Source organism: Micropterus dolomieu, linkage group LG14 (genome assembly GCF_021292245.1).
Source record: "Micropterus dolomieu isolate WLL.071019.BEF.003 ecotype Adirondacks linkage group LG14, ASM2129224v1, whole genome shotgun sequence".
Classification (NCBI taxonomy): domain Eukaryota; kingdom Metazoa; phylum Chordata; class Actinopteri; order Centrarchiformes; family Centrarchidae; genus Micropterus; species Micropterus dolomieu.
This window is the reverse complement of record NC_060163.1, coordinates 11888009-11960097: the sequence shown is the minus strand read 5'-3', so window position 1 is coordinate 11960097 and position 72089 is coordinate 11888009. Positions and strand designations below refer to the sequence as shown.

Genomic DNA, 72089 nt, shown 5'->3' with positions numbered 1-72089 from the left:
TGCAAAAGATGATGTCATGCCTTCTGAAAACATGTGGGGGGGCGGCGTCGGGGGGTTTAGGGCGGGATTCCTTTGGTCCTTTCAAGTTTGCAGGGGGAGCCTTGGGCCACGGCAGGGTAGACAGTACGAGGGCAGGAGGCTCAACGCTGCCACCCCCTCTCCACCCCACCCCAGCAAGCAGTCACATTAGGCACGCTCCGGCCACGCCATCAAAGGCCAGGCTCACAGCACACACACACACACACACACACATACACACACACACACACTTGCATCTGCACAAACAAAAGCATGCATGCACGCAGTTGCTTCCCGACTGCATGTACGGGCCTACACACATTCTGACACAAGTCAAACGAGCATGTTCACACTCAGATGAAACAAACGCATGCCTAAAAATAACAACACACTCACACACAAAGAACACACACACACTTGCATACCAACAGATCAAACACGCACACACTTCAATCATGCCCCCCCCCCCCCCCGGCTGTGTTATTGTTTTGAAAATATGATTGCGGTGACGGATGGGGTGGGGAGAGGAGAGGGCTCTGGCAGGGGCGAGTGGCAGGGCCCCTCTATTGTCCCCGACCAGTGTGAGTCTGTGTCCATAGCTATAGAAACTGGGTCCACACTGGGAAGGCATGCTTTCATCTCCACCACAGGCTCACCGCTGGCAATAAGGGGTCAAATAAATCCCCCTGGATGCATTGGGGGGGGGGGGGGGGGTTAGCAGGCACACACATACAGACACACTGCACCATGTTTACCTGAGCTATCTTGTGTTCATACTTGGATGGATGGATAGATAGATAGATAGATAGATAGATAGATAGATAGATAGATAGATAGATAGATAGATAGATATACACATAGATACATATATACATAGTTGCATAGAAGCACTTCAGTTTATTTCAGTGTGTCTGTTTCAACAACCATTTCAACTCCTTTCAGTGCTTCAACTTCAGCTACAACTACAACACAGGTTGATGTCACCCATTAAAAGAAATAGACAAGCCAAACTACTTCAAAGCTGTAAGCTAAAAACTCATATATATATATTTCATATAGACAATAAATCTAGGGTTACCGGACAGAAACTAATTTGACTAAACTGAGATATAACACATTTCGATTTACCTTCCACAAAATTAAAATCCCTTCCCATTAAATGTGAACTCTGTCTTTGTTTGGTATTTTTCAACCCTATTTTCACATGTTTTGTGTCTATGTGACTTAGTGGGACAACATTTTTTGAAACTGTCCCAATATTGAGTGAGCACGCTGCAGCAGCGGAACAGGGCTACGTAACATAATTCAAAGTATATTCACAAAAGTGCTTGTTTTTGCCACTCACAGGCTCAAATTGTGATTACAAGTGTCTGACAAGACACTACAGAGATAAACCTGTTTTAAAGGAGTAAGATAATTTTTGTTTAACTAGAAACAGTCGCTATATCGCGCTCATCAAAACCACCAGACTGCCTTGACAAAAAACATTATTTTACCTTGCAGAACACGGACAGTTGCTGGACGACCACTGCCTTGGTTGGTTAGTTTGTTTATGTTATTGTGTGACTTTGGTGTTTTTGTTTGTTTGTGTTATTGTGTGAATTTGTTTTTTTAAAAGGGTTCAAAACACCAAAGTCACACAATTACACAAACAAACTTACCGATCAAGGCAGCGGTAGACCAGAGAGGTAAAATTACAGCAAGTATTACGTTGCAGCCCTGTCTCACTGCTGCCAACTGCAGCGCGCTCTCTCAACACTGGATCAATTTCAAAAAATGTTGTCCCAATTAGTCACATACACATAAAAACATGGGGAAAAAAGGTTTCAGGTTGAAAAATACCTAACTTAGTTAGTAGTTCACATAATCTTTGTAACATCAGACATGAAAGAGGCCCTCGTCTCACCAACACGGTAGCTGTCTAAGTCGCTTTGGGTAAACGCTGTGTTACATGTGCTGATGTGAGCATGCAGCACATGTAACACAGGATCACTATGTTGATCATCAGGATTCACAATGTCTTGAGACATTCCAGGCTCACTGATTGTGCTCACACTTACACACACACACACACACACACACTACATACACAAACAAAGACTTGCACACTCTTTGACATATACACTGTTAGCAGCGCGCTCACACATGCAAATAAATAGGCACTCACTCAAATACAGTGACAACTGTGCTGTGCAGAATATGTATTTGACTGAAAGCCATTGACTCCATGATTGTTTGATTAACGTGCCATCATCCTCCCCTATTCTTCTTCTCTGGTGTTATATCACACATCCCACAACTCATCTCGGCATTGTCTTCGAGGCCCTGAGCCCTGCTGAGGACCAAACCCTTACGGATTAATGTCAGACTCACTCATTATAATGCTCTGTGTATGTGTGTGTGTGTGTGTGTGTGTGTGTGTGTGTGTGTCAGTATGTGTGTCAGTATGTGTGTACCTTCGGCCCAGCATGAAGATGTAAGAGCTGGATAGTTGGATCAACTGACCAAATATTAGAAAGCAGACAGGTAAATAGCGTCTGGAGCCGACGGGATCACCGGTCTCTCTCTCTCTCTCCCTCTCTCTTTCTCACACACACACACACACACACACACATATTGTGATATAATGGCTCTGTAAAAGCTAATTTTCAAACTGTTTTGGGAACTGATCTGTAAAAATTCTAGGAAGACATATTAGCCCCAAGTTTACAAAACAATTAACGTAGTAGCTGCTCTATTTAGCCTGGTTGCAATAGTTGCATCAACATCTAATAGACATAAAATATTATCAGTGCACACACAATATGATTAATAACGGATACATGCATAGAGAAGAGTTCACCGGACATGTTATGCACAAAGCTAGCAGCCAGCTGTCCTGCTAGCACCTGTGTGTGAGAGGTACGGTTGGGTGGGGTGTCTGGTGGAGCCAGAGCCAGTCAGAGAGTCACCAGGCCTGAGGAGAGGAGAGGAGAGAGGGAAGGTCAGCACCACCGCATGCCACAGACAGACTGACGATACTTCTACTGGGCTCCACGCCGGGGACCTGGCTGTAATTACACCACACAGATGTGCGTGCACACACACACACACACACACACACACACACACACACACACGCACTGCTACCAGACAGACTGAGAAAGGTGCTCGGCTTCTGAATTCTGTCTCTCTCTCTCTCTCTCTCTCTCTCTCTCTCTCTCTCTCTCTTTCCGTCTCTCTATCTCATTATAGATTTATGTCCACCATCTTCTATCACACACCTGAACCCTCAGAACTACATTTACAAGTAGCACTAGAGAGGTAATATAGAGACCTGTGATACATTAATTGCATGTCAGAAAATTTCCAAAATAACAGAAATTATATACAGAATGGCCAAATGTACGTGGACATCTAATGAATGAACTTTACATCCATATGTCATTGTTGAACTTCTAATTTCTTTATTCAGCAAACTGAACATTTGAAAAGGCTTTCCACAAGACATTTTGGAATTCAGCATAATTTTATCACCAGACATTAATACTGAGTGGTTGCAAAACACCAGATTACGTTTGCTGAAAATTGTTCCTAACATCCCATGCTAGTGTTTTCAACATTCTCTCTTACTACATGTGCATGGTAACTATGGTATAGTTAAGGTATGGTTAAGGGTTGGGAAATGATCTTGGTTATGGATGATGAAATATTTGCAGCTCTGTGAATTCCACTCTGACATGCTATGAGCCAATTCTACCATGCTTACCAACTTTACTTTTCTACATAAAGAAACATTAATTCCTGTATTGACATCTAACATAAGCACAATGCGAAGTGTGAAGTGTGGAATCTTCCAATATGAAAGTAAATCCCTGAGATACTGGACTGATTTAGCCTCAAGAATATTAAGGCACTAATTTTGGATGATAAGGCAGTTGGCTCATAGTTCCAGCTCATACCAAATACACGGGGGGCATTTAGAGGTGCTGATACCACTTTGGGGGTTCAAATCCCTGGTTGCTGTCATCCTGAAGGAGCAGTGTAGAAGTTCCTATTGGCTGGATTCTTCAATTGTATGGTTAGGTGTAAGTGTGTAGGTGTAGTAATGTATTGTAGTGTTATGTGTGTCAGTGTAACTTTTAAATGTTGTTTTGCTGCCTTTCTTGGCTCTCTTGAAAAAGAGAGTATATTTAATTGGGCTTTCTCCTGGTAAAATAAAGGGTTTTATGAAAACAATTAAAAAGTTTAAAAAATTATCATGTTGAAACAAGAACAGGCCTTCTCCAAACTGTTGCCGCAAAATTGGAAACCGGATGCACACATTTTTCTAAGAACGTAATTGCAAGCAGCATCAAGATTCCCCTTAATTGGAATGAGGTCTTTCCCAAACTATGACAGACTGGTGTCCACATACTTTTGGCCATATAGTGTATCTCAATAGTCAGATTCAGAGTGCTCTCACACAAACATGGATTTCCCAGTTTTCTTTGTGAATGGACAATTGTCGTCTGAGTTCTCAACTCTCCAAATCCAAGGTTAAATAAGGTCAACATGGTTATTGGCACAAACCACAATTGTGATCCTGTTTGGCTCTCAGACTGACACCAGCACAGATCTCTCATATCAATAGCTCCTTGTTGATCTACTTGGCCAGGCAGTTTGCCGTCTCTCTCTGCCTCTCTGCCTCTCTCTTTCTCTCCATGGGCCCTCTGACTTGTGAAAGTTATTGGAGTGTAAATGCGTTTAACAGCCTCTGTCTGCTCCTCTGCGTATGGAGTGCTATCTGTTGTCTGCTTCCTGCTTCGTAGTTATCTGTGCCAGCAGTTGAAGGTTTCCAACTCAGTCTGCCGACTTCTGGGAATTGATTTGTTCAATTATGATCATCTGATCCACCTAATTGAATAAATGACTGCAACAGACTTGTGATAGGAGGCCGGGATGCTTGGAGAATGCCTTTTTGGTTTTCAGTGTTTTGAATATTTTCAAACTATTCTGAAACTAACAAACAATCTATCTATTTTTTACAGCCTGTTTTGTACCTTGCAAAACAAAAAATATTATTTTCCACTTAAGATTTCAAAATCTATCATAATTTTCATTATGCAGTGCTGTTGTTCAATTTTGTATGTCAATCATTTATTTCAGCAGGCCCTCAATTAGGAGGATATTCTTATCAACAATGACAGGTGGGTGTAAATAAGTGTTCCCTGTTCCCACCTTAATCCTTGATTGAGACATAGGCAGTTTGAGGTTGGGGTCTCAGGGAGGCTTTATTGTTCTGCTGTTCTTTAAACACAGCACCACTTCATTTTCTCATGACTTTGCCATTTCATTACTCTCCTTCAGTTTTCATACTTACCCCAGCCCCCCAATGCCCAGTTTCATTTCCCCGTGGTGACAGAGAAAGGCAGACGCTCCTGTTTACTCATGGCTCCAGGGGCTTGTGGCTCCCGATTAGCAAACCAGTGTGAGTCAACATCTGGTACATCCCTTGGACAAACTATCTCTCTGAGCGCACACTCAGCCTGTTGTCAAACCCCAGTCCTTTTCCATCCGGTTCCCAAGCAGGCAGGTACCCCCTGGGCGGCAGTGCGCGCTCACACGTTGGCGAGACATTTCTCAAAGCCTTCCCAGTCCTCCTGGCATCTCGGCAGGCTGTCACCTTCTTACCCTCCTGCGTGTTCCACAAACATACCAGAGGGCCAAAAGGGCAGCAGGGGTCAGTGCTACCCGTTTGTCAACATGCTTGATTGGGGTTAGGGGCGGCGGGACTCGTTCAGGTCGTGACACTGATGCGGTCCATCATGTCTGTGCAACCTGTGGTGATTATTTGACTGCATTCCATCCAGGACACAGGAGTTTTAATGCGGTTTAACAGGCTGCCAGGTTTAAACAGGGCAACCTCAATCTGAATCCTGTCACAGACCAATGAAGACACCATCGTAGAATTTCCCTCCCTTTGTTTTTGTTACTCAGTGCCAGTCTATGAAAGTATCTTGGCTCTAGACTCAACAGAACACACATGCTGAGGAGAGTGTCAGGCAAGGGAACATCTGTTGTGGTCAGTGGCTGTGGGCAAACTGTTTCATTTCGACAAGATGGCCTGTGGCAACACAATGGCTTAGTGGTTGGGAGAATGACCGAACTGCCAGTACTTGTGGTCAGGGTTTACCTAAGTTGGACAGAGCTTCTGAAAGACATGTGGTCGCGTTTTACATCAAATTGCTCTGTAGTTAGTGATATAAAAAAGGGGTAATGACATTCTCTTCACACAATTGTGTTTAAAAATTATTTTCAAGTGGAACAGTGCAGTTTGAAGAAACCTATTCATTCCAAATAATTTTTCGTCTGAAGTCTTCATTCCATTGTAGTTAATTAATTTGCAAGAAGTAAGCTTTTTGCAGCAAGATGACGGCAGAAACGTGAGCCGGAGTTGGAGAGAGTTTGTTGTGTTGTTAGGAAATAAAGTCTTGCTAGCATTTTCTCGATGTACAAAAGAAACTCCCTCGTTTGACTGGCTCATGAGATTTCAGTGCGAGAATTGTCATTGAGCAAGACTTCAGTTTCGTGTTAAATCCTTGCATGGATCCTTTCTGATTAGTTAGATACTTTGTCTAGATATATTCCAAAACTTCTAAAACTACTAGTCATTTTGACACCAAAATATGTGAAAATAGGGCCCAGGTTTAAAAATAACTAAACGATTCTTTAACTGTCGAAATAAACTGTCATATTCTGTATGTTCCACTATCACAGCTCTCATATTTCTGCCATGGCATTTATTCAAACACTGCTTGATGTCTTCAACCGGCCAAATCTGTCCAGAGGAATGTGGAGCCTTGGTCAGCGAGTCTATCTGAAGACATTTGTGTGTTTGTGTTCTAGTGTGTAAAGCGCAGCCCTTTAGGTCTTAACATTGCTGGCATCCTTTTTCTTTTCCCCCTTTCTTTCTATATCTCTCTCTGTCTTGCTCTCTCTATCTCTCTTCCTCTCTTGGCTGTTGTGCCACTGTGGAGAAGGCAACAGTGACCCTATTGTGAACGGTGGGAATTGGGCAGCAGGCCAATGATGTCATCCTGCCATAGGGAAGACCAGGGGGAACGCCCTCCTGGCGTTCGGAATGCACTATTTTTTCCTGTTCTGTTGCTTTCCGGAAGGCGGTGATCAATTTAATTCCATCCTCATCACTCCCTGCTCAGTGGGGGCGAAGGAGGGAGGGAGTGAGGGCAAGAGGAGGAGGAGATGCAGAGAAAAGAAAAGAGAACGGCACTCTCTTACTCTTCCAAATGGGATGCAACAAATAAAACGAAAGGAGAAGAAAAGATGAAGAGCACGGAATGGTCCAAGCTGTTTTTTATTCTAACTTTGTAAGATGTGAATAAGGGTAATCACCCTGGAATCCTGTGAGGTCACACCAACTTCCCCAATTAAAAGTTGCTGGGCATTATTACAGAACAATAGTAGTAGTTAATGAAGAAAGGGAATGGCTTATGGTAACTAACAGTCCTTACTCCAAGTAGCCCAATTGGCCCCAAACATTGATTCTAAGTAGACACACACACACGTTGTCACATTAACACTTTTCACTCTGACCAAATGTAACTACAGTGTAGTGTCCGTCAGTTGGTCGGTTGGTTGGTCGGTCCACCACTTTGGTCCAGACTGAATCATCTCGACAGCTTTTTATAGACATGTTTCTAGTTCCTAATGGCTTTGGTCATCCCCTGACTTTCCGTCTAGTGTCACCATGAGGTTGAGGTTTTGATTGAAATATCTCAACAGTCACCATGAAATTTGGTACACACATTCATGTCCTGCTCAGGAGGAATTGCGATCACTTTGGTGACCCCTTAACTTAGTAGGAATACAGAAGTACTACCGTTGAGAAAATTAAGTTCCAAAGGAAATGGCTTTCCGATGGCAAGGTAAAGCATTAAAAATATTCCAAATAGCGTGCGTTTGCACTGATATTGTTTTTTTTCAAGGTAGGCTTTTGTTGAGGTGGCTTGCTGCTGTTGATCCAGTCCACAGCAGTACATTGCATAAAATTCGTACCGGTACAACTCTATGCTTCTCCAAACTGAGGACAGGCCCATTGCTATCTTCTGCAGGTACAACACTGACCTCATAAATCCCCACTTACTATCCCTTTAAGTCAAGTAACAGGACTTCTACTTCAGTGTGTGTGTGTGTTTGTGTGTGCCACAGTGATGTTTTCTGGCTTCGCTTGAGTTGATCAGTCCCTGAGTTCAAAGTGGGCCCCGTCATCACATCATAAAGCCACCGAGCCGTCTAAGATATGATCACCATTAATCACAGCTTGTGATCAAGCATCTTGCAGCATTTTCTCCATCGCGACTGGAATGCCGTAGTAGAAACAAAGCATGCGGGGCCATGCCCAGATTGACTTCAGATTGCACATCAGTGTGGTGTAGCATTCTTTCAATTACAGGGCCAGGCTATATGCTTAGTGCTGTATTCTTTTCTTCCTCTTGTCAACAAGGGAAAAATATCACTTTGATGCTGTTTACTGGGTATTTTGCAAAAATAACTTTATGACGAATTTTAAGGGAGAGAAAAAAAATGTAGAGGGGGCTTCAAAAGTAGCGTTAACGGGAGACAGATTTTTGACATGCTTCCCAAGCCATCTGCTTTGGGTTAAGGCTCGGAGACAGAGTCAAATACAGAGGAGCGAGAAGAGGGGAGTCAGACTGGAGAGGATGGTGAGGGCAGCAGGGAACATAGCGAATGAAATATTGACAGGCAATGGTAGAAAGCTATTTATTTGCATTGTGAACCTCTCTGTTTTGAATTGTTGTGGCATGGGTGTTTATGCCAGACAGGAGTTATCTATCCAACCAATCCAAAGACACAATAAGTTGATGTTGTTCATACAGCTACAAAAATATTTAAGTGGGCTATCATACTGGATTTTACAATAGAGACAAATATGCTGTGGTTCCAATCTCAAGGTTCTTGGAATATTTTGTTAAAAATACTTCAGTATATAAAAAACATTTATACAGTTGACAATTCCAATAAAGACGTGAAGGCTCTGGCTGGTTCTGAAATCCATCGGCCTGCCAAAGATCCAACAGAGAGTGTTCTGCTGGAGACGCCACAATATAAAACTAATTAGGAGACATGCTCCAGGCATATCTGTTGATTTGAAGGGGGGGTGTTTCACAATTTCTGCCACTCAAGACTATTTCCAAATGGCCCCAGCACCTTGCCAAATTCCCTAACTTTCCTTATCCTCTGACATTAGCTCATTAAAACGCAGCAACAAAAAGATATGACATGTAAAACCATGTTGATTTTATCCGTCCAGGTCTGCTTTTTGAGGTTTTTTGTCTTGGTTTCTAATCTCTCCTGTTTACTCCCCTCTCTCCTCTCCAAACTGTCTGTCTCCATCCACCCCCCTGTGCCATTCTACCAGTCCCCAGTGGGCACAGCCAGCCAGTCTGGGCAGGCCTGCCCCTTGCTGTGCCTCTGCACTGGATAAGCTCCTGCTTGGACCTTGGGTAGAGGCCTTTGTAAAGAGCCGTGGGGGTGTTAGTGTGTGTATGTGTTTGTGTATGTGTTACGTGTTGGTGTATAAGTGTGTGTAGCATTCACAGCAGAAGGAGAGAAGGGGGTCCTATCTGTGCCTAAGGGCTGCCCCCCAACGCACCCTCACCATGTGCCCTATTGAGACCTAAGGGAGCGTGAACAATCACTGCAAAACCAAAGAGCTAAGTCCCCTTGTTAGACAAGCCCAATTTTCAGGACCAGCCCCACCTCTCTCCTCCATGGTTTGTCCCACCCCCATCCCAGCACCCCAGCCCCACTCGTCAGTGGTTGACGGGCTTCGTTAAAGCGAGCTGGGGTCCTTTTATGGTGCTATTTAATTAGCCATTCCACAGCAAACTGCCATCCGGCCCTGCCACCACCGCTGGCCCCTCTCATACTCTCAAACCACCACCATCTTCATCACTACCACCACCTCCTCTGCCTTCAGCCCCACTTACTCAACCTCATCACCAACTCCACCTCTCCCCACTGTCTTTACTGGTCCCCTCCTCTCTCCTCTCCTTGTCTTTGTCTCCAGTAATTAGCCAGGGGATAGGGGGGTGGACTCATTGCTAGGTTGCTCGACAGTATTAGTGCTTGAGACTAGGAGGAAGGGAAGTGTCCTCCCTGCATGAGGTTTTCTCTCTCAGTCCAACACCACAAGACCTGTGGTGGAAGACAATGGAAATGGCCAGTTCTACAGTAGCCAGCTCAGCCTTACTGTCCCCGCTGCCCACTGAGCTCTGTCTACACTGGCACCCTAATCATTAACCAGATTATGACTTTGTGTGTCTGCAGTGTGTTTGCAGGGATCAGTAATTAAAGCACTTCTAGTAATAAAGGCTTTTCCATCCTTCCCTAGGAGGTTTTGTTTACATGCTACTCAAATTAATGATGATTCAGGTTAATTACTTAATATTGGAATAATGGTTCCAGCATTGGTTTTTTGATCTTTGATCAAGAAGCTGGTGAGCAATTTCTCTTGAGCTGCAACATAACTATGAGCGCACATTCCTTCACCATGCACTCAAACATGAGTAGTCAAACAGTGAGAAAAAAAGTCTGGGGAGCCCCTGGCTGCAGGTCTACAACATGCTGGATCGACGCCCTCTAGTGACCACTACAAAAGGCAAGCACAATGACAAGTCGAAATACTCAATAACCCTGGTCAGCCTATCCATACTGTGCAGGATAAATACAACAACCTAGAGCCAGGATAAGATTCATTGGGTAAACACATATGAACTAAATTTAACCACCTTCTGAGTCTGATTTTAATGACATATTGAGTAAAACTGTTTGTTATGTATGAATTTGATTTTTTAAAAGTTCAGTTTTTGATTAAATGTATTGCTATCAGACTGGAGGTAAGCTTCATCACCGTTTTATTTTGCACGACTCTTTATAAATACCAGAGGTGGAGGGTTAACCATGGGTTATTATGGCTGAACAAAATCTTTAAATAAATCAACTTGACAGTCAATAAATTAAACTAGCCTGAATCGTTTTTAAGTGGCATTATGGGAGGACCGACAAAAGTAAAAAGTCCAACATCGCATAATGACTGCTTAGCATGGGAAAGGTACCGCTTAGTTATCCATGGCCATTTATAGCCCTTAATTACGCGCCTATTTTGTGACCCCTGAGTTCAACGGGCCAAGTCCTGTGTAGACCCAAATGCTGACGAACAAAGGTGGAATGCGATGCCCCTTTCCGTAGACACGCTACTAAACGTTTCCCGTCAATTTCACGGGAAAGTTCAAGCGAAGGAAACTCTTAAACGCTTGAGCTGAGTATTGACAGCGTATTGAACCTATTATTGCATCACAGAAACTCTGTGCTGATTCAGGAGAAAGATGTTGAATTAAAAATATATGTACGATTTCACAAATTCTGTAATACGAATAACACTGTTCATTGTGTGGATTATTACACTACAATACGGGATAAAACCGGTGCTTTAGGACCCAGTTGAGATTCGTTGTGATTGTGGCTGATATTTTCCACGTTGTGAGGGGAGGGGTGGCCCGGAGGGGGGGCTGTCAATCATAGGGAAAGTGGCCGGGGTGGGCAGGCCCCTCTGACACTTTGTACCGTCGGAGGGGGATATTTAACTTGGGACTGAGCTCCACTCGCTACAGACACACTCACACACAGTGTGCCTAAGCAAAGAAACGCTCCAGCGCCAAGTCACTCAGACTCCTGAAGTAGGAGCGACTCAGTAGGAGCTTCTGTACCAGTTATCAAAGGCGTAGAGACGCTCCCTCAGGAATTGAACGCTTGCATCGACCGGGCAAAAAGGCTCTAGATTATGGACTGTCTCGTCATGCAGCGACAGTGGGATCTGGAGTTTTTCTGAAAGGATTCACAATGCCACAGTGAAAGGAACTCTGAACTATCAGCGTTTACTGGCTTTCTGCAGTTTGCATTTTGATATGCACTGACACTGCAATTTGCTCTAACGCCGCTTTTCTGCCTTGTTGTTATTACATGTACGGCTGAGAGTTTTGTGGGAATGTTACAGCCTGAGACATTTATGTAAAGAACTGCTCTGCGATTTGGAACATCATCTGGAAAGATACATGGCTGTTATTTCATAAGTTGAGATTGCATCCCACTGCGGCGCATTTTTCCTCTAAGTGTTTGGACATTTTCAGTGAGGTGCACATATCGACGGCTGGAATACCACAAAGCACTGACTGCATAGACCATTTCTTCAGTTCATGGATTGTGCGCCCTGGAACCTTGTCAAACCTGAGAGCGTCAGGCGACGTTAAGAGAAACCACGTTTATAAAAGCCGTGCGTAAAAATAACATTGGCCAAGGCAGCCCTCATTGCCGGGCGCGTGACATTTAAAACTTGGTGAAGTACTCTTTTGTGCGCCCTTCTCTCGCGGGACGCTCCGGATCTATTCTGTCTCTTTAGAAAACACTTCATTCCATGCAGCTCTCTCCTCGGCCGCTGTCATCCAGTGTAGACAGTTCGTCGTGGCTTCGAGCCCCCGGGGTAACCATGACAACCGAAAGAAACCCAAAGTGAATCCAGCGGGGTGAGGCCGGAGGGAGCGTGAATAGAGTTTTCCCCATTTGGTTTTGGGCTTTTTTTGTTTAGACTAAACACTTTTTACAAAGCGGGGGCACCGCTTTGCGCTGCAGGGTTGCATCAGCGGCAAATTGCAAAGTTGAAGGCGCCCTAAAAAGCAAAGTACTCCATGTAGCTCCATGTCATTCAAACCCGACCTGGTCTATTAAAAGTATCGCCTTGCTGGTGACTGAACTTCTACTATTTATGAAGCCCCGGGCTACTCATTGCAAAGAATACAGTAACCGGGAACAGAACTGAATATTATTTACGTGAGAAGAGCCGGTGCGTAAAGCAAGAGGAATAATGGGCCTTTCTCACACTCTACTCTTTTACGTGCTGGTGTGCGTTCACCTTGGAGTTTCCCAGCATTACCTTCGTCTCCGTCCGTCGCCCAGTGATCACCTACCCGTGCCCGACCTTAAGGAGGACCCCGACCCGGAGTACGACCCCCGGGAGCAGGACTTAGCCGAGAGGACTCTGAGGAAAAAACTCGGCAGTAACTTTGACCCCAATTTCATGTCCATCAGCTCGCCCATGCTGGTGAACCTATCCGCGTCAGACAACCAGGTGAAGATGCAGGGGCCCATGCCTAACGAGATTAAAAAGATGGACGTCACAGAGACCCCCTATGGAAAGAGAGTAAAAGTGGGCAAGAAAGCCCGCAGGAAATTTCTGCAGTGGCTGTGGACCTATACGCACTGCCCAGTGGTGTACACCTGGAAGGATTTGGGCGTGAGGTTCTGGCCACGTTATATCAAGGAGGGAAATTGTTTCTCTGAGCGCTCTTGCTCCTTCCCCGAGGGGATGTCTTGCAAACCCGTCAAGTCAATCAACAAGATTTTCCTCCGGTGGTATTGTCAAGGCTTTCTAAAACAGAAATACTGTACATGGATACAGGTGCAATACCCAATCATCTCAGAGTGCAAGTGTTCGTGCTGATTTTCTCTAAGGAAGTAGTGGTGGTTGAGGGGGGAGTGGACTGGAAATACGGTTTCTATTGCACTGTTAACTCTCTACAGAGGTGGGCACCATAGCAAATCTATTTTTTTATATAGCATTTAAGTGAAATACCAACATTGTACATATTTAAGAAAAATGCAGCTATTTTTTCTAATTGAACCAGGACCATATTTTATTCTCAACCCTGAAACGTGTTTTGGGGGGAACACGAGCACTTCATAAGGAAGAGCTTCTTTTTTTTGATATTTTTATGAGACATTGAAGATGGAATGCATATGCTACACTTCTCTAAGAGGTGAACTTTTCTTTTCAACTGAACATTGATGCTGACTGTTATTTCACTGCAATGCTGCCTAGAGTTTTTGTATAATATTAATATCAATAATAATTAAATTGTAAAAAAAAAGTTGAGGTTAAAGATATATATAAAGGCGTGAACTCAGCTTTTTTGGAATACATAGTATTGTAGAAATAAACAAATCTGTACGTTTTATTTATTATTTTAACGATTGTGAGTATAGAGCATAAGGAAAGAGAATAGCAGAGTATACCAGAAAAATATGGGAGATGTCTACTTGAATATTTCTAAAAAGAAAAAAAAAGTAAATAAAATAAATAAAAAGTAAAACATATCAGTGTACATGTTATGTTTACACGTTTTAGCAATAAAGTCTATCTTTTCAACGTGTATTAGTGTCAAGCCATGTTGCTTACAACGAGTGTCTATGTCCAGGGGGGCGTGTACACTGTAAAAGAAAAATTTCATCTGGACATGGTGTCCCATTCAGTCACAAAATCTTACCCTGCAAGAAAAAGTCTGTTGATGGCTGAGATGATTTCACTTGTTTGCAATAAAGCTTCATTTTGAGGATTTTCTATAAGAAAGTGCCACAACAATGTCAGAAAATATCTCTGAATACCTTTTCTTGAATTGCAAACAAGTGAAACTGAGCCACGTTTTATGAAAATGTTGTTTAAGACGATGCCAGTCTGATATTTTTTGCAGTGTAGACGGCCGGGCTCCGAAATGGAGTGGAGTTACTAACTGCACAGTAAGTTCCAAGCTTCTGTGATTGTGTGTGGACTGCCTGACGCTCCACGCCGTCACAGTGATTTTAGAAAGGGCTGATTTACTACGCTGTGTAATGCGCAACACATACCTCAAGCGCCTCCACAGAACTGGCATTCATTTGTCTCCGCCAGTGAGGGGAGGAGAGGCCACGCACATTCATCTCCCCTGTCTACGCACATGCTCGCTTCAGGGCTCCGAGGTGTTAACATAATGGGTAAAATATGATTCAGACATTTCAAACAGTGTCAGATGATGAAATGGCGAGCGTAAATGTGCAAGCCAGCGGCGTCTGGGGTCTGTGCCTTTTACTCTGGAAGCTCCACACAAGTTCCACTGAGGTATTTGTATAGAGGTGGACTGGAGCAGACCGGCGCCTATTCAAGCCTGACCGCCCTGGAGAAAAAAAAAACACAAAGCCCATAAAACAATGGTCAACTGTTTTTGACGTTAGCAGACTATTAATTGGAGAGCTGGGGTATGCTGTCTGCAAGTTAAAGAGATATGGCCAATTAAACGCGCTTGAGACGCGCTGGGAAATTAAGTCCTATGAAAGCCAGGAGTCATTTTCTGTAAGTTAAGTTTTTTTATAGTGTTTATATTATTGTTTGAATACAATCAACGACTTAAACAGAGCCATGACAAACTGTCTGAAAGCTAAAAGCAGCTTTTGTAGTATTTCCACTGAGCGCATCTTGTGTGCGTTAAAGTGATTTGTGTTTTTGCGGGCAGAGTTGGATTTGACACTTGCCGCCCGGTTATTGTGACAGAACCACTGAGGGGATTTGGTAAGCAGAGGAGAAGAACGGCAGCATGCCAGCGGCAGAGGAGGACGAGGAGGAGGAGGAAGAGGAGAAGAAGCGGGGGGGGGGGGGGGGGGGGGGGGGGGGGGGGGGGGGGGGGGGGGGGGGGGGGGGGGGGGGGGGGGCTGCTTTCCTTACTGTCAGCTTCTTTCTTGATGATGTCTCGGGGTTTTTAGAAACTGCGTCTCTGACTCGACGGCGCCACTCAGCCGCCCCCTCTCGACTGCGCAGAATGAGGCACTTTGGGAAACAGTAACCCTTTCAGGCTCTGCCCGGAGAGTATTTTAGAAGCGTGTGAAAGGCAATACGCCGCCCTGGCTCCAGCCAGTTAGGTGCGCACCTTTTAGAAACAGAGCCTGCCAGACAGTCAGGTTAGAGGTTCTCAAAGTGGGGTCCGGGGACCTCCAGGTGGTCCTTGAGGGGATTCCAAGGGGTCCTCAGCAAAAAGATGAATTGTTAAATTCCAGAAAAGTACTTAATTCATACGAAATATCCCCATTTTGACTACATAGTAAAAAGTATATGCATTATTACTTCGTGTATCAATCTATTCATTATCATCTCTTCACTGACAGTGCCAGATATTAAATTAACACCTGCCCTGCACACAACTCTGATCAAATGGTAGCCAAAGACTTAATTTTTGTTCTTTTGTGTTTTAATTAAATTAAAATGTTAGATATGTATGATCAGGACACATATGTTTATTCTGGGTTTATTATTTTAGAACTCATCACTGTGCTGAAAGTATTGTCTGATTAGATAAGCTCACATTTCTTCTAACCCTGGCAATTTGTTCCAAATCCAGTCCCAGCTTCAAATCCACAGTACCTCCACTAAATGAATCCCCTCCTAGAAATAGAAACCATTTACATACAGAGTTAATATAGAAGCGTCTAACACGGTTGAAGGTTAAATACAGACCATGTGGGGGTTTTTCTTACACCTGGGGAAAAACGCCAATCCTCAAATTAGGAACTGTCAGAGACTCCTGTCTTCACTCTATGCAAAGCTGCTATGTTGACTATATCACTGCTTCACACCATTCATGAAAGCTATACTTTCATTCATCAACAAATTGCAAAATTCACTTGATGTAAATTTACAATCCTTATGGCTACAGACTTAAAAATCATCCTTATCCTTGATTGACATATTATGCTGAGAAAAATGAGAAAATAGATCAGAGAGCGACATGTGAAGCGCTGACATGGCAGAGCAGCCTGCATTCATATACTGTTCATAAAAATGTCAAGTGACAGTGGCCTTTACCCTGTCAGATGCTCAGCATCATTATTGTCTGACACAGTCTCCACATTCATGAGCACAGACCTCTGACACAATGGGCTACAATGACCCAACAATAATAAATACTGTTTCATAAACCCTCGCTAATATGAGACAAAGCACATATTTGGTGCCTGTACAGGGAGAATTACATAAAAGCCTGGAGACAATTAGGATGGGGGTGATGGGGGGAGGGGTGGTATGTTTTGCGGTGAAGATGATGAGGCTCTGTCTCCTGATGAGAGTCAGTTATTATGATGGATTGTGGTCCGATTGGGAATGATCAGGGTGCGTCAGTGGGTGGGCGGTGACTTTCATTCGAGCAAACATGTGAAAGACACATCGGTACCTGTGTGTGTGGACACACATCTACACCGAAGAATAAGTGTGTAAATCAGAGTGTGTGCGGATTGCACGCATGCACACACTCAGCCACAGGCACACACACACACACACACACGCACATCTCCGCAGTGTGTGCAGCGGGCTGACAGACAGACAGAGACGGAGACAAGGGTCTGTGGCTGTAAGTAAGGCCCAAACCCCATGGTTGTAAAAGCCAGTGAGTCAGCACTGCTGAGGTTATTGATGATGACAGGGTATTAGATGGAGCACTAAGGGGAGGGAGGGCACACACACACACACACACACACACACACACACACACACACACACATAAATGGAGTCACCACAGATGATACCCAGCATTTTGTCAGACCACCAACCCCCGGCTTGGGGTGTCTGGAGGTGTGTGTGTGTGTGTGGGCGTCAAAGCATTTGTGCAAGTATAAGAATCAAGAGATGTGTCTAAGTGAGTGTGTGTGTGTGTGTGTGTGTGTGTGTGTGTGTGTGTGTGTGTGTGTGTGTGTGTGCGTGGCAGGAGCTGTAGATGTATGTCTGCAATGATGGTGTATGAATGCATGGACGTGTTTTTCCCCAGATCCATTACAATCTTCCCGGTGGTCTTGAGCTGACTAGTCACTCCCTAAACCACCACAAGGCTCTGATTGGTTAATTGCAGTCTTCTCTCACCAAGGTAATGCCTGAAATGCGTGGCTGTGTGTGAGTATTTAAGATGGGACGTCTTACTCAAAGACTTCACATAGTATGCTTCTTAATACCCTCCCATCCTGATGTTAACCATCTATCACTGCAAGAGCTCACAAACCTGACCTGGAGTCAGCAGCAGCAGGCACAGAATTCATAACATGCCGTTACATCAACACAGCGGCCATCTTTGTCGGCAAACAACAGGTGACTGTAGTCAAATAACAGATGATTGTAATCAAACTCCAGTCATCGCCAACAAGCGGCGCTTATGACAATTAAGCAGACTGGTAATGCATTGGAAATGCAGTCAATGCCACAAAGAGTCATGAGTGCATTCATCGTGCACAGGGCTGTATTACTTAAATCTTAGATTCTAAACACTGGTTGGCAGTTAATTTTTTCTGGACTTGGACTTGTCGCATGTGGAAAAGTGTGGCTGGTAACTTCAGTATGCTGCAAATCTGCAGAGTGTGAGGAGCAACTTGTAATGCCAAGCAGGGCTTTCCTGCCCAAAATACAGATAAAAGAGAAGTTGACCAGGCCTTCAATATCCAGGCTCTGTCCTTCATGTTTGAAATTATCTCTTAAAACATTTCTCCACGCACGTTCCATGCATGTTTTTAGATGCTAGCTAGTAGATGCTAGTTGTATCTGTAATTCTCTTGAGCCCAATATGACTTATTAAATTTATTCGTCTACTATGTTTTACACTTACATACAAGTGATTTAAAAAGTAATAATCAGCTAAATGTCTATTTCATATGGCTTGTATCCTTGGAGCTTCAATTAAACACACAACAGTAAGACCCTGGTTGCCCTATATGCTCTTGTGCTGCTACCCTTTTAATCAGACGCATAGTGTCAGAGTCACATTTCTGTAGTCGTGCTTGCTGATTACTCAGTTTAACTCTTGTTAGATGTAACAGATATTGTAAGCCCGAAGTAAGGCCTAAAAATAGAGCTGTGGGTGGTATGGCACTTGCAGGGCTGGGAATAGTGCATATTCTGAGCTCTGTTTCCATGGTTACTTGTGCTTTCTCCCATTGCCAGCATGGGTCTCGAATTCAGAAAATACTCCCTTTGCATCAATGGCTGCTGTTTTTATCCCTTTATTAAGAACAGTCTAATTTTACTTTTTTATCATGTTTTTTTCCTCACCAATCATGAAACGCGTGTTAAAGTTTGTGGACCGTGTTTGGTGCATGCCAGTGTCACAGACTGGGGATTGTGAAAGTGTTAGGCCTGGGGCTAAAAATGCATGGACACAAATACGGCATCAACCACTACTGACTTTACCATCTTTACCTCATCAAACTAAAATCAGAAACTTGGCTTGTCTGTCAATTGGGACACAAAATTCAGACCGTTTTAAACCACTTGACCAGCCCATACAAACAAGAGATGTTCCCACAGTGCTCCTGATACACAATTGCTCCCTGGTTGTCAGAAAGACACACGCAGGTGAACTATCTTTAAGTTGTTTACTTGACTACTCAACTTGATGAAGATTATATACACACACACTTTCACCCCCCCAATTAAAATCTATATTTTCCATATCCATCTCCTCTCAGCTCACTGATTGCTGCTGTACTCCCTAGACACACACACACAGAGTCACACATATATACACCTCCCCCTCACAGCCTGTCCGGCGGCTGTCTCCCAGTACCCCTCTGTGCGCCTAGATGGCATGCTGAGAATGTTTACTTTCGCCACAGTGTGTATTTACAGAGCCTAATAGTTTTTTAGGCCGCAATGGCGCCTCGCTTCGTAACATGTGTAAAACCCAACTACTCCTTCTTACTCCCTGTCTCTCTCTCTCTTACACTCATAATACAGAAAACATACATCGCCCCCACCAAACAACAACACAAACCTCTGGTATTTCAGGTTTGGCAGTAGTGCAAGCTCTTATGCAGCCAGGTGACATGAGGAAGCAGCAACATCAGATTGTGATATTACCTCTCCTGTGATTGGAGTGAATGGATCAGATGAAGCTAAAAATAAGGCCAGAGAAGAGAGTGTGTATGCTATTAGAGGTTGAATGAATGCACTAAGGGCTCGCATTGAATGGGCACATGACATCCTGAATGGTTATGCGTGACATGTGGCAACAAAAGAGATTTGTGAATGTGTGTCTACACCATGTGTGAGTAAGTTTGTTAGAGAGAAAGAGAGTAAGGGTGATGACGAAGTGTACTTGGATTAAACAGATTATGCAAATGATACAGCCTAGCTGGGATTTCTGATGGCAGATAATTCCTTCACATTAGCAAAATAAATGGGGAACCTGTTAATTGATTTCATGGTTACTGAAGGCAACACAATATAAAATGATAACTTATTTCAAACAAGTAAAATGAGAAATTGGTGTTATGACACAACCAGCCAAGTGCAGTGTTTTAATGCTGATGGCCATGTCCTTTGCTTTGGTTTGGTTTGTTCCTTGTAACCTTGTAACATGTACTATGCAAAAACATGCCCATACACACACACATACACACACACACACACACACACACACACACACACAAAAACACATGATAGACAGCAGGGTCATGGGTCATGATTACATGTCAGTTGCTGAGCAGTGTAAAGACCTTAATTTAAGGAAGTCTAAGTCACCTTCATAACAGGTTCCACATAAGCAGTCAGAATTGAAGGTAGGACCCCACCATTAAAAATAAGAACACTTGTGTCAATTCATCTTTTGTCACCTGAGCTCAACATGTCCTCATATGTCACATGTTCTCATATATATGACCACTGGAGACAGTCCAGCGACAGGCGTACCGTACGTTACGTAAGTCATGTGACATTAAACACATGGTTAAAGTTAGCAGTGTGGGTAGGTTTAGGCAATAAAACTACTTGTTTAGGTTAGGAAAACGTTGTTTAGGTTAAAATAATGTCAAATCACGTGACTTAACTCAGTAAGGGGTTAGGTTTAGGGGTTGGGGGTAAGGGAAAGTCAGTAATGCTTTCACTTCAATTTCAATTCAATTCTAAATAAGTCATCAATGACTTAGTGGTTTCACATGGGTTTGTTTTCACACACAAATGCTGGTTTCCTGGGTAAAAGTCCTGAATTTGTGTGACCCAGCAGTCCACCTCCTCATGCGACCTCTCTTTTTTACGTCACCTGACATCCTCCTTTGCTACATCATACAGCCACTAGAGGTCATGGCCAAACAATAAATGTAAATATAGGTTGTAATAAGCTGCTTGAACAGATGACCTATACGGTTGTTTTTCTGGTGAGGACAGGCTATCTGAGCATTAAGGCATTTAGCAACAATTGAACTCAATTGTCCCAACTCTTCCTTGTATATATATATATAAATATCAGTGTTTAAATGTGCTTAAAACTTATTGTTCCATTTATTGTTTCCTCATTTAGTTTATATGGTTAGGCGAACTCAGTTACAATACCATTACACTATTAAAATTATAAAGAGATTATACTATACAAAAAAACTTTATTAAAAATGTTTTTTCATTCATCTGTTTAAGAAAACTTACACCATACTATACAAAAAAACTTTCTCCCCTTCATCCCAGTACTCTCATGCATACACACTGGACACAAAGCCTGCCCGGCACTCCCTGTTCCCCACCCACATGCACCCAGAAATCCTGGAAAACAGTTCTGTACTTTCTTTGTTGTTCCTGTTGATGACTGTATAAAAAAACTATGTGTTGTCATGTTGACATAGTAGTATTTCAAGTAAAGCCTCTGTTCAGTGGAGCCAATTAACCATTATATACTAACTTACTAACATAAGCAGAAGTACATGAGACAGGTTGCATGCAAGATAGATATCATCACAAAATAACTTCTGGAACACAATATGCATGACAGATTAATGATGTACATACAACAGCATAAAAGTGTCAAACACTGATCATTATAAAAGGGGTTAAGAGGACAGTGTACTCGATTCCACTGAAAAGACAAAATAGGCATTAAGAGTGGCGTCTAAAATGAGCTATTGTTTTATTTTCTTTCTCCCATAAAACAAAGAGCATGAGGGAACAAAACAGGTGAAAATTACTGGCTGTATTATCCCCACTGGGCCGCCGTGCACGACTTGGGCTGATGAACCTGATGTCCTGACGCCTGCCTGTCTGTCGTATTCAGCCGAGGTGTTCTATTCAGAGTGAGGGACCAGGGGACACACAGCCCAGGGGGTGTGGACGTAAATGTGTGTGTCTCATGTATGTGTGTTGTTGTGCAAGGGAGAGGGAGGAGGCTCTGTGAGCAGTAGAGAATGCTCGGCGATGGGTTACCAAAAACATAGCACCAGGGGACAATGGGACCCAGGACATTCCTGACATAACCCCAACACACCGGGGAGGAAGTGCAAGGGGGATTTATTGGTGTCAACGGCCCCGGGAGGAGGAACGGGTGCCTCTTTTGTCCCCTCTGGCGTTGGAGATGGACTGAATCGAGACACCTCGAGGATGCCTCAAAACACATACACACATAATCACTTCTTTGAAAGAAGAACCACCAATTAGGGAATGGACATATATGGCTATAGAGGTTTAGACTCAAAGGGGGCAGGTTTCTGTGTGTGCGTGTGTGTGTGTGTGTGTGTGTGTGTGTGTGTGTGTGTGTGTGCGTACGCTGTTGCATGCCTGCCTGCATGCACTTGTCAATAGGATCTGAATGTAAAGGGAGAGCCAAATGGGATGCTTTTCAGCTCAGATTGCACAAGGGTTGACCCCATGGGAACACTGCTATGAACTTGTTTGAATCAGAGGGCATTTAGTCTCATTTTGGAATGGTTCATGTTGCACTGAAAGAGACCACAGTGAACAAGACAATGTAATAATGCAGTAATTGGCTGGACAATTGTCAAATTAATTTCCCCCAGTTACCCAAAACTTTGTCTGTGTGAACTAAGACATGGATAATACTCTCTTGTTGAGTGAAATGGAACAAAGTTCATTTATAATATCACTTCAATCCCTTATTAAACAAAACAGCCAAAACATTGTGTAAGCATTAAAAGCCAGTTTGTGTTGTCCTACAACAGAGTTTGTAAACTTTTCCTAGAAAAGGCATGAGCCACACCAACCATTATGTCCATTTAAATATTATTCATTTGGTGAGAGTAATCGGAGGGCTGGTTTTGAATTGCATTGTAATTACTGACCCACCCCGAGCCTCCTTACAGATTATGCAAACCATATTGAAGGTAAATACCCCTTTTGTGAATCAAAATGACTACAGAAAGCTGACTGGGCTAGACAAAGAATATTTTTTCTCCCTAGATACTTGAGACTAAAAGGCTACAGAAAACATCAACACTGCATTGACTGAAGATTAAATTTAAGGTTGTTGATTTAGAAAATATTAATATAACTGCTGAAGCTGGATACAAAAACTCACTTTGGAGTTTGCCCAGGACATAGCTCACCATTACTTTTTTATGTTCCTTAACACAAATACAGGTTTACACACAAAACAAATTCCTCCTGGTCAATCCAAAGAAACAAGTACCTATCTTTAAGGATTTACACCTGCAAAGTGCTCTATTGATGACAGCTGCCCTAAATCACAGCTTTGAAGCTTTTTATCCCTGGGATCAGTCTGTCAGTTTTTCTGTACCAACCTGGTGTCAGTTTAACCATTTTTAAATTTCTGGATATGGCCTTGATCGTCAGCTCCTTTGACCTGCTTATTAAATCCTGGAACAGGTGGAGGACCATGTCAAACTACACCAACACTGCCATCTAGTGCTAAACATATTGCGTTATCTCCTAATAAATGTGAGTACGCTTGGAAAACTGTGATTGACTACACTGTGGTTATGTGTGATCCCTAGATAAGCAGTATGAAGTTGACTTTTTGAGGACTTTGTTAACTTGTCCATAATTAGTCTGTCACATAATGCTTTATAATCAGATAAACTTACACACTTCTAGATATGTTAATTCACCCATCCTAACTTTAGATGATCAAAAATGTGTCACTACTGTTGGACAGCCTAGAAAACTCGGTATAGTAGAAGTGTTCTGCATGTAAACTGGTTGTAGTTTACCAAATGTGGAATAGGCATAACTTGTTAACATGCTAAGATTTGCTAATTAGCATTAAACACAAGTACAGCCGAGGCTAGTGTTCAAGTCATTAGTTTTGCAGGTATTTTGTGATAAACTGAAGCATTGGACAAACTGATATTGTCTGAATTCACTGAAAGCCACAAATGTCAACCTCATGGTGGTGCAAGAGGAAACGTCAAGTGAGGTTCGAAGTCTGTGGATATCAGATATTTTGACCTGTCGGTGGAGCTATAGAAAAGAGTCAGGGCATTACCAAAGTGGCGAGGATTCATCCTCTCTGTATCTTGAATGTCAATGACATATAGTCTGGACATTGCCTCACTAAAGGTTATGCTCAATTACAAGACAAAGAAAAGGAGCACTGGTGCTCTGGTGGCCCAGGGGTTAACTGTGACTATACAGGACATAAGAAAGTATACAGTTAATCAGAAGTAATCTCAGTTACTTCCAACTGCCGAAAGAGCATCAACTGAATGATAACCCACCAATCAAAACTGGTAATAATTACCATTTTCAAAGAGAGAAAGAGGGAAACACTGAAACGTTTAAGGTTTTCTTCTAATTGATTGCAGATTTATTTGGCCATTATTTACTATCAGTGTGCTTGAATTGAACCACCACCATCATCCACTTCCAGCTCACTGGATTACAAATAATTCATAGAGGCTCTGTAGCCTTGGGTGGCATTGTTGTGGCCGTACAATTTATTAGCTAATTGACAAGACAGTGCCAGATTCTGCCGCTCATGAATATCAAGGCGGAATGAGAACTGGGACGTAAGCTTTCATTAGCGTTTCAGCTCCCTTGCTCTCTCTACATCTTCAGAACACACATAGAGTTCAAATGGGAACTCCCAAGCACTTCCAGCTGGCAACACTTTGGGATAATGATGCTGGATTCCACACAAATGAAGGGTCTAAATACCACCAGAGAGGTACCTGAACCCCTTCCTCAATATACAGACATGCATACATGTATGTAAAACACACATACATACCATGTAGAAAAAAAAGGTTCTCTGTGGGTTAATCACACATGCACTACATGCCAAGTGGGAAAGCCAATTTCCCACCATCATCCTGGACAGTCACTGCTGTCAAATGTTAGCAGCTAACCCAAAAATAATCCCACAGAAAGTCAACAGTATCCCCCTCCCACACGCACACACTGAGGCCGGCACACATCCTCAGAGTCTTCAGGAGTGCAGATTGGGTTACTGCAGATTCCTAGCTGCGGCCTCAAGGTATCCTCATTTAAAAACTCTCTGCGGTTGAGTCATCACTGTGAGCTGGGAAGAGACCACCTTCAGTGGTGTGATGTCAAAATGATGGATGGGACAATAATACTGGCAGAAGAGCTATTGATAGTTCTCTTTCCTTAATGTTGACATGTTGATACCGCACACCCCAAGCAATGGAAGTGTGTGCATGTGTGTGTGTGTGACACAGAGGGAGACACAGAGAGACTCTATGCCTGCACACACACACACACATACACACTGCACAGGGACATGCTGGTATTATAGCCATTAATATCTCTTCCGTTCCCACTCAGGCCCCGGGACTTTGAAGTGGAGTGGCAGCTGAGCCCTGAGCGAGTGAGTGTGTGAGAGGATGTATACAATAACGCCAACATGCCGTCCTGACTCAAGATGAGTCTGCAGAGGGAAAGTAAACAGGCAGGGTTCCCCAAGCGGCTGTCGTTATAAACAGGGGGTGTGCTGAGAGAGGCTCAACCTGTTTATTTTTACATGGGACCTCAATGTCATTTTGAAGTGCCCTCAGTGCTCTCTCTCTCTCTCTCTTTTGACCTCCTCCCATTTTAACCAAAAAAGTATACCGACGACTTTCATATCAGACACAGGGCAAAGATGTTTGGCAGGAACATTAATCATTGCTGTAACTGCAAGCAGGAAACCAAACTAAGCACAGTGTGTTCTCCAACTTAATTGTCTATGAGTGTGACAAATACACATGAAAAGTGCATATGAAATGTGATTACATAGTCTGATCAATTGATCAGGAACATTTTTTATTACCAAGTGATAATTGGTCCATATTATGGAATGACAGTGACTCTTTAACATTCAGTATAGAAAGTGCACGGTTACATAGTTTATTTTTTATTACATGGCTACAGATCTTTCTCAGAGCAAGCATTTTGAGTTATCAAACACAGGTGTAACTGATAGCATTAATGATGGCTGCATTCCATTTAAGTGTTTTAGTATCAGCCCTCCATTGTGTATGCTGGCTCAGTTGCAGGGCTTACTGGGACAACTAAATGGAACAGAGAATCATAAATGTTATTAGGATTCACCTGAGCTTTTCTAGCCATGACAATTCAAAATGTCTGCATTACCAAAGGTCTGACATGGCTTATAACGTTGCTTAATCTTCTTTTATAAGTGGTCTCTCTTCTTCTACTATTATGTGTACACGAACGACAATGAATTCGGGCTAACAGAAATATAAATCTGGGAGCTACTGTATGTGGGTGGATCCCTGGTGAGGAACCCGACTGTGCATAACAAGTGCTCAGCCACAAGAGGGCGCCCTCCCACCACTGAAAACCAGGTGGGGGGGTTCCCTCTGGACAAGGTAAGCATCTCTCCTTGCGCCCAACAGCAGAGGCGCCCAACAGCAGGGGTGCCAAAAAATGAAGCGAGGAAAAAGCCGGAGGCTGACATTTTCGCAGGGTGTCCGCCGCAGGGAACCCAGCGCTAAGAGCCCCGGGCTTTGAGCAGACAGACCACTGAGGCTTGTTTTGCAGACAAAATCAGGAGACTGATCCAAGTGCAACAACTCTAAAGGACCGAGGAGAGCTCCCAGCTTGAATCCCATCTGACAGCAAGTGAGTGTGTTGCCTGTTGTTAGTCTTGCTTTCTTTCATTCTGTCTTTAAGGCAGTTCAATCTCTCCCAGTTGTAATTGGAGAGATAATCTACCTAGATTAGTGCCTATGTGGCGGCTCCTTTTTTTCACAGAAATGTGTCCAAACTGGCCCTCAAATGTATGACATTGTCACTGTGGAAATAGACACAGTTTATGTGTAGTGAGGGTTAAAGCTGACAGCAGAATTTTCCACTTTGTTGTCTTCTAACTATAGACTCAGAGTATTTTGTTCAATTCCAAGAAACTCTGTTGGACCGAATCACTGAAAGCCTGCTGTGATTCTTCCAATTTCTCTATTTACTGGCCCGCTTTCTCAAATGTCTCAGTTAAACTCAACCATTTTAATAGAAAACATAGGAAAGCAAACAATAAAAGTGTGTCTACAACGACATTCCCTCACTGAGAGAGAATATTCATAAAGGAGAATAAAAATAAAGGGCAGGGAACATTGAAAAAAATAGTAGGGAATATTAAAGATTCATTTTAAAAGTAATTTGGACTCCTGTTGGTTTAGGAGTCTGATCCACCCGGAAAATCGTCAAGGAGAGGAGAATTTCAGATGAAGAACTGGGACAAATGAAAGAATAAAATAATTGGACAGGAGGCCAGAAGAGCAGAAGAAGTAGGCTAATAACAATAAATAGAGGCTAGTGGTAGATAATGTGTCAGGTTTCCACGCGCAAAAAAGTGCTGTAATGATTTTACTGCACGTTAACTGGTCATGTTTCCTGCTCGAGTTTGATTTAATTTAATTGATTTTAGCCTGTCTTTGATGACGCTGGCACCAGTTTACCCTCTGGTGTTTAAACCCATTAATTGGCAGTGTCTTATTAATTTTTTTCTGCCCCATTGCTTCACTGACATCATTAATTAGTATTGGCTGCTGGTGTATTCTGATGAAGGCGTCACGCGCACGCACGCACGCACGCACGCACGCACACACGAACAGGTTTGGGATTAATGCTTATTATTTTCAATTATCCGTGGGTTTGAATGCATATTTAAACGGTCTTTGTTTGAGATGAATTACTGGAATAAAGGCACCAAAAGCGCACCTCGGTCCCGGGCCGAGCCGAGCCGAGCAGAGCCGGGCCGGGCTGTTCCCCCCAGAGGATGGTACAGTAAATACAGGAGGAATGTTGATCAGCTTATAGCGGAGCCGGGAGGTGCTCGGGATTTGATCGGTCGTGATGCTAGAATAATGACCCGCTGGTAGGCAGGCTGCACCTGCAATAGGCTACCACAGAGCAACACGCGGGCTGTCGCCTATAAATTAACTGGAATTATAAAACGGAATGTGGCCGTCCTCGCTGCTCTGCCTGGCTGGTTTAACATACATATGTAAGTCTTTACAGCATAAATACTTCTAGGGCTCAAATGTGATTTGCAGAGACAATTTGGAAGTTCTAACAGACAAATCAAAAACCACATTTATAGTCAATATTACTATGAGTCATCACATCACACTTGATTACCATTGAAATAGTAATCAATAGTGATTGTCTTAACACTGGAAACCGGTGACCTCTCCAGTGTACTTTTACGCCCATTCACCACTGATGGGCTGTATAAAATTATACTCACGACAAATGTAGCTGTTGCTCTTTAACCTACACGCTAAGAGAAGGTATAAATCCATATGAATACAGTTAATGAGTTAATGTGGTGCTGTTGTGGCCGAGGGTGCAGGGCCACATTTTCTGTGCCAAATCGAACGTTTCTCTCTACCCACACACACAATAGACCATCGTCATGATGCAACCAGGAGTCAATACCATAATATGTTTAATTTGATGCTACTTTTATTATTACATATTAATAAAGCCATCAAAACGCTAACATTTTCGTGCCTTGACGCACGGGCATACGCTAATAAATCCAGCATGTGTTGGACTATTACTAGGATTAATAAATTATAACATTCTGCATCTGCCTCTTGTTTCTGTGGGCCCCGGAGCCCCGCCAGGCCTACTCCGTTTCAACAGTTTCAACGTTGTGTTCTCATTACGACCTCCATATGGCTGCCTGTGAACACAGCGAGCCATGGGGCATTTAGAGCAGGCAGCGCAGTAAGAATCAGTCCGTAAAGCGGCGGAGGTATTTGTTGTAAAAGTGAGACCAGTTGTGTTGTTTGAGGGGAGGGAAAAAAAATCTTGAACCAAGTGGTAGTTTGGTCAAGTGTAGATTTTCGTTCGCTCGTTATTTTGTCTACACAACTAAATTTTGCGCACCACCAAATAACAGGTAAAATGACACGTAACAAGTTACCAAAACACAGTTGGCTTCTCTCTCTCCCTCGCTCGCTTGCTCTCTTCCTCTCTCTCTCTCTCTCTCTCTCTCTCTCTCTCTCTCTCTCGCATACACGGTTGGGAAAATCTGGGTTTGATTTTAATGGGGAGTAGCCTACCCTGGGTTTGCTGTACAACCTATGGATGTACTGGACGGTTTTCAATTGGGCTGAGCTTCGTGCGCGGATGGGTGCAGTAGTCTACCTCCTTTCGGTGTCTCCTCATTATCGACTGTGTTGCACGCGTTTTTCTTGTCTTTAATATTTTAACGAGGCGAGTGTGAGAAACACGAGACACTTTTGGAGAGGACAATTTCTGACGGAAGAGAACCTAAAGGCTAATTGGTGTGGATCTCAGGGGATGTCCTTTTTAAATTCAAAGACAGCAACATTCACGACTTGACACTGGGGTAAGTTGAACTTGCAGGTCACTGTGCCTGTTTATTTCACATCCGGCGTGTTCGTGATTTTTTGGAGAGCAGATTTCAATTTTACGCACCACTTATTCTCTTAGAAAAGAAGTGAAAGACTCACAGCGCGTGCTGTGGCGGGCTGTCTATTATCTGCCATTTGTTTTAAATGAGGCCAATGACTGTCATTACTTTATTATAGGCGGAGGTCGTGTGTGACAGTAAGTATGTGCTTGGATCGCTGAATTAGCGTGGCGCGCTGGAACAGAGCGGCGGACAGAACAGACAGGTGTCAGCCAGCCTCCTCAGTTTACAACTGGCCCGTGGGTCGCAGCAAAAAAAGCGAGAAAAACAGCCCGCGCCGAGGATTTAATACTAAGCACAAGAGGTGGGCTATATGGAGCTAGTGAGCTTTACTAGAGACTTGGAATCAGAGCCAAGTGCGCATGCCAAAGCAAGCAGCGCGCTTCTCGGTTCCCGTCTTCCTCGGCACTGCCTTCGCCAAGTCTACCAATGCGTTTGTCACTTCTAATATTTTCCCTTTTCGCGTTGACGCCACCACGTGCATATTGACCAACATTTATATGATTTTATTTTATTATTTGTCATTATTGAAGATTGATCTCACTGAATTCTGGAGAACAAGAGAAAGGTACAAGAACAATGTCAGGTAGCTTTAACTTATGTCTTCCCTGTGGTTTGTTGAAAATGAAAATGTTGATAAGCTTTATTTGACTCCCATTTTGGCCAGGTGTGACAGGAAACAATAGCAACGATAATGATGAGCACCACCTTCTTTTAGTGGCTCTCCTCTGCTCATTAGCAGCAACCAGCCTGGAAGTGAAAGCGAGAGTCACATACAGGTTGCTTATCTTAACTGCTTCAACAGACTTAAAGTATGCCCCTATTGCACACTGAAACAGTGTCAGGCACATGACCTACTTCTCACTCTCACCACAAATGACTGGAATCAGTCCATGAAGAAGGCCTCTGAATCCTCACTCTGCACTGAGGTCAGAGAGAAAGTAACTAGGGGAAATGTTTGAGTTGAATGTGTCCGGTGAAGAGAGGTGCTCTGCTGTTCATCTGGAGCATGGCCATCGCTCCCCTGTTTTTGCAAATTAATCATCATTATTTAATTGCATCACACCCTTCTTCCATCAATAACAGCGAGGGAGGTAGAGCCAGGAGCAGCTGAAGGCACATGATGTGGAAGCTAATCCAAAGCAACATAGTGCAGGTTTTAGTCACTCCTGGGAGTGTGAGTGTGCACTTGTGTGTGGTATTTATGAACCCCAGAGAAAAGCGGCTAGATGGAGATGGAGAAAGCTGCAGTAACATTAAGTAGATCGTTTTCTTGTGCCTCGAAAAGCAGGAACCTTCAGAAATCTTGGCTCACGGCTTCAGCAGTTTGACGGGATGAAGCAATTATTGATCTCTCTTTCTGTAAGTCCCTCCTTTTCTGTTTTTGCTGGGTCTAACCATCCATCCCCTCCTTGAGTCCATCTTCGTTTTGAACATATGACCTTGAGCTGATTAAATCTACTCAGCCATGATCCTGCTGGTAAAGCTGTCAATTGACTCCGAGATCAGAACGATCACTTTTCATATGACAGCTGTTTGTTACAGGCTACCATATCAGGCTCCAGCACCTGATTCCACAGTGATTATAACACTAAGATTTCATTGAATGGCAGATTAATATTGTGTTTTGATGCCGTGCAGAATTTCACATGTAGAAATGTGATATTCTTTTCCTCCTAGATCATTTCCATCCCTGATAAATTCCTATTTAGACCTGGACATGGATGGGGTGTGATCGTACCCACACATTCATTGTCTCTGCTTTAGAGGTGAGAATGAAGTCTAAAGGCTGTCTTACTACTGAATTAAGTGGCTGTGTGTTTTCTCTCTTAGTGACAAATTGTGTGTGTGTGTGTGTGTGTGTGTGTGTGTGTGTGTGTGTTCTTACCTTTCCTGTTAAAATACCTGTCATTCGTCAGCGTAACACCCAAGATGTCTTTCACTGTGGGAAGAGGATCCAGGGGCAAAGATTCACATACTTCATCCTGCCACTCCCTGCACCCTGCTAGGCCTGCATGTGTCAGCCACACATTTCCTCCAGATGCGGAGGGATATGTGTGTGTGAGGTCCGCATGTGTGTCTGTGCCCACTTAGTGCCTATCAGTACGCTTATCTGACTTGGATACACACATTAGATATTTTCTGTATTGATGGCAGAGTTCTCAGACCTGATGGACTGGTTTTTCCAAAGGAACTACATTTATTTACTTTCTGTCTGTGATCATTGTTAACTAATTGATAGTGGACTGGATGTTCTCTCCCAATGCTTTGACAACCATGTATGCTAGCTACTAGCTTAATTCTGCTCATCTCATTGACAGATATACAGCATGTGAGGGCAAAGTAACTCACTGTTAAAACAGCTGTATACTGCTATCAAGTTGAACCAGCTCTTTGCTAGCATGCTAACCTGTTAACTGTGAATTTCCTCCCAAGAAGATTGAAAGCATCAGTCGTCATCAGTTATTGTTTCTACTGTAATGATGCCGACAAAGCTCCCCTTACCTTGAAGTAGGCTACTTATTTTACCCCAAGCCATGATCTATTCCCTGTGTTTGTACGGAGCTTTTTCTGCAACCCTGCCCTAAATTTTGCGCTCCCACGCATGAAGTATTGTGTTCCCTCGCGATATTTTGCGTTACCTTGCAATACGTTTTTAATTCCCTCTGATCCATAGAGAAAGGCTGAGCTGTATTATGATAAAGTGTTATGTATTATGTAATGGTTGTGACTGCAGAGTGAGTGGGCACTGCGTCATCCATGGCTGGCTCAGGCGTACTTCTGTATCAATGCAGCTAAATATGGTTGTTAATTACTAATGTAGCTGGGTGGCTTAATGATACATTCTTGGCTAATGTTAATAGGTACGAATAGTACGAGTAGTTAAACTACAGCTACCACAACCATATCAATAGCATCATGGATTCAACCACAAATGCAGTCGTCGTCCAAGCAATAAACATATCCACAGCCACAGCTTCAACCCACTAACTTACAGCTGGACAGAGCAGCTCCAGCTGTGGTTACTGTTGGTGCCTGCATATTGTCAGAGTTTGGCAAGTCGAAAGGAGTAATGAGCAATAGATGCATAATGTAAAGTGTCACATCATCTCTCCTTTCGGTAGTGTCTGAAAACTGGCAATAGGGGCATCAAATCAGAAAACACTTGTGTGTCAATCCAGAGGGTATGGACAAATTATTTATTTGTTGTTTAAATTGGACAATTTGGATGTTGTGTTAACATCAGTCAAGCTGTAAGACAGACATTTAGGTTGTTTCCTCTTTTCCCTGGGAGACCGCTGACCTCTGACCTTTAGGCAAAGGTCACCTGGTACATGTTCACATGGCCGTTTAGGGAAAATGATCAGAGGAGTAGATAGGAAGGAGAGGAACAAGGGAAGAGGGGAAAGGGAGTTGTCTGATGAGTCACAAGCTTTGGCATCCTTTACAATGTGTCTTCATGTGTGAGTGTGGGCACATACTGGGAATGAAAACTACTAGAGAGCATGTGTTTGTCCGTCAACAACGCGTCTTTAAGTGTAATGTACGCAACCGTGTGAGTATTCCAAGCACTTAATAAAATGATTTGTGGTTTTTTTTCCCCTGTGAGTTCAAAGCGGGTCCTTGCTTTCGGCTGTGGGGTAGAGGTTGCTCTTGTGCAATGGAAAAAAAGACTGTTTTCCTGTTAGGGGGGCTTTTTGGGAAAACCGCGGCTCTGCCTACCGCAGCCAGCCTTCAAAGGACTTTGAAGGAGTGCTCACCTCTCCTCTCCTTAAATCCTTCCATCCCTCCAAACGAGCTACTTCCTCTCATATCCAGGAACACCTCACCTGCCTCTCCCCAACCACCGCTGAACAACCACACTGCTGCAAAGCTGCGGTCAGGGTTATATAAGGTCCATGGGAAATATTCAATCAAGGAGCCCTCAGTCCACCCACACATACACAAAACAGTGCACTTCGGGAACTTTAACCTCTCAGCATTTTTTGCAAATCTTTGTCATCTCTGTAACCCCGCTTCACGGCCTTCATCCAGTGACAAACTTTGAGACAGAATCTGAAGCTCTGCCCACAATCACAAGGCTGTGGGTGTCATCTCTTTCTCAGGCGCATCTTGACAACACATGTAGAGGAAATATTTCTTGTATTTGAAAGGAGATCACATTTTGACATAGAAGGCTATATATTTTTGAACTCTTGTCCTTTCACTCCCAAGTCCATCCCTCTGCCAGTTACAGTAACTTCTTCTGCCTTCATAAGTTCACAGCTATATTTTTTATTTGTGAAACAGTTATTCTGGACTGAAGCCCTTAAGAAAAAAATACATATACTGTAAATTTTCAAATCAGATTTTTAGAATGCCATTTGAAGTTCAATCACCTAAAAGTTGAACTGTTTTGTTTTTCATTTACTATAGAAGAACACTGGCTCATACTCAGCATCACATTTGAACTTTCTCTCTGTTTTTCTCTTCACTTGTTATTACCGAAAACAAACAAGGTGCTATAAACTGCAGTTAACAGTTTCTTGTTGCAGCAGAGAACACAACAATGTTTGTATGTGTTCGGCCATAAAATCTGTGTGAAAATTAAACAAAGCGCCCTTCTTATTCTACATATCTCTGTCTCACAAATTAACCCTGTTTAACCCTGAGTCTAGTGAGTCACTGTTGCCCAGAACTTTCTGCCTGCTCATGTCCTTTACCCTCCTTACGCCTCCCATTTTCTCACCAAAAACTACTGACCTCACAGAACACTTCATTAACAGAAAAATACACCACAACTTGTCCTATCAGCATTTCTCTCGTGCTTTTATAGTAAGGTTTGCATAAATACACAGTGCAGTAGCTTAGCACAACTTCCTGTCTATGAATCTGTGAGAACTAGCCTGATCTCATATTCCACCTCGCGCTGTCTGTCTTCTCTCCTCCTGTTCGGTTCTGGATCAGGTTCTGTTGATTTAAAGAACCGCTGTCGGACTCTGGCCCAGCCATGTGGGCTGGGCCACAGAGGCAGCTGCATTCCTCTTCTGGGCGTTTGGTCTTTCTCCCTGCAGCGTCTCTTTCTGCCAGATACAGAGATGGAAAGGCATACATGATTTCACTTGTGTTTTGTCATAACATTTTTGAATCATCCTGCTCCGTCTTTAGCCTCACAAGTACTTGGATTATGAGGCTGGATTATCAGATTGTGATCTCAGTAACAGATAGCAACTAGCTCAGGTATGACCACTAGTTCAGATGCCGAAGTTTGCTTTTGAACTAATAGTGAGGTGATGGTTAACAGTTTTGGTATTAGAGTAAAGATAAACTAAACTAAACTAAAGCTTCCAGACACACACACAAACACACACACACACACACACACACACACACACACACACACACACACACACAGCCTCTGAGCAGACATAAGCGGGCTTTAAAAATTTGTCAGTGATCCCCCTGCTAATGACGCCCTCAGCTGTGAGAGTTGACCCCCTCCTGCCCTCGACCCTCACTGCCCACCCCCCCTCCCCCCCAATCCCTAATGAATGCCAGCGAGGAACTCTCTGAGTACCCCACACCCCCACACATACACACACACACGCACACACATGCGAGCTTACACAAACAACAGGATCGTCACCAAAGAGACGGCTGTCATCAAGTGGAATTCAGGCCACTAATATCTGACCCCTGTTACCTGAGGCCTGTCAGTCATGTTGATTCATCTGGACAGGTTTATTTACCTATAAAATGTGTGTGCGTGTGTGTGTGCGTGTGTGTGCGTAAGGATGCAGATGGTTAGGGGTGTGATCGGTGCTGAACCAGTTAGTCAATTAATAGATTAGTCCATTGAAAGAAAACGTATCCCCAAAACGTTTGATAATCGATTGCCTGTTAAAGTGATTTATGCAAGAAAAAATGGCAAAACTTTTCTTCTCAAATATGAACTTTGCTTTGGTATCTTGAAAACTGTGATGGCCATTTTTCACCACCTATTTACATCTTCAGTTTAAAAATATCAACAAAGAAAATTGTCCTGGATGTGATCTTTGAGTAACACACATATGAACTAAAATGTTATTCAGGTGAACTAACAACCCCAAACTTTGCAATCTGTGTACAAAGGGATTTCTGTCTTTATTGCTGCTCTTACTGTTCCTTTATAATCATACAAGGCATCTCTCCGTAATGAGAATGGGGGTGGCCCAGTTGTTAGCCAATTAAAAATCCTCCATGGTTCTGGGCAGCCGCTAATAACCCCACCAGGGATTACTGTACAGCAGGCTGAGGGGGACCGCAGGTCACCAGTTTGGGCCTCAGCTTGCTGTCATCTGAGAGAAGCAACCCAATAAACCTCCATTCACTCCTAGTCTTAGTGGGGCCACCACGCCAACTCTCTAGAGCAGCGTGAAAGGCTCTCACTTGTGATACAAAGTGGCTCAGCTGTCCCTCTCCTATCTTCACCTCCCAAGGCGCCCTCCTCTACACCCAAGCCAAATAAAGCCTCTCAGCGACTTCTGTTTTCCTAATCTGTGAACTCTGACAGAGGCGTCCATGCTTGAAAGGGAGACAACTCAACATGGGATGATCTCCCGGTGACAGGGAGAAGCTGAAAAAACGTTGCCGAAACCACCAGACCACCCTGTCATCTTCCTGTTCCTGCATTTCTGCCTCTCTCTTTCTCTCCCTTTATTCCTCACCCACCTCTTTTTAATCTAATTTCCCTTCTTTTTGCCCTCCATCTACCTTCTCTAATTGGGCTGTCACTGTTTGATTAAAACCACTGAATCTGTTCCAATAGCCAAATGGCTTGAGTAGTCTTTGTGGTGAAGCACGACTTTTTATGCAGGGGGATTCCACTCTAAAAGCCCCATTTTTTTCATCCATTAACATATTGTGCCAATAATACTGATGGGCAAGTTATTTAACACGGCAGTATCTGCCACTGGGAATTGTAGCATGTCAGCACAAATACATTTTCCTTGCCATTAATCCACAGAGGAATGTTGCAGTGACGAATTGACTATGCAGTTTGTATTTGTCACTGAACTCTAAGCAGCCATTCACTTGGAAATGGCTTAACTGCCACAGGAACAGTTTGTCTTTTAACATACCAGATTGTGGTAGGTTAATGTGCTGGAGGTCAGATCCAGTTTAAATGCACATTCTGCAATTTAAATGTAAAAAAAAAGGTAAGCCAATACCAAAATCAAAACTCAGATTAGAAGCTAATATCACTCCTAGATTGACACATCTTTAAATATGTGTATTGACGCTAATTTTATTAGAGGAATATTTCCACATCTGGGAAAAACGCTCATTCGCTTTTGTGCTAAAAGTTAGGTGAGAAGATTGATACAACTCTCATGTCTGTATGCTAAATGTTAAGTTACAGCAAGCAGCAAACATTTCTGTGTGGCGTTCATTGTCTCTGTCAGAAAGACAGAGACATGGGCCTGCAGCTGTTGCTACTTGAACCACATTTAATGAAAGACAATGTCTGCCCCCACTGAGGGGAACTTGTGGCTTGTTAAACACAATGTCAATGCTGAAAGCAGAAAATTTCCTTGCTGAAACAGATTCTAAGTATTTCAGCCAGCTACACCACTGTGCTGACATCCTGGCAAAGCTTAAGAATCCAGAAAGATTTTTTGGACATTTTAGCAGTTTTATAGCAATATAGGATAGGTCTTAAGTTTTTAATAAAGACCAGCTACATGCCAGTGCATAGTGCTGCTGGACTGTCTCAGAGAGCAGTTAACACTTCCTGCAAGGCTAGCATCTATCTCACAGGGCGTACAGAGTGGAATTAAACAGCCTTGTCACTGTTCTCTCTCTGTTTAACCTACACGTTCATCTGCCAGACGCGCCTGACAGCACCAGACCCTGGAAGAATCTCCCAGCAGGCCTGGCAGCACACGGACCGCACCATATTTAGTCATCCAAAGTCCAGACAGAGACCAATGCTGTCCTCCACCTTAATCTGTCTCCCCTCTGTTTCTCTCTCGATCTCTCCTTCTCTCATTTTTTATGTCCTTCCCTCCACTCCCTCCCTCCATCTCTGTCACTTTCCCCCTCTCTCCTACTGCGTCCATTCATATCTGTCCTTGCTTACCCTCCCTCGAGTCATTTCTGCTTTATCACTGTCGTGCCCCTCGCTGTTTCTCTCCCCCTCGTGTGTCCCTCGTTTCCTTCTTACCTACAGGAAATCTTGTCTTGTGCCTGTTTGTCCTCTTTTCTAGTCTCTTATCTGTCAAGTGTTTCCCTGCCTGGTTTCCATTTTTAAAAAACTTCCTTTCACTCCCTCAACGACATTCCCATCAGATTTTAAGTCTGAATAACTCCCCCCCTCACCTGTCATAATTTCAAACCCTTCCTCCTGCTCCTTCTTCTCTCTCAGAGCCTCCCCACTGTGTCTTTCCTCGGATGAACATGCTGCTGATGGAAGCTGGGACTGGATGCTAATGAGTTGCTAATTCTATCAGCCGTCTCTCCATGCTCTCCCCAGTGGGTGCCAGGCCCTGCCAGCTTTACCACGGCCAGCCTTTTGATGGAGTGCCTTGGCTGATGAACTCCCGCCTGCGTGCCCACTTTAACCTCTTCGTCCTCAGACACATGTCATTGATCAATGTCCTTATCCGTCCTGGCAAGACCCACTCTTTCTCCAATCATTTATGAGCAGGCCCATTTCTTCAATACATTTTTTTACATGTTAAATATTCTAATAACAGGGGATTTTTTTTTTTACGTGATGTTTTCATGCTCATGTCATCAAATATCTTGGAGTGTCTGCTTCAGGGCTTGTCATGTCTGATATTATTGACATTATAACAAGCAGTTGTATTTCCACTTTTCTTCTCACTGTCTTTCTGCTATGTATTATCCCTGAAACTATTTTTCTTTAACGCCCAATCAGCGCTTGAGAAGAGGCCAAATGGCTGGGTTTAAACAGTTGAGCACAGATGAGTGGTCCTATTTACCAGGACACTGGACTCTTTTTTTAGGGGTTGCTAGCTTTGGACCCCTCACATAAGAAAAGAAGGAAACTTTTGTTTTTCCAGCTCCCCTTAAATCCGTCTGTCTGCCTTCCCTGCTTGACTGAAGTGGATACAGAGGCGGCCTTTTGTTCTTCCAAGATGAAGAGGGATGCTGTATTATAAGAGGGAGAGTGAGGGTAAGAGGAGGTGGGTGTGAGTCATTGTAATTTAATAAATACTCGCTAGGAGCATTGGGGTGCCTTCTCAACCCCTCAGCTGTCTGTTTTGAAATAGGGCTCTACCAGATTTGACACCGAGGGAAGTAAAAAGGGGATTAGTGAAGGAAAAGCCTCAGGCTATATACATCTCTTTCTCTGTCTTTTTCTTTGCCCCAAAGCTTCCTCTCCCTGCACCCCTCAATCTTTCTCTCTTTGGGACAGAGAGGCCCCTCGTCTAGCTGTGAGTGTATGAATGATGTCATCCAGGTACCTATCTTGACCCAGTGATTTACAAAGGCTTGAATGGAGTCTCATAGGCTCAGTTCTTTTAATGCGGGGTATAATCCTTAAATAGCTATCACTTTTGGTGAATTTTCTGGTTCAGTGAAATAACACAATGCTGCCTGCTCTTGGGTCAGCACTGTGTTACAATAGTGGAGCAACGGTTGATTTCCTGTCAAATTCCCACAAAAATCTGTAAGAGCTCAAAAGTAGAGCCATGTCGTCGTACATAGTATAGCTTACTTTTTTCAGGACACTCTCTTAAAGCATAAATTTTACCAGAGTCACACACGGTCCACTGCTTTGCTGCATCACCAGGGATTATAGGGTGACTTCTGCCATGCTGCTCAAGCATGACCAGAAGGCTTGGCCAGTTTTGACCTGAATGGAAGTACTGAATGAGAGGCCGACATTGAAATTCAGGATGCAGTCACTTGCAGCCACTAATGTCTCTCTTTAAATGGTCACATCCTTTCTCGCTGGCCCCTCGTCTAACTGTCTTATCCTTCTGACAGGCTTTTAGTCAATGAAAACATTCCCTTGTAATTGTACAGTACAAAAGAACTCATTTAATTTTCTATATAAGGGCAAATATAATAAGGTTTTGAAGATGCAAACTTGTTTTTGTACAGTAGAGTTCGATCAGTGTCACTTTCTATTTTATATCCTATTATGGTAAAAATATGTCTGACAATGACCTTTCTGTTTATTTCTCTCTCTTTCAGGAAGGGCTCCGGTCAGCCTGAAGTGAAGGGTCACTGAGCTCAGACACTCTCCTTCCACTGACTCACAATTACACACACTTATAACACATAGGGGAAAATCACACACAGAGACACATCTGTGCGACACATTCACATTTACACACACAGACTCTTGGATACACACACAAAGACTCATCTGTGCATAAACGCAGACACACATTCACACACAGGCCCCCTGAGCAGGATGAGGGAACCCTGGAGGTGCCTGCTGGGCCTGTGCCTCCTGGCATGCTCGGCCTCCACCCACAGTGCCATCAATCCCTTCGCAGGGCAGCAGACCCCTCCAGACCCTTGCTATGACGACACAGGCGCAGCCCGCCGCTGTATCCCCGAGTTTATCAATGCTGCCTTTGGCAAGGAGGTGATGGTGTCCAGCGTCTGTGGCCGGCCTGCGTCCCGTTCCTGTAGTGTGGTGGAGCGGGGCGATGATCGGCCCTCTGTACGCACGTGCCAAATCTGTGATGCGGCTGACCCTCGCCGTGCCCACCCTGCTTCCTACCTCACTGACCTAAACTCAGCCCACAACCTCACCTGCTGGCAGTCTGAGAATCTCAACACCTCGCCATATAACGTGACTCTCACCCTTTCACTTGGCAAAAAGTTTGAGATCACCTATGTCAGCCTACAGTTCTGTTCACCACGACCCGAATCTCTGGCCATATACAAGAGCATGGACTACGGCAAGACCTGGATGCCCTACCAGTTCTACTCCTCACAGTGCCGGCGTATGTACAATAGGCCCAACAAAGCAACCATTACCAAGCAGAACGAACAGGAGGCTCTATGCACAGATGGCCACACTGACCTCTATCCACTCTCTGGAGGACTCATTGCTTTCAGCACTCTGGACGGACGGCCCTCTGGCAAAGACTTTGACAACAGCCCTGTCCTTCAGGACTGGGTGACTGTCACTGATATCCGCGTGGTCTTCAGCCGGCCCCAGCTACCTCGGGAGCTCGGACTGGGGGCAGGAAGCAACAGCGGAGGGAGGGACGACGACCCTACGGCGGTGACATCAACGCTGCCAACTTATTTCTATGCGGTGGGAGACTTCCAGGTGGGCGGGAGGTGTAAATGCAATGGACATGGCTCACGCTGTCTGAAAGACAAGGAAGGCAAACTGGTGTGTGACTGCAAGCACAACACAGAGGGACCTGAATGTGACCGCTGCAAGCCCTTTCACTATGACCGACCATGGCAGAGGGCCAATGCTCGTGAGGCCAATGAGTGTCTACGTAAGTCTTCCCCTCTATCTGTCATCCTTTATGTGCTTTTAACATGTTTCAGTTAGTCTGCTGTGGAACAAACGGTGGATTTCTCTTTGCCTGATTTTCTTAACGGCGACCTAACACAATGGCTCTATAAGTTTATGTTCTTCAGCTCTGTTCCTTGCTCTGTTCTTTTCCTCATCCTATGAATCAGGGAGGTATTATTTCCCCAAGACAATCTCCTCAATACATTTCTAAATTCCTAATGAGGGAATGGCATTCGGACAGATGATTGAACCTTATTGCACACAAATCAATCTGACGCCATATATCTGATACAAACATCCCATAGGGTAAGAGTGAATAAAAATGGAAATATTTGAAAATCCAGGTTGTTTATTTCTTTGTTGGATAGTCATGCCCTTTTCATCACCCATTTTCAGGACATGAAGACAGCAATGTAAAATCAGGCCAACAAATTTTAGAGAGAGGGAGGTAGAAAAGGAGAGATTGAACTATGATGACCTGTGTTTGAATGTCACATGGGTAAATAAGAATGCGGGCAGAACATACCTAATGGGTTCGGATTTCTACAGGTGAAGAGTTCTGGTAGCACATAGTGGTTGCGCTTGCAATTTTGGCAATGTCTCTCAAAACACCAGCCCCTCCTTTCTTTGCATTTCCCATCAGCCTTTTCATTTTACCATTCCTCTTCAGGAAAGCAGGCCTACTTTCAACAAAATCATGTGTTCTGGACTTGTCTATGAAAATACTCTTTTTCACAAGCAAGTCTAAACAGTGGATGACAACAGCCCGAGTCATTGGCACACTGCTACAGCTAAGTCATCCAAGAATGTTATTTGGCAGTGTTTGCCTTTACCTCAAGACATGCTCGGTAAAAGTCATCCAGGCTTGCTCTGAAAGCTTGCCAAGTAAAATTATAGCAATTTCTGTGGCAATTTTTGTTAATGTAAATGGATTAGCTTTGTATTGGATTATATGATAACAGGTTTTTGATGTACATTCATTTCATGGCTGTACAGAGTTTTTAGACACATGCCATATTAGCCATGTGTTTTAGCAGCAATTTGTTTTCTAATTTGTGGATGTTTCTTTGGTGGTATTTTTTTTTTTACAGAATTTCTCTGTTAGTATAAATAGACATAGGTGGAACTTAATTCAGTTTAATTTTGCTTGTCATAAAAATGTGTTATTGTAGGAAAATAAAACCATATTAGAAACCACTGTCCCCAATTTAACCTTTCACCATAATGAAATAAAATTACAGCCAGGGAGAAAAAAACAGGAGCAGAACACTGAAAACAGTGTATATTTTTCTAACATGTTATAATTGCCCAGTGAGCTGGCCTGAGCTCATATTTAGAATTGAACAGTGCCGGATCTGTTTAAAGGGGACAGACAGTGACATAGCCAGAGAGGAGCAAGGCCATTTCAGCATTAGACCAGCCATCGAATCCAGCCTTCTCTCACTCCTGAAACCTCCCACGCCAACTCTACCTTACTTTGGCTTCTCATCTATCCTTGACACCCTCACTTACCCAACTCACAGATGCAGGCACACATACACACATACACCTAGACCCTTCTACAACAATATCCTGAAAATCCCTCAGTGTGTTCTCGCTCATACTTTTGCACACACCCTCTTTCAAATGTCCCGTAGCCATTTCTGAAATGTTACACTCCCGCTTCCCGTAGATCTCTTCTCAGCGGGATTGACATGTCACTTCCATCCACGATTTCTGGACTAAACAGCCCGGCTGCACTGGCCAACTCTGATGACCTAATCCCAGTGTTGATACAGGGCAGTTAAAGCCTATTGCAAGTTGCACGCTATACCTGATCACACATCCGGACATGCCAAAAAGTCAGTCCCAGATGTCCCCAATTGCATGTTCCAGAAAGCCTCTTTACAGCTTATTCCGGTATAAATGGTTCCAAAATATCCTCAAAGTAGCAGGAGAGCCATTAAAAGGCCTCTCTGGTGTGTATTAAAGTCCATTCTTAAATGCCCCCGCCCCTTGTTGATTTCTTTTCTTGCTTGATTTCTTGCTTTTCTTTCTGACACAGTGCACAAATGGCGGCGGGCTGCAGTGTGAGCCCTGAGGCACGCCACTGTGGCAGCGAGGCATAGGTATTTAGACTGGGCAAGTGTGTAAGAGTGGCAAGTTACAGAGCCAAGGAGTCCCTTAGGTGTCACCAGATCCTTGATGAGGCCCTGAGGGTTTTTGGGTTGGAACTAGGGTCTCTGAGGGGGCTGGGCTGAGGTCATGACCCTTTGTGGGGTGGTGACAAGGTTAAGTTGACGGGGAGATGGTTTGTGGGTAATGCGGAATTCACAGTGGGCAGATGTAGAGTCGATTCAATAGTTGTTTCACACTCCAGGTTTAAGTCTGTCAGTCCTTGAGAAATTATATGCCTGGTAGCCGAGTTCACCACTTTAAACATTATGGTTAAAAGATTGTTTTAAGATTTTGCATGGTTTTCCTCTCCCTCTTGACTTAAATCTTTACCCTGCATAACAAGAACATTGTCTCTAACCGTCTGGTTTGATTGTTCGCTGGTCTTACTAAATGTTTGACATGATGCACCGCACCAAGATTACTGTCTGCGCTCTTGGCAAGCTCATGTACTGTCTCCAGACACAAGCCATGCACACACACGCCCATCTGCCGCCTCCCTCACTATGAATCCTGCCTCAAGACATTGGTTTACAAATCCCTGCTCTAGTAGTCAGAGAGGGCAGACTCGTAAAGGAGTGTGTCTGTTTGTATTGAGGGAGACATGATGGAAAAAGCTGTGATTTATCTGCCTGGAGTTTGAGCCACAGGACAGAATGAGGAAACAGATGGATAAGAGCTATTTGGTTACTGGTTGTGATGGAGGCTTGGTTTTTCTGCTGGCATGGTCAATGCTGTAATGTAAATGCTTCATGTTGGCTTGAAAATGTTAGACGGTGTATCATGCTATAATAGAGTCTGCCAAAGTCACTGTATAAGATGAGGAGACCTCTCGTGGAGTCAACGACAACGTGACATCCTGAGGAGATGATAATTTATGGTGGTGTAGGAGCTCTGCAGCCATCTTGGCCATGTTTTTGCTGCAGCACCAAGCTTTTTGTCTCTCCAGCGCTTCCTTTCCCTCACTTGGACTCAGCCTGCAGGAAGTCCAGAGTACTGCTCTGGGACACTACGATCCCAGGGCCAGACACCATCCATCCTTAATGGACCAGCCAAGCTAGGTCTGCTCCCAGTGTTGTGCCAGGCACACTGGTATGCATTCATAGCATTAAATAAAGGTCACATGGAGGCTGTTTGAATTGCTATTTCAGCTGATTTGCCAGAAATGCAGGTGAGCTGGGGTTGGGTGTGGTGTTGAATATTTTTAAAAGAAAATTTTGACATCCCGTGACCCTGTACGCAGGACAAGCGGTTGACGATGGATGGATGGAAATTTTGACATATTGAGTCCAGTGGGGAATGAGCGATATATATTCTGTTTTGCACAAGATGAGTTTCCTATGAAATTAAATCAATCAACCAAATAAGTATTCACTGTAGACTCTCATTATACATCAGTCCATGTCATCACCTGGAGGAAGTTCCCACAAATTAGTTATTACCTCTAAAAAAGTTATTACCTGTTATATAACAGATGTTATTAGATCATGCCTGCCACACTAATGAATGAGCAGTTGCATTAAAATGTGAATTTTATAGCAGAAGGAGAAACAGAAAATACAGATATTGAATTTTCAAGCCTTGTCACAAAATCTTTTGTGGGGGATTTAGGTGTGCCCAGCCTCTGTTTTTTAGAAACTATTAGCTAGAATTAGGGGAAATTTGACAGATGGGTTTCTTAGGGAGAGCAGTGTGATCCAGCAGAGGTGTGTGTATGTGTGTGTGCGCGTGCGCATATGTGACTGTGTGTGTCAGAGGAAGAGGCCAGCCAGGAACACATGCTCAGAATAAGCCCTCAGATCTGTACAGAACTGTGGAAACTCTGAAGACCACAGAAGCACAAACTCTCTCCTTTTTATTTCTGTCTTTCTCGCACTGTTCGTTTTCCTCACCGACATGGGGCAGATGGTTATTTGATGCTGATTAGAATTTCAAAATAGGCCTTCACCCCCCCCCCCCCCCCCCCCCCCCCCCCCCCCCATCTCATTGCAAGGGCAAGCAGAGGTCAAAGCCCATGTTCCAGTTGTAGGACAAATTTGTTAAGACATTTCTTAGGCACGGTGATTGAAAAATGACCTCATTCTTAAACACATGAACACATGAAACCATGCCACAATTTGTGAGTTTGCATGATTTGGATAACATGAGCAACGCCACATTTTATAGTTTTTGCATAGCATTTGTGTGGTTTTGTTCTTGTAACACAAAGTTGTTTGTTCTTGTGTAAAGCAAAGTTAACCTCACTAGATTTCCCCATTGAACCCCGAGCAGCCTAAAATTGTCCTCCGTGGCCAGCTGAAATTTTGCTGTCTGTCCCTAGATGGCAAAATGGTATGAAGCTCAGAGAGATGCCAAATATAGACGGCTAATGATGAAAAAAGCCAGAGCTGTATACTTCATGTATGTGCCATGTTCCTACTTTTCCTTATTGACTTAAATACCCTTCCAACCCTCCCGCCTCCGCTGCCTGTCGCTGGAGGCTAACGGGGGAACCAACACTTCAATTACTTACAGTGCGACACACAAATGAGAAGGAGATGTTTGTGTATGTGTTGAAGTGGGGGTTACTCAGCCAGAGAAAGTGATTTTGAAAAAGAAATCTTGTGTGCTTCCAAATAATCACACAGCCCTGGAATGTTGTTTTATAATCAACAGCCCTATGAAATGATGCCTCTGGGGGGGGGGGTTAGCATGAGACTCAGGGTCTATGGCACAGCGAGGCCAACAAACATGAGGTGTGTTAATTTTGTTTTGGTGGTGTGTGTATGTGAGTGTGTGTTTAGGGGCTTAAAGCAAAAGTAACTTCCTTTACACGGCTGAGACAACATGCTTTGGTCAGTATGATTGGTTTGTTCTGTAGCTTTGCTCTTTGCTTTTATTCCCTTTGTCAGTATTGCAACTTTGGTCCTTGGCCAACCCACAAAGGACTGATGCCTTTCTCGTTCTGTGAAGCCACCCATAAAGGCTCTCTGGCAAGCAGGGGACATGGTGAAACAAATGTTAAGGACAGCAAAGTGTCAAATAACAGTGTTAATGTTAGCTGGGTTAAAATGCTGGATCCTTGGGAAATGCTCTGTGGCTGCATGAGGCCAAGTTTGTGTGCGTGCGTGTGCATACGCATCTCCTAGCATTTGTGCATGTGTTAGAGCCACATGAAATCTGGTAGTGCAATTTAGTGTTTCATCCCTGTGCCAAAGCAAACTGGTGTAGCTGCGAGAGCTGCGTAACCACCCTGCTCTCCCAGGCCCCCATCGGCTCTCCCCCACAGATGGTAGCAATCACCTCCTGAGGTGCCCATCACCGCCGACACTCTCTTCCTCTCTATCCTTGTGTAACTGACTCTTGTCAAAGATTAACTCTCTACCTGGACATTTTCCTGTCTGCTACCTCTTTTGTTAATTTCATGTATCTATTTCTCTTTTTGCTGTAATCAGCCCTTTTCATCTCTCAGTGAATTCTTTGTGTTTTGGTAACAGTTTGCCTCTTGTTATGCTGTTGCAGGCCTCTGTGCTCTATTGCCTGACAATATGTGGTTGTTGGCTGCCGGCCGGTGTTGGTGGTGGCAGCAAGATTCAGAGGCTGTTACGCAAAAATATATGTCTGTTTGTTAACAATGAGTGCCTGGAAATCGTACGGCTCCATTTGACATAGGCTATCTTACTGAACAGTCGCTGTCACTGTGTTTGAAGTCATATGTATGGCTGACTGTCGCTGTATGTGAATCGACAGGTCTGATGTGAGTGTGAACAAATGTGTAAATGTGGAGCAGTCCATCCTTCACTCCATGATGATATCCTTATGGACCAGCTCTACTGGGGGCAGCCAACCCAATTCTGTTTCTCAATCCACGGATTCAACATCAACATACTCCAAAGTAAAAAGACAATGGCATTTACCAGGCAGGGAGGTTCTAATGAAATATCCTATTGAATTGCATAATGGGAATTGAAGGATCCAGTTTTTTGGAGCTTAACCCACACCAGGGACTAAAAGTCTTGAACTCTCTCCTTCAGCTACATCAATTACTTTTTTTAAACATAAAGCATCTTAGTAAGGTGCTCGGCCACAATGAGCTGCCAGAATAGCTTCAGTGCTCTTTGCAATAGATTCTCCAAGTCTCTGGAACTCTGTTAAAGGGATGAATATACCTGGTGTGCTGTCTGACATGTTGGGTCAAAGTCTCACATAGGTGTTCATTGAGATCTGGTAACTGCGAAGGCCACAATGTATGATTCACATTTTCCTTTTACTGATCAACCCTTCAAAACAACAAAACAACATGGTGGTTGTTGCAGTGGATTTCACCAGCAGCAGCTTCTTCTTCTTCCTCAGCTTAACATTCGACCTGTGATTTTACTGCTCAATTCTGGGTCACCCGTCATCCACCAGTGGCTCTTTTGCTTTCTGTGCATTCACATACAAGCCTCCGTGACAACCTGATCAGGGAAAAACATAAACATTTGATTTTCCCTCACCATTTCTACTATCATCTCTGGCCACAGTGGTGAATTTACACAGTAGGCACCATCTGTCACTTTCTATTTCTAAACCATCCCAGGCATCGCATGCATCCCCCCAGAGTGGACCTCACGGTTGTGTATGCCAACAATCATGGCAAAAGTATATTTACCTCGGTTTCACTGATTCACCATGGTAATTTGATTGCACAACAGTCATCTACTTTTGCCCCTGTACTCAGGACTGCAGGAGCAACCGAGACAGACAGAGAGTTAAGGCAAAGGCGGGACAGAGATAACAATGTTTAGATGTGGGGAAGTGAAGTGGACCTGAGGGAGGAACAGAGCTAAGGACTCAACTCTCCACTGACACTAGGCTCCCCAACCTGGCAACCCTCCAGCCTCATCTCGTTAAAATCTTTCCCTGCCTGATGCCATCCAGAGAGAGAAAGGGGAGATGGAGGAAAGGATGGTCAAGAGAAAGGTTTGGGGAAGGCAACCAGTGAGAGTATTTGAGATGGGGTCTCGTGAACGTAAGTGGGGAGTGCGAGGGAGGGAGAGAGAGAGAGGCTTCGTGGAGGGGTGGGAGAGGAATTAAGGGGACTCTCAGTTCAAAAGAGCTCCCAAGAGCCGGCTCTTAAGCCCACGACGTGAGGCTAACCGCAGAAACCAGTGGTGGGAGGGGAGGGCTGCAATGTGGTGTTAAAGCTTGAAGTGAAAGATATGTCTGAGCGGAAGAAGAGAAGGAAAAAGCAAGTGGAGCTAGAGTGGCTTTCTTACAAAGAGGTAGAAGGTCCTGCACACATCATAGTGAGGTCCATGTAATGCACACAGCAGGGCTGCAGGAGTTGTAGTTTCCTGTTAGTCCTCACCTTGGAGATCTTAAATCTTTGTCTCAGCTTGTTGTCCACAGCTCATTAGAGTCTACAGACCCAGCGGTGTTTACATCTGTTTAAGTTTCACTTCTGTTAGACTTTATTTGTATATTGTGTTACTTGATTCTTATCGTATTGTTGGCTGTTACTACCTCTCGAAGCAGTGTCTCTGGTGTGTGGGGGTGCATAAATGTGTGTACAAGTGTGTGTTTGTCCACACTGTACACTGCCTTGGCTCTAATGAGGAGCTAATTAACCGGGTGTTACCCCCAGTGCCCTGAGCAGGTGGCTAGAGCAGCCAGGCGGAACTCAGCCCAAACACACAGACACAGGCCATACACACCGGCACACACACACACACGATGGCAGGAGCCCATATAGCAGAGCCTGTTGGGCACCCGAGGGGAGCTGCAGCAGGTCTGGACCACAGCCTGGGCCAAGCGGAGGAGAGGTGGTGGTGGGAGAGCCGTCCTCCAGTTTTCAAGGACCAATTTTAGCCATGGGATTTGGGTTTTCCACAGGCATCCAAAATCAATTGGCTGTGCTTACCGGCTTGGCTTTGGTCGAGCTGAAGGAAAAATGAGGTTAGATTTATCCCTGACATATGGAGGGGAACAGAGAGGCGGTGCACTCCACAAACACACTTGCATTTTATTTGTTGAGCGCAGTCTTTACAGGCCAATTTGTCATACCACACTTGACAGACCGGTCTGTGAGCTTGTTCAGAGCACATTTACTTGTTGAGGCACCTGCTATGAAAGCTAAAATAGAAGAGTGTGTTGTTCTTCTGTCAATCTACCTCTCCTGACATAACCAATTTTTTTCTCTATGTAAAGAATAAGCACCACCGAGATCACAAACTGAGATGTGTGCAACCTGTGATGAAAGATATCAGATAAAAAACAAGACAGTTATTCCACCAGAATTTGGATTTGGCGCTGTTAATTTTAAAGTTGTGCAACTATTCTTTACTCTAATATTTTCCTAGCGGTTTCTTGCTCCTCTCCCTCCATCGTCCTTCTTTATTTTGTCTCTGAATTCCTCTTTCTGCCAAGCCTGTAGCTTGTGTTTGTTGTTTTTATTTCCACGACAACACGTGGAACCAGATTTACACATCCTTGCATTGGACACTGGCCCATAAAGGAGCCGCGTTCACTGGAGGATCACCATTTCTTTGTTAACTTTTCACCACCCACTGAACTCCTCTCTTTGCCCAAATGTGTCTTTTATTCTCCATAAGAATAAGAATTAGTGAGTGTTTTTGCGGTGCACTAGTGAGGCTTTGATGTGTTAATGAATTGAAAAATGGCCTTCAACAGTGTTCAGTTATCCCCGCTGAGCCTAATTTGGGTGAAGGGGGGTGCTGCGGTGGTGGGGGTGGAGTGTTTGGGGTGGAGGTGGGGTGTCGGGGTGTGTATGTGCGGGCAAGAACTTCAAAACAAACCTATAAACATTCTAGGATCCTTGGGCAGCTGCAGCTCCATGCTGAAATTAACTGCACACAGCATGTACACTATAGAAAACACACACACACACAGGTATACATAAAAACACCTACTTGAGGCCTTCAGTGCTTTTTTCTTCAGTCATTAACCTTACATCACATTTCATTCATGTTTTTCTTTTTTGTAAGTCAGATCCTAAATAACTGTTCCTGCGAGACACTAATTCTGTCATTCTGTCCGTCACAAAAAACCTGGCTGTTGTTAAAGCCATTCCCAGCCATCACTGCTACACATGCTAAATCATTTAAAGGTTCAATTCTGGAGCTTTCTTTACATTTTCCACACTAGAACATATCCTCTCTTACCTCAGACTTTGTTGGCCGATCTTGTTGCAGCAGCAGTAAATCGAGAAGATGCCATAAGAGGGCCGTCGGTGCTTCAGCTAGGGAGAAAATATGATCCATCGCTTTCATGTTCTGCTACAAGGTGTTAATGGTCACAAGTGCCCACAGCTGTGTGTGTCTTTGAGACGCTTGATCATAATCACAGTCCCCATTCTTGTCCCCCCCCCTTCCACAGCAGGTCTAGCCACTCACCGGAGCTGGTGTGTTTTTTGTCACATTCCCTCAGAAGAAGTTGGACAGGAACACTAGATACAGGCGCAGCACACAGAGAGTGAACCATTTACATAGTCAATATGTCATCAATTTGCTGTTTTTTTCCTGCTAAAACAGTGAAAAAGCTTTATTTCCAAGCTTCCCTCAGTGTCCTACACTGACATGCTATCTTAAAACTGTGTACATGTTTCCTTTAGATCTTTCTCTAGGCTCAAAGGTCAATCTGCGCTTAAGTTCATGAGAGCGCACCAAAAGAGCCAGCAGTGTCTGAACACAAACATCACTGCCTTAATATGGATCCATACATGAAACAACATTTCATTAACTGCAGAATTCCGTACAAATTGGGCTGCATAATAACCAGATGGAATTGGGAAACAGTCTGGGAATGTGCTCCCCCCTTTTTTTTCAGGGTCTGCAACCAGGGAAAACTGGGCCTCTTTCCCAACCTGGTGCCAGGCTTCCCTTCCAGTGTGGATGGAGAGTCATATTGTTCACTGCTCACTTAGTACTTATTACTTCAGATATGTATTCAAGTGCTTGTCCTCTAGTGAACGAGCCACCAGTGTCAGTAACATTTCATTTATGATCAGCTGCCAAGAGCTCATCTAACATTGCACAGATCATTGAGCTCAGTGTAACTGCAGAACTGACCTTGGCTGCAGCAGCAATGTATGTGTCTAGTGACGATGAGGAAAGAAAGTTCTTAAAATGACTAGTAAACTTATTTTTATGTTACAATTTCTGCTGACTGTTAAGTCAGTTATTCTGTAACTTGTGAAAGTACTTTAATGTTACCCAAATAAAAATATGCGAATGTCTTCACACAAATATCACCAAGATATAAGGAGAGTTGTAGGATTGCTTTTAAATAATGGTTGAGAAATATGCTTATTCACAAGAGTTTGATGATAAGATCAATACCACTTGCATGTCTGTAGGTAAATGAATGAATGAAGCAACAGCCAGCAGCCGGTTAGCTTAGCTTAGCATAAAGTCTTGAAACAGGGAGAACAGCTAGCCTGGCTCTGTCCAAAGTTAAGAAACTCACGGTTATGGCAAGACTTTAGAAAGTGATTGCACCCGGCCAATAAATAGTCTCACACACAATCTGTGTCCGTGGTCCAAAGCTATTTGACCATCTGACAAGAATATATTGGCCCCTTAACATGTTACAGATGCTCTCTCTCACAGACACTGAGTGCATTGGATGACACAGTGAAGGAGCGTTCTGAGCAATATCAATCAAATAAAGTTAGCAATTAAAATATTTAGATCAATATTTTTGATATTTTTTTCAATATTTGTTTTAAATATATTTTTTTAACTGTCTACTCGCCTGTAACTTTCTTGCGCACAAAACATAAAAGCCTCCCAGTCCTTCAGTCAGTCTGTCTTTTCTTATTCCCTATTGTTGTGTCTTCTTCTACTCTAAACAGTGATTGTTAGTGTATTTTTCTCAAACACACTCCCACCATATTCAAGTTAATAAATATCACCTTCTGTTGTGATCCCCTAATAATCCTCTTTTGCCATGACTGTTGACATTTTTGGTCAAACAGCTCTGCTGTTGTTTACCATTTCTAATTTATTTGAGGACAACTTTGAACTGGAGCTAAGCTCTGCAGCAGTTGTCTTTGAAGCCAAGGCCAAGTCTTCAGGTCCCAGGTCTGATTCTGATTTAACCAGCAGAGGCTCTGGATCAAACTCTGTGACACAAACAAGAAGGGAAGGTTTTTCATTAGGCTACTCAAATGCAAACCCCACATGTAGAGAGTGAACAGAGTTTTGAATAATGTCAGAGCTAGTGAATGTGGACTAATATGGGGGAATCAATGGAAATACTTGTGAGGCGAAGAGACATAAAGGAACCAGCTGGATTTCAAGTGGAACTGTGAAGAGATATAACCTCACTTTACGTCACATATATTGCGGCTCGCCTCATTTAGAAGACAGTTAGCTTGAGCCCATTCCATTATCTGAATGGGTCTCGCTTTTAATAGATCTAAGGAGTCTTTACTCATCAGTGATTCGTGAAATTAATGCTTCTCTTTCCAGTGATTAATAACTAATGGGCTGAGAGAAGTTGAATTCATTAATTATGAAATGGAGAAAATGAGCTCTGCAAATATCACTTTTGATGGATGAGTTCTGGAATAGCAGCCAAGCACACAGCCGCAGTGTAGATTATAAACCACTCACTTCTGCCTTACTGGAAAATCTCTCCCAGCTCTCTTGTGATCTACAGTGAGCATATGTTATACTGCAATACGCACTCCATCTGAACATTTTGTCTAAGCTAACTTACATTTAGACTCTATAGGGATCTATAAGGATATATACTGTGAAGATACTGTAAACATTTAGATGTATCCCGCTCAAGTTTGCTGATGCAATCACACAATGACGATGTTAACTTTCCTCTTCCCTCCCTGCAGCGTGTAACTGCAACCTCCATGCCCGTCGCTGTCGATTCAACATGGAGCTGTATAAGCTGTCAGGGAGGAAGAGCGGAGGGGTCTGCATGAACTGCCGCCACAACACTGCGGGCCGCCACTGCCACTACTGCAAGGAGGGCTTTTACAGAGACATGGCCAGAACGATCACTCACAGACGAGCCTGCAAAGGTAAGAGTCCAACACAAACATAATGCTGTCAAGTGCAGTTTATTTGTCTGTAATAGTTGTTTTTCAAGGTGGTATTAATGGATTTCTGGACTCAGCGGAACTATAAGTGCATTTTCTGTTGATAAAGTTTGATAAAGTATCTTTGTCTATTCATACATGGTGGTGATCACTGCTCGTACAGCACTCACTACCCAGTTCTTCTTCTGCTGTCAGAAAAATAAAACACAAGTATATTTCTGGGAAAGAATTCCAAACCACTCTATGTTTATAGCAACTAATGTGCAAGATTTCATGAACAAGGATCACTTTTGTGTTATATCAATCAGTAATAGAGTAGCAAGATGAATATTTATTTATACAAAAATGTCACAGATTATTACTTTAAGCTCAGTTTGACTTTTCATTTGGCAATATGCTGCGCTAAATGTTTACAAAATGTTCAAACAAAAGCTGATTGAGATGTTCTAACTCTACTAATACTTGTGTAATCATGTTATTTCTGAAAAGGTTTAAAAGTAGTAACAAGTTGTGATTGGAAACTTGAAAGTCATGATAACTTATAATAAAAAATATCAGCACATTTGACTTGCCATACCATTCCAGAGAGAAACTAAATGACACTATACCCGAAGCTTTTCTGGCCGTACCACCAAATGTTTCTCCATACCACACACCACATAATATTATCACTTGACCAAGGCATTTCTCATGGAAACATGTATTTTACCCTTTTATTATTTCACATTTGCAGTGAATATTTTTCAGCTCCATATTTTGCTGGAAGCATTTCTCTCCTCTTGTTGGACTCACTGCAAAAATAACACAAGCTTCCTGTACTTGTTGCTCAGGAAAATATTCAAATCAATAGCAGAGAGCGAGTGTTTTTTATTCTGTTGATTCTGATGAAGGTAAAGAAGGACTTCCAGAACATTAAAAAACAGCATTGCTGAGAGCTGTCAGTGCTCATAGCCGTGAAGATCTTTTGGTTGAAATTTCATGGCGAGAATCTCCTACTGGCTTCCGCTCAGTTTTCCTTCTGCAGCCGACCCAAGCTGTAACCGAACACCAGGAGGTTAGAAATTGCATGATATTAGTTGTGCTGAGAAGTTGAGCCATTCATCATCTAATGGCAAAAACTCCACAGTGACTTGGTCACATACCTTCAAACTTAAGTCATTTGACCTGCTACCGCACCAAAACACTGACAGAACAAGATCTGCCTCAATCCTGGCAGGAGATCTGCCCTGAGATGTGTGTCCCCATGTGCACATTGCTCCCCCATCTTCCATTTCCTGCAGTACCTGGGAGTGTGACACTCTCACACACACTTGAGCCCCCTGACACTACAATTTGTCCTTATCAATGTCTAATGATCAGGTGGTAAACAGCTTACTTCCCACCCTCACAAAGGCCCCAGATGTGACGGAAATGAAAGTTAATGTCCGAAAAGCCTTTGCTGTGCGTCTGGCTCCGTGATTGATCAGAGCAATTCCAGCCTTCTAGGAGCTGTCATTTAGGTTTGGCTGTAGGCAGAGCAGGCTCTGGGAGGACAAATAGGCCATGTCTGTTTCTAATAAGACCTGCTCTGTAGATGGGTATCTATACACGATCTGAGGAGTATATGAGGAGGAGTAACCACCTCTCTCCTTCCTCCATCACCACTAACACTTACCTCCCACGTACACAAAACACACACTCTTCTTTGTAAAGTACTAAGATCCCAGTACAAAGTGAATCTGCAGGATTCCAGCACTACAGTTGAAATGCCTGGGCACCAGCCTCTCTAGGAGCCCTTTACACTGTCACAAGCATTAAAACAGTCAGCAGAATGAAAGAAACATGGCAATCACCACATGGCCAGGCTGCAGTATATGAGGTTTTCAAAATACAAGGTTTTTATGTGAATCCAAGCCGTACAGCTGGTATCCGTTGACCACAAGGAACATTGATAAATGGCCTTAAAAATGCAAAGAAACGCTGGCCAACATAAACCACATTGGCCGAATGTCTCAAATATCTTTCTGAAGCAGGGCATGGGGATATTTGCTGTGATAAAAAAGAAAAAACGTGTTATGCAATTGAATTCTAAAAGTCATTTTAGATTAGTAATATAGTACCTGGCTTATAGCAGCATGAAAGTTCGAACCTTGAGAGTTAATTACACCATTTTTATATCATGAGCATCAAGGTTAGCCAATACCTGTGTCCATGAACAGAGTAAAGTCAGAGAATCAAGATCTCAAATGTCACTGACACTGAGTGGAGCTGTGTTGACACCTTCACTTTATCAGTCTCACATAGTGTTATTACTAATTCTAAAATAATGCTAATATGTCTCAAAAAATGATTAGCGTGCTTGAATGAATCATTTGTGTATGATATTAATTTGTACATACAAATGACTTCATTCAGTCTCTCGATTTAATAATTTGTGTACATGAATGACTTTAGCACACATATTCACAGAGCAACACAAATCAGTTTAAACTGAACAAATGCCTGTCAAAGGACTACAAATCCCAACACAGTGCCTGTCACGTCTGCAGGCGCAAAGCCTTGAAAAGTCATCAACCTCTGAGGACGTTTTTATTGCTTCTTAACTGGCCCGAGCCCCTGCACATAAAACTTCAGAAAAACAGTTCAAGGAGGAGAGCTGGGGGTGGAGAGTGACACCACCACCCCCATCCCCATCCTGCAGTTTACTGCCCATTCAGACCTGGCAGTTGCTGGTTGTTTACTGAACAATGTGGACATCAGCAGTAAACTCTGATGTCTTAACAGCCTATGATTGTTTAGAAGGGAAGTGAGAACATCTAACGTTACTCACATCTTGTTCATACTGACCGGAATGAGTTGATAGCTTGTGCTGTTGAGTGATCCGCCAGGAAACAATGGCCACATGTCTCGGCAGGCATGACAGACCAACTCCAGACAGATGAAATAACCGGGGGTTTATCCCACATTTGCTTTGGGAGCATCATTTCTCAGGCAAGAATAAACCTCACATCCAATCAGTTATTATCAGTATATGATCTTTTATTTTGATAAAACTAGTTTGTTTACTTTTCAGTTGAACTCAAAACAATTACTCGTTCTTCAGTTTAGGATGGAAAATAATTATCTATGTAGACGATACAAGGCTTCCTTCTATGGATCAGGGTTTCATATCAGTGTGTTAAATAATTAACTAATCAGCTGGTTTGCATTAAGACGTCTAAGGCCACACACTCCAGGAATGCCAGAGATTCTCAAATGGTCCATGGATGATGCAGTACCTGGTAATAGTGGCAGGCGCTCTGGCTCTGGCTGATATATGAGGGTGGGTATGGATGTGAAGCATACCAGTCCGGAGACCCGTGTTCTCTCAACCTCTGACATAAAACTCAGCCCTGCATGTTACCCTGCCATATGCAGATGTGTATTCTCTTTAGGTCAGTCAGAAACTCTTACCAAGTGTAATCAAAGCTCAATTTTCCTGGTTGGGCCTGCGTGACTCAAATGGTGGGGATTTTGCACGGGCGCTGAGGCATCAAATTTACGTCTCTGTGCGCAGCTTCAAACAGAGCGCAGCCACTTTGACACCCATGGAACGGTTGGCCTTGCCGGAAAAGGCAAATGTGTTTCTGAAGATCTGAGCTGGAGTTAATCCCTCCCCACCCCGCCGCCAGACACACACGATCACTCTTGGGTCAGTTTCAGGCATTTAAACCCTCCCTTTGCCCAGTCAACAGGTGGTACGCTCCTCAGGCTCCCCTCTGTTGTAGCAGCAAAAAAAGGTCCGCTGCAAATAAACACATTCACAGTTCCATCAAGTGGTGGGAAGAAACTGTGGCATGTTAGCAGCTGTCTTTCTCTGGCAAGCCCTGTAACAAACTGTTGGGTTACAGGGTTTTTCCCCAAAGTGTAATTTTGGCCTTTCTTGTCTTTTCTTGATAAGCTTGGACAATTAGAGCTATTGAGTTACGGTCGAGTCACTCCAAGTTTGCTTAAGTCATTTTGCACTAGCCTGTGCCTGTTTTCAAAAGAATTACATAGAAAAAAAGGGGAAATGGCAGAATGTTCACTTTGCATTTGATGGTTTGTTGTACTTTTTGCAGCATGTCAGTAGATAAGATAGGAAAGGAAGTACTCTAACCTGTTTTACTCTCAACACCACACCAGTGACACCCCTAAAGGCTGCTTAAGCAGATATAAAAGTCTTACATTTGTTTTGATATGTCACTGATGTGTTTGTCTGGCTGGATTCCTGTGAAATGTTAAGTATGTGTTTATTGCTTAAAGAACAAATGTCTGTTTTTAGACAGAGTAGCCACAATTTGGTTGGATTCACTGTTTTCTATGCCGTTGAGCCACCAGAGGCTCTGTTTGGTCTATACTGAAGCGCTGTGTCTCTCACTCTCTCTCTGTTTCTCTCCCATCCTCTCCTTCACTTCTCACTCTCGGATATGTTGCTTCTCCCTCTCCCTGTCATCCTCTCTAACATCTTGTAAAGCTCTCTCAGTAGGCTTTGGAACAGCACGCTAGCTCTTGTATTTAACAGCTCTTTAAACCAAAAAAAAGCCTCATGTTGCTTAAGGGGGGTTAAAAAAATTGCCTAGAACCAGCAAAACTCATAAAAGCTTTGCCAAAGCGAGGTGACCGGAGCATTGCTTGTTGCTGTTGGCATCTGCTGGGCATAAACTGAACTTTCGAGAAGTGACGAAACAGCAGAGTGTGTGTCACCAAGCAGGCACCAGACTGCACACTGCTTTTAGGAGAGAGGAAACAAGCAGAGAGGATGGCGCTGTGTGCCTTTCTGGGACAGTGATGCACTACATGCATCACCCCATCACACTGTTAGTCTTTCTGTCATTTCACTTGTCACCTGCTGTCTCATTCTTTCATACATTAATTCTTTCTGACTCTCTGAATTACTCTTCACACAAACAGATGTACATACACAGTGTTTCACCTTGTGGTGTTCAGGGGATCCCGAGAAGCAGACAGGAAAAGGCTGCCTCACTCCTTGAAGTCGTGAGCCAAACATTCTTAACAAGCCTAATGCATATCTGCTGTCTTCTGGCAAAATAGCAGAAGATTACAACATCCCTGCAGTCAAATCCTGTGACTTGTGTGTCATTTTGGCAACACGTTTAATGAAGTAACTTCAGATATATTTTCTCTCTCTCTCCTTTTTCTTATATCACAACCCTCCCTCCCTCCCCCCTTCACACCTGTCACCAACCCCCACCCCAGCCTGTGACTGCCACCCTGTGGGCGCAGCAGGCAAGACTTGCAACCAGACCACAGGCCAGTGCCCCTGCAAGGATGGCGTCACTGGCATCACCTGCAACCGCTGCGCCAAGGGCTACCAGCAGAGCCGCTCACCTGTCGCCCCCTGCATCAGTGAGTGACTCACACAGACATGCACACAAAAATACCAGTCAATGCATGTGATAGTGATCATTTACACTGTCTTCAGCTTGGTAATTGTATCAGCTTGTCAGTGAGTCACTGCTTAAAACTTCAAAACTGACAAGCTCCATTTTGAAGAACATAACAGAACAAAAGGCATAATACATAGTTACAACAGAGTACTGAACTACACTAAAAGCAGCACATACTCAAACCATAGGTATTACAGAGTATAATTGAAAGCACACTTCCCTGATGCCCAAAGCCATTCTGGCCTTCTGACAGGCACACCCAACCCGATCTCTGCACTGCATATATACAGTACATGTGTTCTGTGGGTTTGCATGACCGCTGAATATGCAATGATAATTTCATAGAGAACAACCCAAAAGATGTGGTGTAAGAAGGACCCGGATATAAAGTCTGGTTGTGTGAGAACTCAAGATTTGGTTGTTGTTTTCCACTTGCTGTCAACAGTGTATAGTAGATAGTGTGTGTGTGTGTGTGTGTGTGTGTGTGTACTTTAGTTTGCATGTCGACTACATCAGGTTTTTAATTTCTTGTGACAAGCGTATATGTGTGCGTGCGGGTTATGAAGTTTGCCAGTGGCCCGGCACATGCAGGCATGTGTAATAGAGGGCAACTTTCCACCGCACTGTGTGCCAGGCACAGGCACACGCTCACAAGACAGCCTCCACCAAAGCAATCCGTGCCGCACAGTGCCGTACCGAGCTCTGCCACACTGTGCCACATGCTGCCATGTTGTTTCTCTCACATGCAGCCCCGGAGCAGATGGCGGATGGGCGAGGAGGAGAAAACAACTGTGGTCATGGATGGCAGACCCCACTCATTTGAGCACAACTGAACCATCCAGTGAGAACAAGAAGGATTGTGTATGTGCGTTTAAGTACATGCGTACATTTGGATCCATTACGAATAGCGGCAATGACAACTGTGTGTGTCAATATGACCTCATTATGTGCATCTTACCTCCTGTTGAGGCTCCTGGACCCTAAGACAGAGGACAAGCCCATTAAGCAGCCAATTAGTATGATGGCAGCAACCCTCATCTGAATGATCCTTTCATCATCTGTCTGTGTTCACAAGATGTGGCCATGAGGGCACACAGACTCCAAGTGGCTTCTAGCAGCTGCGTCTCCCTCACAAAGCTCTGTACCCTTGTTTGTTTTTGTTGGCGGGGTGTCCATAATTTCAGAGAGACAACTGCTGCTTTTGCCTCTATTCAGCTTTCCAACAACTCCCCTACCTCCCGCCAACACACTCCCACTCGCTTGGTTCAAACCCTCAACCTCCAAATCCAATCAAAAGCAGATCCTCTGGGTGGATGCTAAGCCGCGTTCCAGTAACTCTGTTTACGGTAAAAGCAGAGGGCCTGTTGTTAGCATTAGCATTTGTTTTGGAAAGTTGCATACGATTAGAAGAGAAGTCCTGGAGGAATTCCACGAGGCACTTTTTGGAGTAGCCAGCGGGCACAGCGAGGGAGGGCTGCATCTGTCTCAAGTCGATCCAACCAAAATTGCCCCCCGTGCCATCTGTCCATCTGTCTATACATGCTTGCATGGAGATTACACAGCAGTGTTAACCCAGCATCTGTTAGGGGAGGACAAGACTAATCTAGTGCGGCCACCTTTCCATTTTAATGTGTGTGCCTCAAAGAATCAGCTTTTGTCTCAGAAATATCAAGTGTGCCGACTTTGAATGGATTGACTCCTCCAAACTGGATTACTGGGTGAATTTGTGATGCGTCTGACTCAAAACTTACATTTGGTCCTCTGACCTCCATTATTTTATTCCACTCATACTGTCTGACGATCTTTCAATGTATTCCTTAAAAATGACAATGAAAATGAAACCACCCCATTAATCCGTGGAATGTATAGTTTATTTGAGCCTGTCTTTCCTCTCATCACTAATAAATATCCCTGTCAGTCTGTCGGCGTTTATCTAGTATGTCTGTCTGCAATGCCCCATGTGTTTTCATGTGCGTAGTTGACAAATGTCACAATCCAAACCTACTGGACAACAACCATGGTATTTTGTCTTATTAACATTGGTGAGCAACGACACTTTCTACTTCTCCTCAACACTAAGCTTACACTCTGATGTGGGTATATACATATATTCACAAAGCCTTACCATACCCACTCTTTGGAATTGCTTTTAATGACATAGACATACTTAATTTATTTGACCACACATGCACTCTTAACAGGCATACAGACAAATCACTAAAACCATATTTGAAAGGTATGGATTCACATTTAATAAGTGAAGTATCTTTATATTTCTTGTGTGTGTTTCAGAAATCCCAGTGGTCAACCCCACAGCTGTGGTGAGCAGCACAGAGGAGCCAGCAGGTTAGTATATGCTCGCTGCACCTCGCCCATAAGCACCACTGCTTTATGAGAGGAACAAAAACATATTTTTTTATATTTCTGGACTTGGGTTTTAAGGTGTGGAATAAATATTAATGAAGGGTGGGTCCCCTCTTTTGAAGTTCTGCAAAGAGAATGAGTGTACTGGGACCTGCAGAATTTTTCCATTGTCTTAAAAACCTGTGTCTTTGGCGCAGTTTCCCCAACCTCTAACCTCAAGTTAGTGGAGCCTTGCTGTACTCAAAATATAGCTCCAGCTTTAAACCAAGGCCAGCAGATAGACAGTAGAGGTGATTAGTTAAAGTTTAGCTGGGAGATATAGTGGAAGGGAGAGTTTTGGGGCGTGAAAAGAGTATTGGCAAGTGACTGAGGGAAATTTGTTCACTCTCTCCCTCTAACTGTCCAATTTAGGCTCCGGTCAATTACCCTGCCCTTATTTTTCATGCTGCGGCTGTTTGATGTGAGTGGTGGTGTTGATTTGGAAATGTTGATTCATTAGTAGGTTTATAATATATATCATCACTCAGGCTGCAGGTCGTACCCCACCACTTTGCCATTGATACTTTACTGCACCATTCAAAGGCTATAGTTGTATTATTTTTATATCCTTTCTCTTATACAAATCATATATTTTGTCTGAAAGTTCAAATTATAGGTTTGACTTATGGACTTCTTATATTTCAAAGATAAATACAATCTGTCCAAGATGTCTATAGTGGCTGATACTGACTTCACTTCACAGAAAAATAGTGAAGCTGAAGGCCAAACTTGCCATGAAGTCAATGAACTTTGCGTAATATCACTACAAAAAAACCTCCTTTTAAATAAAAAGCTTTACAAAGGAATGCTTTGACATGTTGTGAAATACACTTATTTGCTTTCTTGCATGAGTGAAATGAGAAGATTTATATTCTTATGTCTGCAGTAAATTAGCTTAGCAAGCTAACCATTTGGCTTAGTACAAAGACTGGAAACATATACAGGCCAAGAAACAGTCCGTCACAATAAACCCTGTAAAACCACAAATTGTAATTTTTACACTTGGTTTTTGTAGGGCTTTAACAAAAGACATATAGCAGATTTTGTTGCCTTTGCACAGAGCCCGGATAGCTGCTAAGGTAAACTAACCAGCCCGCTGGCTCCAGCTGCATATTTATTGCACTTACATGAGAGGGGTATCTATCTTCTCATCCAACTCTCAGCAAGAAAGCAAATAAGCGTATTTCCCAAAATGTCAAAATATTTAAAGGTAAATAGATGTCAACAATAATTTTCTTCTTTTCTCATTTGTGACTTATCTCATTCAGTTTCATCTCATTACTTTGAGACCTTTGAGCCTTTTTGAAAAAAAAAGCAAGAAAAATGCCAGCCCTTTCTTCTGTTTTAACTTCCCTGGGAAAATGTTACGGGGTCTAAGAACACAACAGTTGTTGATCGCCAATTCACCTCAGGGTCTACCAAACACACCAGAGCATTTCCCCCATCTTTCTCCCTCCTAAACTATCACAGAACGAGCTTCATCATCAGAAACTTAAGGCCCCAAAATGTTTTTGTGTAAGGGGCGGTGGATGCAATTTGTCCTTGTCATGGCACAGTGAGAGGGGGCTCTAGGGAATGAGGGCATCAAGAGCCCTGGAACCAATTGTAAGTGTTTTCAGTGGGCCGGCCTTCTGGGTCAGTGGGCGATTCACCGGGAGCTTTTCCAGGTGAACAGCCAGCAGAAAGTGACTCTTCATGGGAAAACGCACACTGTCTATCAGCCAGCGTTTCACCACTGATACCTTTAGGCCAGCCACTGTTTCCAGCACACACAAGCGCGCGCACACACACACACACACACACACTCATACACAGACACACAATGGCAGGGATCTAATGAAATCCATGCACATCTCATACAAATGCATGCTTGTCACAGTTGCACGCACACTTACATGATAATGATCTGCACATGAAACCACACGCCCACTTATAATGAAAAAGACCAAGCTATGATATTCAACATCATTAATGTAAAGTCTGTAAGTAATGTACAACACACACACACACACACACACACACACACACACACACACACACACACACATACACACAAATCTTTCTACACATACACCTCTGCACCCGTCCACATCTACACCTCCACTCATCGCTTTTTGTGAAGTCACCCTGTCTCGAGGTTATTGGAAGCTGCCATCTGCTCTCTTCTTCTCCCTTCCTTTCCTTTTCTCTCCTCTCTCTGGCTAATAAAATCTCCAGCACTCTGATATACAGCCAAGCCTCCTGGACATTTTTATGGGCTTCTTGGTCCCCTGTTTCTTCCCTCCTTCCATTGCTCCATTCACGGTTCCCCAAAAAATGAGCGATGCAACACCCTCTCTCGAGCGATGCAACACCCTCAACTCCCATCGAACCCAGAAAGAGCAATTTTATTTGGTCTGCTTTGGGAAGCAACATGACTGAATGGGATATCTTCTGAAAGCAATGAGAGGCCTGAGTCTAATTACCAGCATGTGTTTTTTCAGTTTCATGCCCTGACAATCCAAGTACGTGTCTGACTAGAAGCACGTTGGGAAGTGATCTTCTTGACATTTTCTGCATTTTCAGTTCATTTTCATATTTCTTTCTTAATTTTATATCCTTTTCATTGAAATAAGTGGATTGGAAAAATTCTACAGGTCATAAAATCCAGTGGCATCAAGTCAAGTACAGCAGAGCCTTGCTAATGATCAACAGTGTCTCTTTCTTTCTTGTCACATCTCCAGCAGCAGTAGTTAACATGAGCACAGTTCAAAAACAGTGCAATACTTTGAACTGCATCAGGGATTCTTGTTATCAGTTTTTAACATCAGCACTTGTTTTTGATTATCTGTTTTAACTAATAAGCTCATTTAATTTTGCTTAACTTTGTTCTCATTCCCTCTGCTCTCAGCTCATGGAAAATGTATTTTGTGATCATAGAGAAGAAAAGCTTTTAATGTTGAGATGACAAAATAAATATTTTAGGATTACAAGAAACAAACAATGAGAAATAATTACATGCATGTACTCTATCTGACTTAGCTTATCTCCAGCGTTTATGGTCCATAGAAACAGTTATACACAGTAATTTTTCAACATCAATTTATAAATAAATTTAATTGGCATTGTAATTTTCAGACGTGAGGTTGCGGCCAGAAAGCCAGTTGCTTCAAGTTTTAGATTGACAAATTCAGGGCAGAATTGTTTCCAGTGCAGTTTCCATATTTGTGTAACTGTGTGAAGAAGGGTAGACCTGAAAAAAATAGATACATGACAACTAAACCAAACCCAGGCTGGTTTTAGATTCATTCAATCATAATTATAACACCTCGTCACTGGCGGCTCCTCCTATGAGTGGTCAGTAGAGGTCATCTGTCCAATGTGTGGTCTCAATCGTCATACTGGCAGCCAAGGTCTATTCACATACCATGACCTGCTTCCACTATGCTCTGTTTTTCCTCAAGACCCCAGAAAACATGTCAAACTGAACACTTTTACTACTCTGGTATGTTTCACTTGCCTCCCAGCACCGGCTGTTGCTGGGGTTTGATGTGTGATTTGTCAAACGTTGTATTAGAGCACACAAAAACCAAAACCAAGCTCAACATTATCCAACCTGCTCCAGTTTTCCTTGGAGCCTTTGGCCCTGTCATTGAAGATATTGTTGTGAGGGCAAGTGTAAATATTCGCCACACGGTTATGAAACAATTCAAGTACAAAAATAATCTTAATTATATACTGTAGGACATATAACAACCTTAATATATTTTATTTAATTTCATTTATTATACAGGAAAAGTTTAAGAGCAACAATTTAGTTACAGTAAACGGGCCTGACTCAGTTTACACACATTTATACAGGACATTATTATTTACTAGACAATCAGTGTGTACAAGTATGACTGTTAAGAAGAAACAGTTTATATGACTTTTTGAAATATGTGATGGATGATAATGTTCGAATGTGATGGGGAATGTCATTCCAAATTTTAGTGTAAATATAGAAAAAAGATTTCTGACCGTAGTTGTTTTTGTATGATGGAACTGGAATGAGTGCCTGTGAGACTGACCTAGTGAAGCGTAGTGGTCTCATATTGTATGTCAGAAGAAGACCTTTAAGTGCCGGTGAAGACCTATTTTGAATCTGAAAGTAAAATGCAATAGCATGACTGTTTACGTAGTTCTGATAAGTCAAAGCATTTGTGTGTGTGAGCGCACTGCAATGATGAGACCACTTTGGAAGATTACTGTAGATCTTAAGTGCTCGGTAATATAGTCGTGCTATTGGTTCAGTGATGTCCTTAGTGGTAAGAGACCAGATTGGAAGACAGTAGGACATTGGACATTGTTGAAAACACAATGGCATGTAGATAAGTTTCAGAAACTGAAAAGGAAAGATATGACCTAATCTTGTTATACACATAGAGTTTCTGATTCAACTTTTTTCTAGAAATGTGTTCCCAAAATGTAAGGTGTGAATCAAGTAGCACACCAAGGTAGTTGTAGGTCTTCGACAAGTTCTTGGTTTGCAAAAGTAATAAAATTAGTAAAAAAAAGACTTTTTCTGGGTGAATGAAAATACATACATTCAGTATATAACAATCTTGACCTGTGTGCATGTACAGAAACAAGCACATAGTGATTTATTTTGATACTGTTGAGGGTGTTAATTGGTGGTTTCACAGTACATAACAGTTTACGGTGTTTTATCACTCTAACTTTGCATTACAGATGTGCTGGTTGCTATTGATGTGCGACAAGAAAACCACATTATGCTCTATGAAATGGTGTGAAATAGTTATAAAATGCAACCTTATGGCAATAATTCAAAATCCAAGTGTGTAAGTGTCCTATTATGTGTGTAATTTGAGTGTCAGTAAGTATTATTAAGAGGATCAATGGAGTTACAGCCCGTGATTTACTTACACAAGTGAATATTGGTTGTTCTTGTTTTTGCAGATTGCGAGTCCTATTGTAAACCAGTAAAGGGCAACCTGAAGATCAACATGAAGAAATACTGCAAGAAGGATTATGGTAAGAGAGTAAAATGAATTATCAACCATAACATACTGTGTTGTGAGTATTGACCTGAGTGTTTCTTTTATGAATATGTCCTCAGCGGTCCAAGTGAACGTGCTGGACATGGAGACGATAGGGGACTGGGCGAAGTTCTCAGTTAATGTGGTGTCTGTGTACAAGAGCCGCGGTGAGCCCTTGAAGCGGGGCGACAACATCCTGTGGGTACACATGAAGGACCTAGCCTGCAAATGTCCCAAGATCCAGATGAGCAAACGGTTCCTGGTGATGGGTGGCAGCGACGGTGGTACGGGCACAGGGGCGGGTACAGGAGTCGGGCCTGGGGGTGGAGCCACCAGTCCAGGGGCGGAGCGTTTGGGCCTTGTGGCTGATAAGAACAGCCTGGTGATCCAGTGGAGGGACATTTGGACGAGACGCCTGAGGAAGTTCCAGCGCAAAGAGAAGAAGGGGAAATGCAGCAAAGCGTGATGGGAAAGCATTGTTCATCCCTACCTCTCCCTCCCACCCGTCTTCATGAACCCATACAAAGTGATCTCCCTCTCCTCCCCCTGAATCCTTTGTCTTCGCCCATCGCGGGAACAGTGCACATTAGAAAGACTGCATGTACCCTGCCCATTTTAAGGACCGCGTTTTGTGTATATTGTATAATTATTTTCCATTTTATTGTTCAAGTTTTGTCTTTGTTATGTCAGTTGTCTTTTTTTGTCTGATTGGTTTGCCTTTAAAAGGGACCATTAAAAAGGGTATGAAGTGTAGACAAAAGTAGACGCCATTCCCTCCCTCAACGACGACAGCGGAAATGTCCACTCGTCCCCCAACTTGCTCCCCTGACCCTCAGCCTCCTCCTCATGTCAAGACTGTCTCCTCCCACTTTGTTTAACGTATAAGAACATTAGTGCCCACATTTCACATACCTGTAATGAGGATTTTATACAGTGTTTGTCACTTCAGAGACTGACTGATTTCAGCAGCAAGACAAGCTGCACATCCTCAGCTTGGCCTCACGTTTCATTGTTGAAACAAACTCAACTTGGACCAGTATAAGCTGTCCACCTGACAACCTTTCAACATTTGTTAAAATGTTCATTAAAAAATGGGCCTACTTGCTCCAGGATTCTGCAGTAACTTCTACAGACTGTAACTATAAAACTATTGTCCCGTGAGGAACCAAGGGCTCCCTTTGCAGGGACATTTTTCCACAGCAAACCTCAGTCTCACCACCACTGCTGCTGCCACCAGACAGCCCTCACAGAATAAACTGCTCATGTAGGCTGTTGTATTTGCAAGTATTTGATGCCACTGCTCATAGTAGAGTTTATATTCTTTGTATGGCTATGTTTTATCTCAACCATCCATATCCCAGCCATATCCTTGTTTGAGATGTATCTTTTTGTTTCATTTTAAGCAGAACAAACTCTGTTAGCATGTGTGAGTCACATTCCAGGCCTCTTCACCACTAGTCCCTCTCGTGAGTGGTTTATAAAGTCATGCATCACCATTGTGACTCATTGCTTGTCACTTTTTCTGGAAGAAAGATTAAGCGGTGTGGACAAATGGCTGGAATTTCAGAACAATACCAATATTTCCAAGGAGACTTTTTGCTTTACGGATAATGTCTTCCGCTGGGTAGTGGCCTTCCAGATGTTGCTGTGTGGCCAATGTCATTTCTTTGTATTTAAATGTCTGAACGTTTTCCTGATGTTTCTAGTGACTGGCAGACTTTTGTTTGCTGAAATAAGAGATTGAAACGAGAGTTCCTTTTCATGCAGTAAAAAGAAAACAAAGTCGGATAAACATCATAGTCGTGTTTTTCTCTAGCATATTTTGACAAAATGAATGAGGCTGGAAAGTTTTTAGTGCTCACTGATTGTATTATGACATGAGAGGATCATATTTCACTCTTCATGAGCTTTGTTATGTTTGCATGTTTGTGGTTTTTGCTGGTCCATCAAAACCTTACAGTGAGCAGAATGAGACCTAAACCAATATGAGCATCAAAATCCAAAGGAAAACTTCCCAAGTCATCTTCCCCCATTTGCCTACCCTAACGCAGTCCCTGTCATCCTTTGCCAAATAAGCATAGTCAGTTTTTAAATTCAATTAAAAGACTGTGGAAGTCAGGACCAACGAAAACCAGGGAGAGAACCATCTGGTTGCTCTCAAGCTTTTTATCTGCCTTTTGCATTTTGTAAAGCACATTACAATTTATTTAAGTAGAGTACAAGATAAACACACATTTTTGAGGGGCACATCAAGCTAGCGTAGCAGTGAGTGTGCCGACTGGCATGTCATGCTAGCTAGTGGTTACAATTCTCTGGCTGCGGTATATGTTTGGTTTGTCATTCTTCCAAAAGTCTCTCTCCTCTGCTCTCTTCTCTGTGTCAGCCACCACCCTCCCCAAATTCTCTCTTTTTTAACCCATTTTGCATGTTGTGTATTCAGTGTTTTAGATAAGTGACAGCACAGAAAGAGGCTGCCAAAACTCCTTAGTGGTGTACTGTGCTTCACTGCAGTTCTTGTTTTCACGTCTTCCTAGAATGTATGTCAAAACTGTGAAGAACACACTCACACAGGTGTATGGTCTGAGTGTTTATGAAATAATGTCACTAAGAATGTGGATGCCATGATATTTGATGCTATTATAAACTATGAACAGGATTAGATGATGTTAAATGATTGTGGATCTTCATGCTTATCTGTCTGTCTCATAGTGACATTTTAATCTCTAATACAAAAACAACTCTTAACCAAAATTAAATCACCCACTCTGATTTCTGGACAAAAGAAGAGTGGAAGTTTTGACAGTGCTATGCCCAAGGCACAATTCCCACCGCCAGAATTTCACAAAAATGCGGAGCCAAACAGTCAGTTATTTGTGTGTTGGCTGCCCGCAGTGGCCTGTCAGACAGGTGGTGTTACAGTAGCACCCGTCTCCTCACCATGGTATGTGAGTATGGTGTGACACATTATGATAGATGGTCAAATTACGTGCCCTGTGAGGAACTGCAGTGTCCTTGAATTCTGACTTTCTTTCACGTAGAATTGCTTAAAATCCTTTCCTTTCTATTGGCTCCCTGTTTCCCTTTTCTTAAGTGCCCACCCTGAATGTTGGAATAAAGATAAGAAGTAAGAGTGAGCCAGATGTTGTTTGGGGGGTGGACGCGTAGTCTTGTGAAAGCTATTTAGTGAGCCTCATAGGGAGAGCCGTCCTGTTGTTTTACGTTAACTGGCCCAGCAGCTTGGCAATGGAACTGACACCATAACTGAGTTGCTTTGTTTCCCCCGCTTTGCAGCATTTATAGCGTTCACAAGTGTGTGTGTGTGAGTGAGTATGTGTGTGTCTAATTAACCTTACCCGAGTAAACAAGTGATTTGCACATGAACTGAAAGTGCAGAGAGGTGACAGAGCTCTCATTTGAAGGCAGACTTTTTGGGATGACAAAGCTTCTCAGTTTTGCCACTGTTTAATGTTTGAGGAGTCTGAACAGCCTATGATGAAGAATTATCATTTACAATTATGATTCCCAATTTTTATGTTTCTCTTCCATCTTGCCTTGTTTAATAAGTCTTGACACATTTTTAATGTTGTAAATATGTACTGAACTGCCTCTTGCCATTGATGTTGTCTTTTGTAAAGCGTCACTTGGCCTGGGATGACTCACGTGTATGGATGCACAAACCAGATGATGTTATATGGATGTAGAAACCAGACACATATGCTTTGGTGATCACGACCAGAAGATGTGGTTCAGATATTACACAGAATGTATTCCTTTTGGTTTTATGCTGTTTCCAGACAACATCCGCCCAAATTGTAAATGACTTTGAGGTAAATCTTGTAAAAATGTGACACGGGCTGATCGGATCCTTTGCTTTTCCCATAGAGAGACAGAGAAGAACTGACACAACAACCCACCACTTGCTGTTACATTAATGTCCTGGGAATAATGTGTCACTCACACAAAAGAAGCCCACTTACCTATCTTGGGTAACAAAGGGATTCTTCCCTCAGTTCAGGCCTGCTCTTCACTTCTGTTATAACAAGGTCTTCCTTGTACATTTTCTTCTGAGGCAACGAACCACTGACTTTTCAATCTAAATGATAAAAAAAATAAATTATTAGTTAATGAGCTGTGTGTTGTGTTGATCATCTGTCGCTTTTATTGCAGTCATTAGCCTCAGTTGCGGAAATAATATCAATTTGTGTGTGTGTGTGTTTCCCACTGGAAAGTATGCTCACACACAGGCAGTGCTTTGGTGTGTTTCCACTCACAGGGGCTAAACTGGGGTTTGAAGGGGGAGAGTACTGGGTAGAGTGGCTCCCCTCCTATATGAACAGAGTAAGGGCTAAAGCTCTGTAAATAAACAGTGAGGCACATATACACAGACACACACTTGAATGTGTACCTCACCTCTGAGGAAACCCAACTGCAGAGTCAGGTCCAACGCAGGAAACTCCTTACTTCTCTTTCTCCTTTTCCCTCCCACCCCCGCTCTCTCACCTATAGACTCCTTTCTCCTTGTCCCCCCACCCTCTAACCAAACAGGCCAGCTCCATCCATCCTCCTGAAGGTAAATTACAGGAAAGCGACCATTTATCATCACTCTCCCCAGGCATGGCCATCAAGGCTTTCAGAACAGAGGTTGCTGTCTCACAAACACACGCACACACACACACACACACACACACACACATACACCCTGACATATATCTCTGCATCAAGCACATCCATCCTGGCATCCTGTCATTAGCTTCCCATTCCTGTCCAGTCCCCATTACGCCAAAACGGTTTAAACGGGCTAAAAAACAAATGGACAGTAGGGATTTATGGTCCTGTGACAGATTCGGTTACAGAAATAGAGCCAGGGCTGAGTCTATGTGAGACTCCACTCCCCTTGATATATTTGTTACTTAACTAGATTGGTTTAAATCTGCTAGTATTTTATTTATAAGAGACTCTCTGCATATCTTTTCTATCTCCCTTTATCTCTGTCTTTCTCTCGTACTGCTTGTGACAGGACTGCGATATCGGACAAGGTCAGGTGGCAAATGATGCACTTTGCTCTGCAGGATGTTCTCAGGCTTATGAACTCTCCAACACACACTCACCCACAAAGTTTCTATTTATGTCTTTCTCTCTGTGAGAACCACTGACTCAACCATCCCTACATAATCATCACCCTCACTTGTTGTGTGTTGCATCATCACTATGGCAACTGTAAAAATACCTGTCCCATAAAATGTTGTGATGATGACCAAATAACAGATATATCTTATATAAGACAGCTTACCTACTGTTTCTGTTGGGAGTATGCATCTGCACCAGTATGATGGTGCAGTAATGATTTGTTGTTATGACCTGCACCAACACCCAGTTTCTCATTCATTGTTCTGCTTGTGTTTCCTAAAGTTGCAGTGAATTGGGTTAGCTTGCCACATCCTCTGCTGCTTCTCTTTCTGTCTCTGCCAAAAAAATTGCTGTCTCCATATTCAACCTTGATATATGTGAATTTGCTGGCAGCCTGCTCCATAAAGAGTTGAATGGCTCTCCTTGTGTTCGTTGTCAGTTATATCTATGATGAAATGGATAAAGAGATTATTGCCCCTTTGCTACAACTGTGTAAAATGATAACTCTTCAAGTGTGTTTTGGAAACCTCTTCAGTGTTTGCAGCGAAAAAGGAGCTCTGGAGAGTGACTGGTCTGGGAGAGAGCTGCTGCTAAGAGTGCTGGAAAAGAGCTCCCTGTCCCACTGACACTCGCGCACACATCCACACAAACACACACCACCCAGCGGCAGAAGAGGGGGGCTTACCAATCATGCTTTCATAAGCTGCCAAAGCGGCTTCATTGGCTTTAAATGGAGCCTCATTACCACTGTGCTTCAAAGCTCAACAACGGATTTTTCCAGCATGGGGTCTGTGTGTGTATGTGTGTGTGTGCGTGTGGGTCTGTTTCCTAAATCTTTTCTTTTCCTTAATGTACTTCTTTCACTTTTCACATTCACGACTTTCCATTTTAATGATCTCAATG

The 72089-nt window shown here is 43.3% G+C and overlaps 2 protein-coding genes across 3 annotated transcripts; both read left to right on the top strand.

The window, feature by feature from the left end:
- Positions 1-12940: 12940 nt before the first annotated feature.
- Positions 12941-13576, top strand: nog2 (noggin 2). Its single transcript, XM_046069594.1, has one exon. The coding sequence runs from the start codon at positions 12941-12943 to the stop codon at positions 13574-13576; it is 636 nt and encodes a 211-aa protein (XP_045925550.1).
- A 13086-nt stretch (positions 13577-26662) lies between these two features.
- On the top strand, positions 26663-70187 carry ntn2 (netrin 2). Of its 2 annotated transcripts, none has more exons than XM_046069661.1 (7): positions 26663-26734; positions 39744-41017; positions 53024-53212; positions 58448-58597; positions 60931-60984; positions 65980-66054; positions 66140-70187. In XM_046069661.1, the coding sequence occupies exons 2-7, from the start codon at positions 39967-39969 to the stop codon at positions 66523-66525; spliced, it is 1905 nt and encodes a 634-aa protein (XP_045925617.1). In that variant the 5' UTR covers positions 26663-26734; positions 39744-39966; the 3' UTR covers positions 66526-70187. The 2 variants fall into 2 exon arrangements, with proteins under 2 accessions (XP_045925617.1, XP_045925616.1); XM_046069660.1 differs by lacking the exon at positions 26663-26734 and adding an exon at positions 29208-29471.
- Positions 70188-72089: the final 1902 nt, after the last annotated feature.

Coding starts and splice junctions, on each gene's coding strand:
- nog2 (XM_046069594.1), top strand. CDS start 12,941: ATGGGCCTTTCTCACACTCTACTCTTTTACGTGCTGGTGTGCGTTCAC.
- ntn2 (XM_046069661.1), top strand. CDS start 39,967: ATGAGGGAACCCTGGAGGTGCCTGCTGGGCCTGTGCCTCCTGGCATGC. Junction 41,018..53,023: donor TGAGGCCAATGAGTGTCTAC/GTAAGTCTTCCC, acceptor CCCTCCCTGCAG/CGTGTAACTGCAACCTCCAT. Junction 60,985..65,979: donor CAGCACAGAGGAGCCAGCAG/GTTAGTATATGC, acceptor TTGTTTTTGCAG/ATTGCGAGTCCTATTGTAAA.